This window comes from Elephas maximus, chromosome 6 (assembly GCF_024166365.1).
Source record: "Elephas maximus indicus isolate mEleMax1 chromosome 6, mEleMax1 primary haplotype, whole genome shotgun sequence".
In the NCBI taxonomy this organism is placed as follows: Eukaryota; Metazoa; Chordata; class Mammalia; order Proboscidea; family Elephantidae; genus Elephas; species Elephas maximus.
In genome coordinates this window covers 105,149,262-105,221,350 of record NC_064824.1, presented here as the reverse complement: position 1 = coordinate 105,221,350, position 72,089 = coordinate 105,149,262, and the positions used below count along the sequence as shown (strand labels likewise).

Here is a 72,089-nt window from a genome sequence, read left to right as displayed (position 1 = left end):
TTGTGGAAACAGAATCCATATTGATAATGCCATCCTTTTAGATTCCAGTATAATGATAATTCATTTTGGAATGTGAAAATGCATTTTCCCAGTATGAGATACCAGAATTGATTTCTGCCTTTTCACTTGCTCTTATAAGTGACTTTTATCCTTGGACCTTCTAGAGTTCTATAGAAGTTGAACAGCTTCATTTGTCAAGCTGAAAGATTACCTTTTATCTAATCGATCTCTTTCATACCAATATAAAATATTTATATGATTTTATTGATGAGTTCATTGTTATAGCTTATAATATAAACCATATCAACCAAGTGATATAAATAAATAAGTAAACAAACCAGATGATAAATATATCATTGGTAGAGTAAATAGGTCAAAACCTCTTTATCCAATGCCTAACTTTGGGAGTATTTCAATGCAAAATTGTGACGTTTGAAGCCCCCCTACTTCCTTTATCAGGGTTCCTTGGCTGAGATGATGAGAGCTTAAGGCACCTAGGAGTATTGCATTTGAGTATAAAATTTTTAAAAGATGCTCTAAAGCGGCAGTTCCCAAGGCATTGCCTGTGGACCCCTGGGGATTTAGGAGATCCTTTCAATGGTCCATGAGATATAAAATTAATTTCATAATATTACCAAGACATAATTTGAGGCTTTTCCCACCATCTTAACATTTCTATGAATAGCACAAAAGCAATGGTAAATAAAACTGAAGGTAGCTAAGCAAATAACAAGACAGTGGCAGAAAACTGTGTTAGTGATCATCAGAGTCTTTACTAATGTAATTCCAGGAAAAAGAAAAAAGCCAGTTACACTTAAGAATGCCCTTGATGAAGCAATCCAAATTATTAATTTTGTTAAATCTGACCCAGTGAGTTTGTGATTTTTAAATATTCTGTATGATGAAATGAGAAGCATACATAAAGCACTTCTACGGCCACGTTAAAGAGCTGTCTCTAGGAAGAACATTTGTGTGGTTATTTTATGAGCTCAACTATGGCTTTTTCATGTAACTCCATTTTATTTGAAAGAATAACTGACAGGCTTATTCAGATTTGGATATTTGGCAAACATTTTATTGAAAAGGAGTGTTAAAGAGCAATAGGAGAAATGTGGAGGGCCTTTGGCTTATGTTTTGCCAATCTGATAATCTCAGAGACTATCCTAGACTACAGAAGACTGAATATTTATTTGTATTTGCAGTTATAAATAATTAGAATTTTTATCTTTTATTCACCTAGTAAAGTCCCATAAGCCATTAATAAAGGAATTATGACAACATGATTCCAGAGCATCTTTTTAAGAGAAATGAAATCATGAGAGATATTTGGGAAATGAGGGGCTACATGAGAGTGAATGATGACAATTTAGTTTCAAGAAGAGAAGAAGAAACCAGAAAACAGAAAGAAAGAAACTAAAGGGGGTTAAAAATTGACTAGGTAGATGAAAACTGCTATGTTATCTTTGGAGAAATTCCTCGATAAGCTACTAGTAGGAAGAATGATATGGAATAAAAGCGAGGACTCAGAGGTACTAAAAAGATATGCAAAGAAAAAAGGAGATTAAAAGAAGTATAACGAGAAAATGGGTAGGGAAAATAAGGCATTCTGAAATTCCTCTTAGGCTTAAGCAATATAACCACTGAAGTGTATTTTGGGTACATTTATATTCAGAAAGATCCTCCAACAATTTAATTTAAACACAAATTTTCCAGCCATATTAAATTAGTGGTTTAATAAAATAGAACTATAAACCCATCTGTGGAAAAAAAAGAAAATGAAGGAAGTGAGCCTTTAATTTCACAGAAAACAACTGACAATATTTTTGCCAAAGATGAGATGCAAGCTTTCAGGTGATAAGTAGGAGTTTGGAAGTCTTGTATCCAACATTGTGAGTGTAATGGTTTACCAATAGTTAAAGACTTTTCTGATGAAATCGGCAGTAGTATAACAAATGTGATTTTTTTGGTACTGTGCAATGAAATATGTCAACATTTGGAAGACATGCATTACTCAGTGAAACAGTGTTTTCCAAATGACCAATGCATGATTTTACAAAATCATGCATTATAAAAGAGCCGTTCAAAGTGCAAGACAGACCAATGGATTTTAATGTAACAAAGTACAAAAAGATAATGCTCATATTCCACATTACAACTAATCTTTAAGAAACTACCACTTATCAAGTTTTGGTGTAATTTGCTAATGAAGAATATCCACAATTATCTGACAAGACTATTAAAATACTTCTTCTTTTTTCCAGTTTATATCTCTATGAGGGCAATTTTTTCTCATAATTCAATCAAAGTCACATATCGCAACATAGTGGATGCAAAAGCAGATATGAGATTCTGTCTTCTACTAAATCAAGCACTAAAGAGATTTTTTTTAAAGTAAAAAAAAATGCCACTCTGTACTAATTTTTTATTTTGAAAAGTATAGTTATTTCTATTTAAAATGTGTTATTTATGTTAACATGTAATGGATTATTGTTATTTTTAATTTTTCTCAGTTTTAATTTTTAATAAAAATACTGATAAATATAACCCATACAAAGCAAAACTTCTTTGGGATTCTCAAAAATTTATTAGTGTAAAGAGGACCTGAGCCCCCAAAATTTGAGCACCACTGTTCTAATGAAAAGCCGCCACCCAGTCTCAAAAGAATGAAGCTACAGTGATGGATTGACAGTTGGTAGACTTGATACTTTGTGCAAAGATGCTTTTCCTTTTCCCATTGCCTATGCAAAAAATACAACCACAGGTGGTTCTATTTGGAGAAAGTCTATGGTGATGATTAGGAGTACTATGTTATCCGTGTTTCCATTGCTCTTACCTCCATCTCTAGACTAAAAAGTTCCCTACCCAATGTTTTCTGGGAGACACAGAAATGTCACATGAGGACTTGTGATTAAGATCAGTTTGGCATCAAGTGGTGTCTGCCATATTCTTTTTCTCCTGGTTTGGTATACCACCGCAATTTTCAATCCTCTGTCCATGAAGTTGAGCAAAGGTTTCTTAGCCCTATCTTTGGGGTCTCGCACTGGGCTTCGTGACATAGCTTGGCATGTCCACAACACCAGTCCCCTCCACAACTGCTGCCCACGCCCTAGTCCCCTTGAGATGCCAAAGTCTTATATTGCTTAAGCCATTTTGAGTTTGATTTTATCCACTTGCAACTAAAGTCAGAACTGATGCAGGTGAAAAAGGAGTTTCAAATTTGTGTTCATACTAATACAAAAATAAAGAAACATCCTTACTCTTAAGAGCAAAGAACAAAAATTCAGTGAATGCAAGTCAATCACACTAAGTTTATTTAAATAATTGATATAGTCTGATAGCTATAGATGTGTGCCGGTTGGATCTTCCTTCAAGAAAGAACTTGCGGAGGATGGAGCCCACATGGCACTATAGACAGAAGCACTACGGCATCCCTCTGCAGCAAAGACCTGAAAAACTAAGTAAAACAGAGAAAAAAAACACCAATCCTGGAACCCTAAGTGTCAAATGAAGGGATAAAGAACTCAATCAAGCACCTAATGGAATAAGAAACTGGCAGAGAACAGACAGTGAGGAGAGCTAGAGTGGAGTTCCCCTATCAGCTAACATGGCACAGATTAGCCATCTTGGATCCCTCAGCCACAAAGAATGGTGGACAGGGAGCATGGGAAGGCAGCTTCACAGAGCTCTCAGCAGGAGACAGAGCATCCAGTAACCAGCGATACACACTTTCCCATCCCCCATCCTTTTTCCTCCTGCTAGGCCTCTGCTGCTTTCCGGTGGGCTGCAGCCACTTGGCCAGGGAAATGCCAGGTCCTTGCCACTGGGATTTGCCCCAACCACACCAACTGGCTCCTTCAGTGCCAGTTTTTTTGTTGTTGCTGTTGTTACCTTTCTTGGCTTCTTTTAGTTTCTTCTCTCTCTCACCTTCCTCCTTTCCTTTCTTTCAAATTCCTGGCTCTGTGTGCCATCTCTGCTCCTTCTGGACAGGCTGTACAGCACCACTTGGCAGGGGAGCTACTTCCTTGGTCCCCACCACCATGCAGGTGGGCTCCCTGGGGACATTTTTTTTTTTCTTTTTGTTTCTTGGTTTCTTGTCTCCCTGTACCTTCCTTCTTTTCCTTTCTACCAAATACTTGGCACCATGTGCCATTTCTGCTCCTTCTGGACAGGCTGTGCAGTGCCACTCAACTGAGGGGCCACTTCACCGGTCCACACCACCAAGCCAGTGGTCTCCCCAGGGCTTTTTTTTTTTTTTTTTCTCTTTTCTTGGTTTCTTATCTCCCTCTACCATCCTTCCTTTTTTTTTTTTTTTTCCAAACACCTGGTGCTGTGTGTCACTTTGCTCCTTTTAGACAGGTTGTGTAGCAACAATTGGCTGGAGTGCCCCTTCCCTGGTCCTTGCTGCCAGGTCAGAGAGTTCCCTTGGGGCATTTTTTTCTTTTCTTTTCTCGATTTCTGGTCTCTTTCTACCTCCTTTCCTTTCTCCTGGACACCTGGTGCTGTGTGTCACCTCTGCTCCTTCTTGACAGGCTGTGCAGCACCACTCAGCTAGGGAGCTCCTTCTCTGGTCTGCACAACCATGCCAGTGGGCTCCATCAAGGCTTTTTTTTTTTTTTCTCTTCCTTTCTTTTCTTGGTTTCTTGTCTCTTTACGTTCCTTCCTTACCCTTCTCCTGAACCCCTGACACTTATGCCATCTCCACTCCTTCTTGACAGGCTGTGCAGCACCACTTAGCTGGGGAGCTGCTTCCACTGGGCTCCCTTGAGGCATTTTTTAAATATTTTTTTTGCCTTATTTCTTGTCTCTCTTTATCTTCCTTCCTTTTCTTCCTCCCAACTACCTGGCATTTTCCCCCACCTTGGTTTCTTGTCTTTCTCTACCTTCCTTCCTTTCCTTTCCCCTGACCATCTGGCTGCATGTGTCTTTCTCTCTCTCCCTTCTTTCATTTCTCCTACCCACCTAACTGCATGTGCTGTATCTGTCCCTTCTTGATAGGCTGTGCTACACCACCCAGCTAGAAAGCCACCAGCACATGGCTTCCTCGGGTCTGCGCCATTCCAACAGTAGGCTCCCTCCGCACTTTTTTTTTCTTTTTTGGCTTCTGTTTCTCTTTCCTCTTTCTCTTCTTTCCCATACTTATTTAGCTCCACACATCACATCCTTCCTCCTCCCTCCTGCCTATCTGCACTGTGTGCTGATCATCACACCCCCAAGTGGCACAGGCATGATCTACCAGAACCAGCCCTGCACTGCGCCCTGGCCCCACCCTGTTGGCCCCAGTATATGCTGCAAAAGATCAGTTCCAGCCCCTTCTCCTCCACTGGACCTGCCCTGCTGCACCATAACTGAGCAACTGGCCCTGCCCATTGGACAAAGTGGTGAGAAGTATAGTGCTCACAGACAAGCAAACAAACAACAAAGAATGCCCAGCCCGCCTGCTCGTACATAACCAAATAAAACAAAAAAGCACCATGAAGCAAACAAAACTACAATCAATAAATGAAGAAAATAATTACTGAATGTCCTGAAGAAAGTAGACAATAACAAAATATATTTCAAAAAAAACAGGACAGGATGGTTCCAGTAGGTATCCAAAATAAAACGCCACATGACCTTCCAATAGAAGAAAAGACACTGGAACTACCTGACAGGGAATCAAATCTCTAATATCCAGGGTTATCCGGAATCAAATCTCTAATATCCAGGGTTATCCAAGAGATGAGGGAAAAAGCAGACAAAAATGAGGAAAAAATAGACAAAATCATGGAAAACAGAAAAAACAATGGAAGAATTCAGGAAAATAATACAGGAACAAAATGTCAAAATAAACTCACAATTAAAAATCATACAAAAACAGCAATTAGAAATCCAAAAGATAACAAGATTTCAGAAATGGACAGTGTCATACAAGGTTTGAGGAGCAGGTTTGAAAAAAATGGAAGACAGGATCAGTGAAATTGAAGACAAATCCTTGGATACCACTGTTTGAGGAAAAATCAGAGAAAAGAACAAAGAAAAATTAAGAATCCCTGAGACTGACATGGGATACAATCAAGAGCATAAATTTGTGAGTGATCAGAGTTCCAGAATGGGGGGAGAAATCGGAAAACACAGAGGATCATTGAAGAATTGCTGACAGAAAACATCCCTAATATCATGAAAGATAAAAAGCTGATCATCCAATAAGCTCAACAAATCCCATTTAGAATAGACCCCAAAAGAAAATCACCAAGGCATGTCATAATCACACTCACTAAAACCAAAGACAAAGAAAGAATCCTGAGAGCAGCTTGAAAAAAACAAAAAGTCACATACAGACAGCAAAAAGTAAAACAAATCTCTGATTACTCGGCAGAAACCATGCAGACAAGAAGGCAATGGGATGACATATATAAAACCCTAAAAGAAAAAAATTACCAAGAATAATATATTCTGCAAAACTCTTGCTCAAATATGGTGAAATTAGGATGTTTCCCGATAAACAGAAATTAAGGGAGTATATTAAAACCAAACCAAACTTACAAGAATTATTAAAAAGAGTCCTTTGTTTAGAGAACCAACAATATCAGACAACAGCCTGAACTGAGGACATGAGACCACATCAGCCAGCTATCAACACCCAAGGATAAAACAAAACTAAAAGATTTACAAGAGGGAACCAGAAAGATTAATCTGTAAATGACAACAACCTTGGAACATAAAAGACAGAATAAATGGTGTGGGTATAGAACTTTCAAACGGAGAGGAAGGCAAGGCACTACCAAGTAATAAAAGACTGGTTCAAACTTAGGGAGACAAGGATAAATTTCAAGGTACCCACAAAGAAAAGTAATAAGCCTACTCATCAAAATAAAGAAAAAAAAAAAACATAAAGTCTCAGTAAACATAAAATCTACAAAAAAAAAAAAAGGTATGAAAAAAAATCCACAAACAAAAGGAATTCAGCACAGGAGAGTAAACGGAACAAAGAAAACGTCAGCACCACACACACACACAAAAAAAAACTACAAAATGACAGCAATAAACTCACACCTACAATAATTGCACTGAACATAAATGTTCTAAATGCACCCATAAAGAAACAGACTGACAGAATGGATTAAAAAAAAAAAAAAAGGACATATCAATATGCTGTCTACAAGAGACACACCTTAGAAACAAAGAAATAAATTTATTAAAAATCAAAGGATGAAAAAAATATATATCAAGCAAACAGCTACCAAAAAGAACAGGAGTGACGATACAAATCTCAGATAAAACAGATTTTAAAACAAAATCAACCATAAAAAACAAAGAACGGCATTATATAATGATTAAAGGGATGATCCATCATAAAGATATAATCGTAGTAAATATCTACATATCCAATGACAGGGCTCCAAAATGCATAAAACAAACTCTAACAGCACTGAAAAGAGAAACTGACAGTTCCACAATAATAACAGGAGACTTCAACACACCACTCTCAGTAAAGAACAGAACATCTAGAAAGAAACTCAGCAAAGATACAGAAGGTCTAAAAGCCGCAATCAGCCAACCTGTTCTCATACTCATATATAGAACACTTCACCCAGCAGCAGCAAAGTACACATTCTTTTGTGATGCACATAGAATGTTCTCCAGAATAGACCACATCTTAGGCCACAAAGCAACTCTCAACAAAACCCAAAACATTGAGATAATACAAAGTATATTCTGTGACCACAATGCCATCAAAGTAGAAATTAACAACACGAAGAGCAAGGAAAAAAAATCAAATACGTGGAAACTGAATAACACCCTGCTTAAAAACCACTGGGTAATAAAAGAGACCAAAGATTGAATTAAAAATTCCTAGAATCAAATGAGAATGAAAATGCATCATACCAAAACCTTTGGGACACAGCAAAGGCATTGCTCAGAGGTCAATTTATAGCAATAGACATACATATCAAAAAAGAAGAAAAGGATAAAGTCAAAATATTAGCTACTTAACTCGAACAAATAGAGAACAGCAAAAGGAGCCAAAAGCCACCAGGAGAAAGGAAATAATAGAGATCAGAGCAGAAATAAATGAAATAGAGAACACAAAAACAATAGAAAGAATCAACAAAACCAAAAGTTGGTTCTTTGAAAGGATCGACAAACCATTGGCCAAACTGAAAAAAGAAAAACAGGAGAGGACCAAACAAGAAATGAAATGGAGGACATTACAACAGACCCAACCAAAATAAAAAAGATCCTAACAGGGTATTATAAAAAATTACACTCCGACAAATTTGAAAACCTAGATGAAATGGACAAATTTCTAGAAACACAACTAGCACAAACTGAAGTTGCAAATCTGAACAGATCCGTAACAAGAGATTGAAAACATAATTTAAAAAACTCCCAACAAAAAAGGTCCTGGGCCAGATGGCTTCACTGGAGAATTCTACCTACCCAAACTATTTCAGAACATAGAAAAGGAAGGAATACTTCCAAACTCATTCTATGAAGCCAGAATAACCATGACACCAAAACCAGGCAAAGACACCACAACAAAAGAAAATTACAGACCAATATCTCTCATGAATATAGATGCAAAAAATTCTCAACAAAATCCTACCAATAGAATTCACCATCACATCAAAAAAAAAGATACACCATAAACAAGTGGGATTCATACCAGGTATGCAACGATGGTTCAGCTTTAGAAAATCAATCAACGTAATCCACCACACAAATAAAAAAATTTTTTTTTTAAAAAAATCATAAAATCATCTCAATTGACGCAGAAAAGGCATTCAAGAAAGTTCAACACCCATTCTTGATAAAAACTCTCTATGAAATAGTTATAGAAGGGACATTCCTCAACATAATAAAGGGCATCTATACAAAACCAATGGCCAACATCGTTCTTATTGGAGAGAGGCTGAAAACATTCCTCTTGAGAACAGGAACAAGACAAGAATGCTTTTATCACCACTCTTATTTAACATTGTGCTGGAAGACCTAGCTAAAGCAATGAGGCAAGAAAAAAATAAAGGGCATCCAAATTGGTAATGAAGAAATAAAATTGTCCCTATCTGTGGATGATATGACACTACACATAGAAAACCCAATAGACTCCACAAGAAAACTACTGAAACTAATAGAAAGATGCAGCAGAGTAGCAGGATATAAGGTAAACATAGGAAAATGAGTTGAATTCCTATACAACAATAAAGAGAATGATGAAAGGAAATCAGGAAAACAATACCATTTATAACAGCTCCTAAAAAAATAAAATACTTAGGAATAAATCCAACCAGGGATGTAAAAGACCTGTACAAAGAAAACTACAAAACACTACTGCAACAAACCAAAAGAAAACCACATAAATGGAAAAACATACCATGCTCATGGGTGGGTAGACTCAACATTATGACAATGTCAGTTCTACCCAAAGCAATCTACAAATACAATGCAATCCCTATCCAAATACCAACAACATTCTCTAAAGTGATAGGAAAACTAATCATTAATTTTATTTGGAAAGTGAAGAGGCCCCAGAATAAGTAAAGCACTATTGAAGAAGAAGATTAAAGTAGGAGGACTCGCACTACCTGATCTCAGAAACTACTATACAGCTATGGTAGTCAAAACAGCTTGGTACTGGTACAATGACAGATACATTGACCAATGGAACAGAATTGAGAACGCAGATGTAAACTCATCCACCTACAGTCACCTGATCTTTGACAAAGGCCCAAAGTCCATCAAATGGGGAAAAGACAGCCTTTTTAACAAACGGTGCTGCCAAAACTGGACGTCCACGTGCACAAAATAAAACAGGACCAACATCTCACACCACACACAAAAACTAATGCAAAATGGATCAAAGACCTAAATATAAAACCAAAAACTATAAGGATCAGAGAAGAAAAGTAGGATCAATGCTACAGGCCCTAACATGGCATTAACATGATACAAACCATAATAACACACAAATAACCAAATAACACACAAATGCCAGAAGATAAGCTAGATACCTGGTGTCTTCTTAAAATTAAACACTTATGCTCATCAAAAGACTTCACCAAAAGAGTAAAAACAGAACCTATAAACTGGGGGAAAAGAATTGCCTATGACAAATAGGACAAAGCCCTAATCTCTAAAATCTACAGGAAAATTCAACACTTCTACAACAAAAAGACAAATAATGCAATTAAAAAGTGAGCAAATGATATGAACAGACACTTCACCAAAGAAGACATTCAAGTGGCTAACACACACATGAGGAAATGCTCACAATTACTAGCCATTAGAGAAATGTAAATCAAAGCCACAATGAGATACCATCTAACCTGACATTACTGGCATGAATCAAAAAAAAAAAAAAAAGGCAAATGTTGGAGAGGCTGTGGGGAGACTGGAATTCTTATGCACTGCTGGCAGAAATGCAAAATGGTACAACCATTCTGGAAAATGATACAGAGCTTCCTTAAAATGCTAGAAATAGAAATACCATATGGTCTAGCAATCCCACTCCTGGAAATATATCCTAGAGAAATAAGAGCTGTCACACAAATAGACATATGCACACCGACATTCACTGCAGCATTGTTAGCAATAGCAAGAAGATGGAAACAACGTAGATGCCGATCAACAGATGAATGGATAGACAAACTATGGTACATACACACAATGCAATACTATGCAACAATAAAGAACAATGATGAATCTGCAAAGCATCTCACAACATGAATGAATCTGGAGGGCATTATGCTGAATGAAATAAGTCAATCACAAAAGGACAAATATTGTATGAGACCACTACCATAAAAACTCATGAAATGGTTTACGCACAGAAAGAAATAATCTTTGATGGTTTCTTGATCATCTAGTGCTGCTATAACAGAAATACCACAAGTGGATGGCTTTAACAAGAGAAGTTTATTCTCTCACAGTCTGGTAGGCCAGAAGTCCAAATTCAGGGTGCCAGCTCCAGGGGAAGACTTTCTCTCTCTGTCAGCTCTGGAGGAAGGTCCTTGTCATCAGTCTTTCCTTGGCCTGGGAGCATCCAGTGCAGGAACTTCAGGCCCAAAGGATGCACTCTGCTCCCAGCGCTGCATTTTTGGTGGTATAAAATTCCCGTGTCTCTCTGCTCGCTCCTCTCTTTTATATCTCAAAAGAGATTGACTTAAGACACCACCTAATCTTGTAGACCTCATCAGTATACTTGCCACTAATCTGTTTTTTTACATCATAGTGATAGGATTTACAACACATAGGGAAATCACATCAGAAGTCAAAATGGTAGACAATCATACAAGCGAATCATGACCCAGCCAAGTTGGCAGATATTTTGGGGGGACATGATTCAATCCATGACAGATGGTTATGAGAGAGGGGAGGGGTGAGGATGGAAAAACACTAAATAGACAATAAATAAGTAGTATTTTTGGTGAAGGGTAAGACAGTGCACAATACTAGGGAAGCCAGCACAATTTGTCCAAGGCAAGGTCATGGAAGCTCCACAGACATAACCATACTCCCTGAGGGACCAAATTACCGGGCTGAGGGCTGTGGGGACTATAGTCTTAGGGAACATCTAGCTCAACCGGCATAACATAGCTTATAAAGAAAATGTTTGTCATGGATTGAATTGTGTCCCCAAAAAATATCTGTTAACTTGGCTAGGTCATGATTCCCAGTATTGTAGTAGGATTGCCTACCATTTTGTCATCCGATTTCCCTGTGTGTTGTAATCCTATCACTATGATGTAATGAGATGGATTCTTGTTGTCGTTGTTAGGTGCCGTCAAGTCAGTTCCGACTCATAGCGACCCCATGCACAACAGAACGAAATACTGCCCGGTCCTGTGCCATCCTTACAATCGTTGTTATGCTTGAGCTCATTGTTGCAGCCACTATGTCACCCCACCTCGTTGAGGGTCTTCCTCTTTTCTGCTGACCCTGTACTCTGCCAAGCATGATGTCCTTCTCCAGGGACTGATCCCTCCTGCCAACATGTCCAAAGCATGTAAGACGAAGTTTCGCCATCCTTGCCTCTAAGGAGCATTATGGCCACACTTCTTCCAAGACAAGATTTGTTCGTTCTTTTGGCAGTCCATGGTATATTCTATATTCTTCACCAACACCACAATTCAAAGGAGTCAACTCTTCTTCGGTCTTCCTTATTCATTGTCCAGGTTTCACATGCATATGATGTGATTGAAAATACCATGGCTTGGGTCAGGCACACCTTAGTCTTCAGGGTGACATCTTTGCTCTTCAACACTTTGAAGAAGTCCTTTGCAGCAGATTTGCCAAACGCAATGCATCTTTTGATTTCTTGACTGCTGCTTCCGTAGCTGTTGATTGTGGATCCAAGTAAAATGATATCCTCGACAACTTCAATCTTTTCTCCGTTTATTATGATGTTGCTCATTGGTCCAGTTGTGAGGATTTTTGTTTTCTTTATGTTGAGGTGTAATCCATACTGAAGGCTGTGACAGTCTTTAATCTTCATTAGTAAGTACTTCAAGTCCTCTTCACTTTCAGCAAGCAAGGTTGTGTCATCTGCATAATGCAGGTTGTTAATGAGTCTTCCTCCAATCCTCATGCCTTGTTCTTCTTCATATAGTCTAGCTTCTCAGACCATTTGTTCAGCATACAGGTTGAATAGGTATGGAGAAAGAATACAACCCTGACGCACACCTTTCCTGACTTTAAACCAATCAGTATCCCCTGTTCTGTCCAAACAACTGCCTCTTGATCTATGTAAAGCTTCCTTATAAGATGGATTAGTGGCAGCTTTATTGTTGAGGTCTACAAGATTAGATAGTGTCTTAAGCCAGTCTCTTTTGAGATATAAAAAAGAAAGCAGCAAGCAGACAGACATGGCGACCTCATACCACCAAGAAAGCAGTGCCAGGAGCACAGTGCATCCTTTGGACCTGAGGTTCCTGTACTGAGATGCTCCCAGACCAAGGAAAAACTGATGACAAGGATCTTCCTCCAGAGCTAACAGAGAGAGAAAGCCTTCCCCTGGAGCCGGTGCCCTGAATGCAGACTTCTAGCCTTCCGGACTGTGAGAGAATAAACTTCTCTTTGTTAAAGCCATCCACTTGTGGTATTTCTGTTATAGCAGCACTAGATAACTAAGACAGTGTTCTACATTCTACTTTGGTGAGTAGCATCCGGGGTTTTAAAAGCTTGTGAACGGCCATCTAAGATACCGCCCCACCTAGAGCAAGGGAGAATGAAGAAAATGAAAGACAGAGGGGAAAGATTAGTCCAAATGACTGATGGACTACAAGTACTACAGCCTCTACCAGACTGAGTTCAGCACAACTAGATGGTACCCAGCTACCACCACCAAATGCTCTGACAGGGATCACAATAGACGGTCCCCAACAGAGCTGGAAGAAAATGTAGAACAAAATTCTAACTCATACACACAAAAAAAAGACCAGACTTACTGCTCTGACAGAGACTGGAGAAACCCCGAGAGTATGGCCCCCGGACACCCTTTAACCTCAGTAATGAGTCAATCCTGAGGTTCACTCTTCAGCCAAAGATTAGACAGACCTATAAAACAAAACGGAGACTAAAGGGGTACACCAGCCTAGTGGCAAGGATGAGAAGGCAGGGGAGGACAGCAAAGCTGAAAATAGAAAACCCAAGGTCGAGAAGGGGATAGTGTTGACATGTCTTGGGGTTGGCAACCAATGTCACAAAACAATATGTGTACCAATTGTTTAACGAGAAGCTAGTTTGTTCTGTAAACCTTCATCTAAAGTACAATAAAAAAAAAAAAGAAGAAAGTTGCCTGTCAGTTGTAAGGAGTGCGGTTAGCTGACAGCCTCCAGCTACAGTATCTTCAGGATATGCCACGCCATTTGAAGTTAAATCACACACTTCCTAAGGCAGTCTCAAGCCAATGACTGAGTACAAAAGGTATACTAGGGGTAATCATCTGCCAAACACGGGACTCCTCTACTGGTAGTCTTTATGCCAGAGGTCCCCACTGGGCTCAGATTTAGCTCTTCCTACCTAATCCATCTTCCTTCTCCCTCTCATTTACAAGTGTAATATGTGCACTGAAGTCTGAAGACTTACCTGCTTACTCCTGTTTCTTCTCCCCATTATATTTCGCAGAGTTCCTCCCATAAACCTCCTGAACTGCTAACTTGGGCTTGGCATCTTCTTTTCAAATAAATCAAAAAGAGTAAGTTAGTACTGAAAGTAGTTCAAGACAGCAGATAGCAAGACGGTCTTTTGAGATTAAATTACTTACTGTCTGGTTGGAAATGATGATCCTACACCCCAGGGGAAAGGATAGTCCCTGGAACCACGTGGCAGCCCACTTACTAAACTTTTACCAGTGGTGACTCAAAAGAGTGTTCCAGTAGAGGGAACTTCTCTGGCTGGTGCAATGATTCAGGCTTTTGATAGTGAACAATTTATACAAGGACAATAAGATTGGTTGGTTGTTAAGTTGTATCGATGTCCTACAAAGGGATAATAAGGAACTGAAGGCAGTTAACATAACACACATTTAAAAACTAACCATGAGAGCAAGGAAGAAGAAAACTAAAGACATAAGGGAAAGATTAGTTCAAAGGACTAATGGACTAAATCTACCATGGCAGCCACCAGACTGAGTCCAGTACAACTAAATGGTACCTGGCTACCACCACTGAATGCTCTGACAGAGATCACAATAAAGGGTTCCGGACAGACCTGGAGAAAAATGTAGAACAAAACTCTAACTCAGAAAGAAAGACCAGACTTGCTAGCCTGAGAGAGACTGGAGAAAAACCCAGAGAATGGCCTCCAACCACCCTTTCAGCTCAGTAATGAAGTCACTTCTGAGGTTCACCTTTCCGCCAAAGATTGGGCCAGCCCATAAAACAAAATGAGACTGAAGGGGCACACAAGCCCTGGGGCAAGGACTAGAAAAGGCAGGAGGGGACAGGAAAGCTGGTAACAGGAAACCCAAGGTTGAGAGTGTTGACATGTTATGGGGTAGTTAGCCAATGTCATAAAACAATATGTGTACTTTTTTTTATTTTTTGGACTTTAAGTGAAAGTTTACAAATCAAGTCAGTCTCATACAAAAATTTATATACACCTTGCTATATACTCCTAATTGATCTCATCCTAATGAGGCAGCACAGTCCTTCCCTCCTCTCTCTTTTCGTGTCCATTCAGCCAGCTTCTCACCCCTCTGCCCTCTCATCTCCCCTCCAGACAGGAGATGCCAACGTAGTCTCATGTATCTACTTGATCCAAGAAGCTCATTCTTCACCAGTATCATTTTTTTATCCCATTGTCCAGTCCAATCCCTCTCTGAAGAGTTGGCTTTGGGAATGGTTCCTGTCTTGGGGTAACAGAAGGTCTGGGGACCATGACCCCTGGGGTCCTTCTAGTCTCAGTCAGACCATTAAGTTTGGTCTTTTTACAAGAATTTGGGGTCTTCATCCCACTGCTCTCCGGCTCCCTCAGGGGTTCTCTCTGTTGTGTTCCCTGTCAGGGCAGTCATTGGTTGTAGCCAGGCACCATATAGTTCTTCTGGTCTCAGGATGATGTAGTCTCTGGTTTATGTGGCCCATTCTGTCTCTTGGGCTTGTAATTACCTTGTGTCTTTGCTGCTCTTCATTCTCCTTTGCTCCAGGTGGGTTGAGACTCATTGATGCATCTTAGATGGCCACTTGCTAGTGTTTAAGACCCCAGACGCCACTCTCCAAAGTGGGATGCAGAATGTTTTCTTAATAGATTTTATTATGCCAATTGACTTAGACGTCCCCCAAAACCATGGTCACCAAACCCCTGCCCCTGCTACACTGGCCTTCAAAGTGTTCAGTTTATTCAGGAAACTTCCTTGCTTTTGGTTTAGTCCAGTTGTGCTGACCGCTCCTGTATTGTGTGTTGTCTATCCCTTCACCTAAAATAGTTCTTATCCACTATTAGTGAATACCCCTCTCCCTCCCGCCCCACTCTCATAACCATCAAAGAATATTTTCTTCTCTGTTTAAACTATTTCTCGAGTTCTTATAATAGTGGTCTTATACAATATTTGTCCTTTTGCAACTAATTTCACTCAGCATAATGCCTTCCAGATTCCTCCATGTTATGAAATGTTTCACAGATTCATCACTGTTCTTTATTGAGGCATAGTATTCCATTGTGTGAATATAACATAATTTATTTATCCATTCATCTGTTGATGGGCACCTTGGTTGCTTCCATCTTTTTACTATTGTAAACAGTGCTGCAATGAACTATATCTGTTCATGTAAAGGTTCTTATTTCTCTAGGATATATTCCAAGGAGTGGGATTGCTGGATCGTACAGTAGTTCTATTTCTAGCTTTTTAAAAAAAAGCTTTTTAAGGAAGCACCAAATAGATTTCTGTACTGCTTAATGAGAAACTACTTTGTTCTGTAAACCTTCAACTAAAATATAATTAAAAAAAAAAAAAACTAACCATGAGAGCCAAAGGGCCTTACTGGTAGCTTACAAAGAGGCCTTTATCTCCTTCGGTGAGAAGACAGACACAGTTGTGAAGCAAATTCAGGGTAGCCAATCTTCCAAGGAAGCCCTGGTGGTGCAGTAGTTCGGAGCTACACCGTTAACCAAAAGGTCTGCAGTCTGAAATAAACCAGGCACTCCTCGGAAACCCTATGGGGCAGTTCTACTCTGTCCTATAGGGTCATTAGGAGTTGAAATTGACTCAATGGCAATGGACTGTTGTTGTTTTTAAGCTTCAAAGACCATTAAACATTCTGTCAAGGCAAGTTTGTTATGCTAAAATCAGGTCTCTCTGTATATGGGCCCTTGCGAATAAATGGTAGCTACATTAGAGTCACATTCAGGGATGACCTTGAAAGTCAGCGGTGAGAGAAAATCTTTACAATAATGCACCTGGTCATTTGCTTTGTGTGGAAAGAGAAATGGGCCAAGTTAAGAATATATATGGATCCATGGGCACTGATGAATGGCCCAGCAGACTGCTTGGGGCCTAGAAGGAAAATTCTGGGAGAATGGAGCAAAGAGGTTTGCAGTATAGGCAAGTGGATGGATATATGGAAATGAGCACAAAGTGTAAAAAAAATTTGTGTCACACATTAATGTCACAGAAAAGGCACTAAACAACCACGTAGATAAAATGGCCCAGCCCATTGCCATTGGCCAGATTTCATCATCAGTCACCTGAGAACTGGAAAATGGACTTATAAATGGAGTGACTACAATGGCAGAGATGGAGGCAACACATGGGTCCAAGAGCACAAACTTTTACTTTCCAAGGACAATCTAGGTACTGTTGCCTCTGATTATCCAACTTACCAACAATAGACACTAATGTTGAGGCTATGATGTGGCCCTATTCCTCTAGTGTACTGTGATGATTAATTTTATTTGACAGTTTAGGTAGGTTATGGTGCCCAGTTGTTTGATCAAACAATAATCTAGATGTTGCTATGAAAATACTTACATGTGATTAACATTTAAATCAGTTGACTTGAGTAAAGCAGATTACCTTCCATAACGTGGATAAGCTTCATGTAGTCAGTTGAAGGTCTTATGAGCAAAAACTGAGCTTTCCCAAGGAAGAAGAATTCTGCCTCAAGAGTATAAATAGATATCCTACCAGAATTTCCAGCCTGCCGTCTGACCTACAGAGTTCAGATACAAATCCTGGAGTTTCCAATCTGTCACCTGGCCTATGAATTATGGACTTGCTAGCACCACAATCACATAAATCAAATCTTTAAAAAAAACAAAAATATATATATACACATAAGTGAGACATGTGATATAATTAATTAATTAAATTACACTTTTCCCTCAGGCAAAATCTCTACTGACTGCTTTTTTTCCTGAATATGGGTCAGACTTTCCTGTTTCTTTGAATGTTTTGAAAATTTGTACTGAAAACTGGATACTTTAGATAATGTGACAACTCTGGAAATTAGATTCCCCTCTACCCCCAAGTTTGTTGTTTATTGCTGTTTTATTGTTGTTGTTGCTGCTGCTGTTTGTTTCTTTCATGACATTCCTGGACTATGTCTGTAAAGTCTTTTTTTTTCTACAGCGTGAAGCCAAGGAAGACTCTACTTGGTTACCTTAGTGGTTAGCTAATGATTCATCAGAGATTTCCTTAAGTGTCTTCAACTGGTAAGTTTTCCATTCTTTGCTTCCCAACCTGTGAGTGTGTTGGGGCATGCCCTCGATGCTCAGGCAGTTTAAACTGCCTTAGTTTCACTTCCTGGTTGTACAGGGCCTCAAGACCAGCCAGAGGTAAGAGATCGGGGACCTCTTGGGTCTTTCCTGGGCATGCACACAACCTAGCACATGTATGCAGCCTTTTAGATTCCCAGGAATATATCAGACCTTTTCAAGGCCCCTATGAACACCCCATTTCCAAGATCTTCCTTTTAAATTTTTGGCTAAGCTCTTGTTTGCCCCAACTGGTATCACAGCTTTAGGCAGTTGTGATGTTAAACAACTGCCCCTGATTGTTTTTGACAAATTCCCTGAGGATACGGTTTTTCCATAGATTAAACTCCAAGTCAGGACAATTAATGATAATGCCTTTCAAAAGGGGCTTTTCCAGGGGAAATTGTAAGTAAATATTTAATACAATTTCATATTAGGATATGGTGGCCAAAAAAGAGGAAGGAAAAAAGATGATGCTGAGCTTATTGTGTTATTCTCCCAAATGCAATTTCATTATGATCATTTGGAGACTGGGGTGATTCACAGACAGAGTGACTCTGCTTAAGGTACAGGCCCTCTTCCTTTATTCAAGATGAACTCTCAATACCTCTACCTATCATCATGTGCTTGCATCTGAAGCAAATATTTCTTGAATTGACTTCCACTCAATTTTTCTGTGGTTCAGAGAGAAAAGAAAATTAACTTTGGCATGGAATGTTAAGGCCTAATTACGATATAATGCAAACCCTGCTGTATGTCCAAGAGAAAAATAGGTACCTATTGGAGACTAAATCAGAATATTTTTCCGTTGCACAGGGGTTGAAAAAGGAAATTGGGCCCCGTGATCAGTCCACAGAGTAACTTAAATGCACAAAATCCGTACTAAAAATATTTTAAGTGCTTATGCTGTTATACGTAAGAGCTATCATTACAACACACCTGCACATAACTAAAAGGAAGTTTTGCCCATAGCTGCACCTATGGCAACTGAAATTAGCTGTTTTATGTCTGATAAGGATGTATAAGAAGGAATATACCATTCCAGAGAGTTTAAATGTACATAACTTTACCCACATCATTTGGAAACAGTGTTATCAACGGGATCTGAGAATAAGCCAGTCATCCTTAAATAAGCACTTAAAATGTAGTGCTTATTTTTCTTCAAAATAACTCCCATAAATATCTTTAATTCAGTAGGAACTTCATACATTTTCTGTCTGAAAGAATTTATCTCCAAATACGGGAATGTTTGTCTGAGTTAGTGTCCTGCAGGGACCTATATGCTTGGCTGTCCTCTGCATGGGTTTTGTACTTTTGTTCAAAGCCTTAAGAGACGGCTGTTTAAAAATAATCACATGGTGCATTCTTGCCATTGTTCCTATAAAATACTCTCCCTCAAAATAATTTTTAAGTGCTAAGTAACTTAACCAAGTAATCCAAACATACTAAAAATGGCTCAAGAATCAATGGCTTAAATATAAGAGCTAAAACCATAAAACTTTTAGAAAAAAACATGGGGGTAAAGCTCCAATATCCTCTTTTAGGCAATAGATTTTTACGTATGACACCAAAAGCATGGGGGAAAAAAAAAGAGAGAGAGAAACTGTACTTCATCAAAATTTAAAACATTAAAAACTTGTTTATCAACACATTATCAAGAAAGTGAAGAGACAACCTACAGAATGGGAGGAAATATTTGGTAACCAAATATCTGATAAGGGCTTAATATCCAGATTAAAAAAAAAAAATTCTTAAAACTCAACAACCAAAAGAATAACAACCCAATTTAAATATGAGTAAAAGATGTGAATAGGCATTTCCCCAAAAAAGATACACAATGGCCAACAAGTACATAAAAGGATGCTCAACATCAACAGTCATCAGGGAAATGCAGACCAAAACCACAATGAGACACCACTTTACCCTAGAATGGCTAGTACCTAAAAAAAAAAAAGAGAGAAACAGAAAACAATGCGTTGGTGAGGATGTGGAGACATCACAACACTCATATGTTACTGGTGGGAATGTAAAGTGGCACAGCCACTAGGAAAAAAGTTTGGCAATTTCTAAAAAAAGTTAAACATAGAAATATGTACCATATGACCCAACAATTCTACTCCTAGGTATATACTCAAAAGAACTGAGAGCAGCAACTCAAAAAGGCCCATGTACCCAGACACATGAATAAACAAATTGTGGTATATACACACAACAGAGTATTATTCAGTGATAAAGAAAAACAAAACTCTGATACATGCCACCATATAGACGAACCTTGAAAACATTATGCTAAGTGAAACAAGGCAGACACAAAAGAATATTATATGATCCCACTTACACGAAGTATCTGGAAAAGGTAAATCCATCGAGACAATAAAGATTGGCAGTTGCCAGGAGATCGGGGAAGAGGGTAATGGGGGAAAAATCATCATTGTGTCCACTTAAAATTGGTGAATTGTATATTATGGAAATTATTTCTCAGTAAAAATAAATTTAAAAGGAGTTGGTACTCAGTTACCCTTTGTCATGGATTGAATTATGTCCCCCCAAAAATGTGTGTATTAACTTGGTTAGGCCATGATTCCCAGTATTCCGTGGTTGTCTTCCACTTTGTGATTGTAATTTTATGTTAAAGAGGATTCAGGTGGGATTGTAACACCACCCTTACCCAGGTTACATCCCTAATCCAAAGTAAAGGGAGTTTCCCTGGGGTGTGGCCTGCACCATCTTTTCTCTCCCAAGAGATAAAAGGAAAGGGAGGCAAGCAGAGAGTTGGGGACCTCACACCACCAAGAAAGCACCAGGAGCAGTGCACGTCCTTTAGACATGCTGTCCCTGCACATGAGAAGCTCCTCGACCAGGGGAAGATTGAGGACAAGGACCTTCCTCCAGAGCCAACAGAGAGAGAAAGCCTTCCCCTGGAACCAATGCCCTGGATTTGGACTTGTAACCTACTAGACTGTGAGAAAATAAATTTCTTTGTTAAAGCCATCCCCTTGTGGTAATTCTGTTATAGCAGTACTAGATGACTAAGACACCCTTTAACAGACAAGCTGATAGTGTTAAATGCCTTTCCATATGAGTTGGCATCCCCTCTTCAGCTGGATGGCAAGCATCTTGGGGATGCCACAGCTCACACATCTCAACATTTTCTGCAGTACCTAATGTGACACTGATCAAGATGTATTTAACTGAGAATCCACTGGTCTGCTACAGCCTCCTGAACACAGACAGGTCTCTAAGAGCCTTACTTGTGCATCTGATAGGGGGTAAGGGGGGCAAAAGAGCTATTTATATGTTTACAGGCATCTGTGGTGGTTGTGGAAACCCTGGTGGTGTAGTGGTTATGTGCTATGGCTGCTAACCAAAGGGTCAGCAGTTCAAATCTGCCAGGCGCTCCTTGGAAACTCTATGGGGCAGTTCTACTCTGCCCTATAGGGTCGCTATGAGTCAGAATCGACTCGACGCGACGGAAGCGTGTTTGGTTTTTTGGTTTGTGGTGGTTGTGATCATGGTACACTCTGGCCAAAGTGTACCATGGTCATTCCCCCAGCCCCTACCACTCTCTGTCTAAGCACCCTGACAAGATTAAACCACAGGGGTGTCTGTCCCTAGGGGCATCTGTCACCTTCCAGCAAGCACACACGTGTGGAATCAGGCTTTGTCCCACATGCACATTCTCTCACACCAGGGTGGAAAGACTCACCAAGAAAGAAAGAAAGAAAAGAAAAGAAATGAGGCCATTTGTTTGTAGATGTATTAGTTTCCTAATGCTACCATAACAAATCACTGCAAACTAGATGGCTTAAAAAAACAGAAATTTATTCTCTTGGTCCTGGAGGGTAGAAATCTGAAAATCAAGGAGTCGGGAGGGCCATGCTCTCTTTAAATCTCTAAGAAATTTTTTTCATGCCTTTGTAGCTTCTGGTGTTGGCAGGAATCCTTGGTGTTCCTCAGCTTTTAGACACATTACTTCAACCTGTGGTTCTACTGTCACATGGCTTCTCCCTCCTGTGTGTGTCTGTTTCTCTTCTCCTCTTGTAAGGACACCAGTTAGATTAGATTAAGGCCTACCCTCACGATCTCATCTTAACTTGATTACATTTGCAAAGATCTGATTCCCAAGTAAGATCACATTCACAGGTACCAGAGGTATCTTAGTACTCGGTGCTGCTATAACACAAATACCATAAGTGGGTGGCTTTAAAGAATAGAAATGTATTTTCCCACAGTTAAAGAGGCTAGAAGTCCAGCTGTAGCGGAAGGCTCTTTCTGTGCACTCTGGGAGAAGATCCTTACCTCAGCTTCTATAGTCCCTTCATTCCTTGATTTCTTTGCAACACTCATGTGCCATCTACTTCTCCATCCCACCCACCCTGTCTCCCCATTTATGTTCCCTCCTGTGTCTACTCTGCTCTTTTTTGTAACCCAGAAATGATTAGGTTTAGGACGCACCTTACACTGTTATGTCCTAATTAATATAACAAAGCCCTATTCCCCCCCATTCCCAAATGAGATTACATCCACAGATACAAGGTTAGGATTCCAAATTATATTTTGGAAAGACACAATTCAATCCCTGACAAGAGGTTAGGACTTCAACATATATTTTGGGAGGACACAATTCAACCTTTACAGTAGGTACCAATAAAAATTGTTTTTATTCAGCCACTTACAACCATCCTCAGTTTCTGCCAGATCTCACACAACCATCCAGAAGAGTTGGAGAAATGTCCTGATATCAAATGCTACCTGGCAGTTGCTACTGATTACACTGGGGAATTCACTGTCACTATGGTTTGTTCCACAGAAGACTGTCACACACTGACATGTGAAATGCTGTCAGACTTGAGATTTTTCTTTGCAGGAATAAAAAAAAGAGGAAGTTTGTAGCTCAGCTAGGTTATGGATATGTTAAGTAGTAAGCACAGTATGAAAACATAAAATTTACCAGTTATCAGGTCAAGTGGCTTCTCTGGCTCTATAAATAGTGGCATCTGTGCTACCTCAAATACTCACCTAAATATATCCTACATGTAAAAAGGCCACTGTGTAAAACTCCAATAATAATTAGGCACCATTTGGTACAGTGAAATAATCATATTACAACTCAGATTTGCAGGTAGTCATTGATCTAGTAAAATAGTTTCACCTTAATGGATGATATCACTTACCTTACTTATTTCATTGTCTGTGACCAGTTATAACAACCCTCAAAAAAAAAAAAAAAAAAGGCCCTCTATTTTTCCAGTTTAAAAGAGCTTACAATATTTCAACTCAAAAACCAGACATCTGTTAAATATACCAGCTTGTCCCCAGAAAGTCATTAATGTAATAAGATGTCTGGGTAAGTCTATAAAATACTGTAACCTGGTCCATCAAATCAACATAGGAGAGACCATTCATAATAACACAATCACATTAAAATAAGCTTCCTTTCCAGATAATGTACAGAAATGTCTTATAGTGCAGAAAGATGAAGGATTTTTCCAATACCAAATAGCATTATCCTGTGGGTATTATCTATATAGGTTTATTAATAATCTTTTTAAAGAGTAAGAATTTCATGTCCACTGACTCATTCATATCAGCTAATGACTATGAGCTCTTAGAGGCCTGTTTGGCTGATTCTTGGATCTTTGACACCATAATAAGTGTATAAGTAATATTTATTCATTGAATTAATAAGCTCTTGTCTTATCTATGGAAAGCCTGGTGGTGTAGTGGTTAAGAGCTACAGCTGCTAACCAAAAGGTCAGCAGTTTGAATCTACCAGGTGCTGCTTAGAAACCCTATGGGGCAGTTCTACTCTGTCCTTTAGGGTTGCTATGAGTCAGAATCAACTCAATGGCAGTGGGTTTAGTTTTTAGGTTGTCTTATCTATACTGAGTTATATGACAAACATAACAGATAAAATGCTGCCTCAAAATTCAGTGTTTTCCTCTAAGATAGGGACCAGGACTGGTTACCTGCTTTCATCACTGCTATTCAAACTGACATCACATGGCTTCTGTTATGACACACTGAGAAGACCACAGAATCACTGCCCCCCCAAATCACCAATTACACAGAAACATCAGTCAAACTCAAACTGAGGGACATTCCACTAAGAAACTGGTCTGTACTCTTCAAAAATGTGATGTTATTAGATACAACCCTGGGGAATTGCCCCCACTGAAGGAAACTTAAACAGCCATGACAGTGTGTGACCCTGAATTGAATTTTGGGCCTAGAGAGAATGATCCTGGACAATCTGCAAAATCTGAATAAGGTCTGTGGAGTAGATCGTTATATTGGTTCTACGTTGATTTCCTGATTTTGTTAGTGTATACTGTGATCATGGAACCCTGGTAGTGCAATGGTTAAGAGTTTGACTGCTAACCAAAAGGTCGGCAGTTCAAATTCACCTGCCGCTCCTTGGAAACCTTATGGGGGCAGTTCTACCCTATGCTATAGGGTCACTATGAGTCAGAATCTACTCAACGGGAATGGGTTGGTTGGTTGGTTGTACTATGATCATGTGGGAGAGAGCCCTTTTTCTCGGGAAATACCCACTCAAGTAATACATAGTGATGGAACATCATGTCTATACCTTATTCTCAAACAGCTAAAAAATATTAACAACTGGGGGATCTGGTTGAAGGCTATACAGGAGCTCTGTGTATGATTACTGTGAACTTTACATGTTTGAAACTGTTTCAAAATAAAAGGCTTAAATAACCAATTGTATTCCTACATACTAGCAACAAATAGAAAACGAAATTTTAAAAGTGATGCCATACGTATCATCAAATTCTTAGCAATAAATCTAAAAAGTTACGTAAGGTCTCCTCGTTAAACGCTATAAAGCATTATTAAGAGAAATTAAAAACTTATATAAATGGAGGAATATACCAGGCTAATGAATTAGAAGACTCAATATTGTAACTATGTCAATTCTTCCCCAAATTGATCATAGAGTTATTGCAATGCCAGTGGAAATCCCAGTGTGTTTTTGTGTGAAATATTCAAGCTGAGTCTAAAAGGTATATGAAAACAGAAAGGGCAAAGAGTAGCTAAGACAATCTGAAAGAGAAAGAACAAAGCTAGAAATTTTTATTACCAAATATCAATAATAGCTTATTTAAAAAGCTATAGTAATTAAGACAGAGTAGAACTAGTGAAAGGAAAGGTAAATAGAACAATGAGACAGAATGGAAAGTCAAAAAATAGACCCACGCATTTTCAATCATTTCATTTATGACAAAGGTTATACTGCAGTGCAGTGAGATTGGAGCTGTCTGTTCACTAAATGGTTCTGAGTTAACTGGATATCCACTTGGAAAAAAAATGAAGTTTGACCTCTATCTCACACCGCAAAGCAAAAATCAATTCCAGATGGATTAAAGATATCAGTATGAAAGTTAAAACAATAAAACTGCTAGAAGGCATAGTAGAATACCTTCATGACTTTCAAGTAGGCAGAGATTTCTTTAAAGTGAACATAAAAATCACTAATCATGAAGAAAATAGTGATCGATTGAACTGCATTAAAATTATTTTTAATGACAAAAGAAACTTTTGTCAACTGAAGACTACATTTAAAAATTTTTTTTATATTAAAGAAAAGCTACATAATAGAAGAAAATATTAGCCATACATGTATCTAACCAAGAATGCAAATCTAAAATACAGAAATAAGAAAAAGGCATCCTAATTGAGAAATGAGCAAAAGATATAACTGAGCACTTCATCAAAGCCAATATCCAAATGGCCAATAAACATATAAAAACTCATCAGCCTCATTATAACCAGCAAAATACAAACTGAAATTACAATGAGATACCTTTACATACTCACTTGAATAAATTTAAAAAGACTGACGATCCCAGGTGCTGGTGAGGATGTTGAGCGACTGCAATTCTCATACCTAATTGCTGGGTACGTAAACTGGTACAATCACCTTGGAAAACTGGTAATATCTATTAAATCTTAACATAAAAATACCAGATGACTCAACAATTCTACTCCTAGAGATAAACTCAACAAAAATGAACGCATCAAATACACCAAACACATGCACAAGTATATCCATAGCCGCACTTTTTGTAATATCCCCAAACTAGGAAATAATCTAAATTTCCATTAATAGTAAACTAGATCAATAAAATGTAATCAGACAGCAGAATGCCATAAGGCAATGAGAAAGAATTACCACTATATGCCACAAACATAATGTTGAGTAAGAGAGGTCATTACACAAAAGAATATCATTAGCCTTTTATTCCATTTAGATACAGTTCAAAACAGGTAAAGGTAATCAATGATAATAGAAAATGGAATTGTGGTTATCTTTGGTGGGGATAGAGAATTGGGAGAAGGGACAAGGGGTGCTTTTGAGATGCCAGTAATGTTCTATTTCTTAATCTGCATGGTCATATGAATGTGTCCAGTTGTAAAGATTCACCAAGCTGTATACTTAATATTTGTGTGCTTTTCTGTACACGAACATACATATATTGTGTTATACTTCAATTAAAATTTTAATTAAATGAATGTTGACCACGACCAGTACCATCATCAACAGGTCTTATCTCTGTGGCACATGTTGATTAGGATAACGGACAGTTTAGATACGATCTCGGAGTCCAGTTACCTGCAAGCAATCCATTGTGAAAAGATTGAGAATATAGGGTGATATGTTGACACTGAAAAAATAAGGTATTACACAGCACAGTGAAGAATGCCAAAACAGGCAATAAAGGGACAAAGAGTCCTTTGCATAGAGGAAACGTAAAGGATTCAGGTGTGGGATAAGTGCACTCCAAAAGGCAGAGATCCTCACTGGTCTTGAATTTGGGGTAGTAATCAAGGATTAACAGGTCTAAGAGACATATAAAGGAATAGCTAGCCTCAGGCCTAATAGCTTTTATTATATTAGTTATCAGAAGACCAGGATACTGTTATCAGCTTTACTAAAAGCTAGCTACAAATACTATCAGTAATACAAAGGAACAAAATACTGATATATGCTACAACATGGATTAACTCCAAAACATAATGCTAAATTAAAGGTGCCAGACACAAAAGACAATGTATTATATGATTCCATTTATATGAAATGTTCAGAAAAAGCCGATCTATAAAGACAAAAAGATTAGTGGTAGTCTGGGGCTCAAGGTGGGAAAAGGTATGAACTGCAAATAGACATGAGGAATCTTAGTGAATGATGAAATATTCAAACACTGGATCGTAGTGATGGTTGCACAACTCCGTACGTTTACTAAAAATCATTGAACTGTGCTGTGCACTTAAAACAAGTGAATTTTGTGGTATATAATTATTCAACAAAAATAAAACTATAATATTGGACAAGTCAATTAATTTCTCTGAGTCTGTTACATTAATAAGAAAATGAAAAGACTGGACCAGATGATTTATAAGGTCCCTTTCAAGTTGCCACCACCTGTCTGCCAGTTTCTTGTACTGTGGTAGCTACTGTGTTGCTGTGATGCTGGAAGTTATGCCTAGTATTTCAAATACCAGTAGGGTCACCCACTGGTTTCAGTGGAGCTGCCAGACTAAGGCAGACTAGGAAGAAAGGCCTGGCACTTTACTTCTGAAAAATCAGCCAATGAAAACCTTATGGATCATAACAGAACACTGGCCAACTTACTTTATTTGGACATGTCATCAAGAGAGATCTATCACTGAAGGAGGACACCATGTTTGGTGAAGCAGAGGGCCAATGAGGGCGCGAAAGACCTCTGGTGAGATGGATTGGCACAATAACAACAATGGACTCGAACATGCCCGCAATCATGAGGATGACACAGGACCTGGCAACGTTTTGTTTATGTAAGGTAGCCATGAGTCAGAGTTGACTGTACAGCAGCTAAAAACAGCAACAACTTTTAAGTTGTATTCTAGGTCTATAATTTTAGAACTCTAGACCACAGGCAGGATAGTTCAATGGTTAGGAGGACATACTATGCAATCACAGCATTGTATGGGTTTCAAATCCTGGCTCTACCACTTACTTGGCTCTGTGGCTTTGGGAAAATTACTTAACTGCTCTGTGCCTCAATTTTCTTACTGATACATACTGATAATTATAGTAACTTAGACTCTAATATAACAACAATCAAGTAGATGGCACAGAACCACGCAACGTTTCCTTATGTGGCAACTAACAACAACTCATAGGGGCTCTTGAAAGAATACAGGTTAAAAACTTAGAACGCCCAGCACTCAGTAAGGGCTCAGCTTATACACACACGTGTGTCCAGCTTAAAAACGTGGAAATTAAAATGCATGTAAAAACACAACATATATGCAATATATTATAAACGTAGGAAAAAATAAGTTCATAGTTATTTAAAGATTCTGTTAAAAAAAAAAAAAAACTATAGTTCATCCTAGGCCTATTCCTTAGTCAAGATAATTTAAAATACTTTAGGATAACTTTTAAAACATGCATGTGAAGTATAAAAAGAACAAAAGAAAATTTACTATATATCTTGTTATTTCCCTAATATTTGAAGGTCAAATACAGTATAAGGAAATTCTGAGGCTCTCTTCGAGCCTCCTTCTCTTCCTTTCTATTTTCTTAAGTTGATATTTTGGTGTGTAATTCCTTACATGGTTTTTCAGTATTTTCCATATATGAAAGTCCTTTATTGAAAGTGAATTTCCTCTTACATTTTGTTTGTAAAGAGCAGGATGTTGTTCAACCTGAGACTATAATTCTGAACCCAAAAACCCAGAAGTCAATACCACTGAGGCCAAAGTTATCTACCTCACTGATGTATACACATTCTTCCATGTTTTCTTGTCTTTTTTTTAACATACTCTATGGCATGGCATTGGAGGCACTCGCTATATCTGTTGCCAGTAAGTGTCAAACAATGACATAAACACTGTCTTCAGAGCTGAATCCTGTTCACTGATCCTTTCCATACAGATAAAGTGAAAAATTGCTAATCCAACTAAGAAAGTTATTTAATATTAATAACTCTGAAATAACTACTCCATTGAATATAACCTGTGTATCTTTGGTTAACCTATTTTCTCACCAGAGTCAATACTTATATTTTTTTTATTGTTTTTATAAAACATACTTCTGTTTTCATTATTCTCTGATTCTTTATGTACTCTCAGAAAATGGTTCCAACGTGAAGAGAAAGTAAAGACAAATTTCAATACACAATAAATTTCATCTTCAAAAACAAGTTTACCCTTGGGTGGGGCTAAGATGGTGGAATAGTCAGCGGCTTCCTGTCGTCCCTCTTACAACAAAGACATGAAAAAACAAGTGAATCAATTATACAGGACGATCTAGGAGCTCATCAAAGACAAAGCTGAAGAGTCAGACTGAGCAGCAGCAGGAAGAATTGAAAAGCAGCAGAGAAACGCCAGTCGCAAGGTCGCCAGCGCCTGCTGCCTGGGTCAGCCAGCATGCCTAGGCTGAGGTGAGCAATGCTGTTCAGGCCGCATGTTACGTAGGGTGAGGCTGGGCAGCGGGGAGTCTGCACATGCCTCCAGAGCCAGGTGGAAGCAGTGCTGGACCTTCGAAAGCTAAGTGCAAGCATTGAACCTACCTGTGTGGGCAAAATAACCCCTTCCTCCCACAGTGGAGGGTGCTTCCTTTCCTTTACCCACTCACCACTTCACTCTACTCTGACACCAGTTTGGCAGTATTCAACAACTGCCACATTCGTTAAGCCAGGAACTCTGGGCTATGTGAGCCCACATCAGTCTTGCGGCTTTAAAAAACGCCATGCCCCCTAAGCCAGGAACTCTGGGTGGGTCAGGAGGCCCTGCCCCTTCACCCAGCCACTGGCATAAGGAGTTCACAGACTTGCACTGCCCTTCACCCCTGCCTAGACCTGTGTGGACCCATTCGACATCACATGCCCTCATTAAAACAGTGGGCATACACCTGAAGCCCATTCCCAACTACAGCAGCCAAGGGGGAGCTGCAGATTCATGATATTTGACACCGCCCTGCCCCTTAAACAGGGGCCTCACCCACCCACACCAGGGGCCTGAGGGCTGGTGGTACCACCCATTCCATCTAGCCACCCACGAAAGGGGTCTGAGAATAAGTGGTGCCTCCCACTCTCTCCAGCCACCACCACTGGCTATTCAAGGACAGGCTGCAATACCCCACCACTATGCGCTCTAAGGGACAGGGACATGTCCTCCACCCAGGCACCCGGGGCAGCCATCAGCCCTGTCTTGTTCCACACAAAGCCCCCTACTGCAGCCAGATACCTGTGCCTGCTCTAAACACCCCTATGCAGCCTTGCCCATCTAGGACTATAGGTGAGAGTCTGTACTACACACTTGGTGACTGATGACCTGGACACCTGTGCTACATCCACTCAAGAAAAGTGAACAGACTCCTGAACTTGCACACCTAGTAGCTGCTTTGACCACCTGGAGACAGGATGTGAGAGCTTCAAAGATGCCAACAGCCGAAGTAACTCACATGCCCAGCCTACTTTGGCATATCAAAACAAAACAATAAGTTAGGACACAGTAAACAAACATACAACAAATAAATGTAGTAATTTATTGTTGCCTTTTGAATATTTATTGTCAATATCAAATCACATAAAGAAGCAGGTCAAGACGGCTCCAGCAAGCGATCAAAATAAAGAACCAGGAAACCTTCCAGAGGAAGATACGGTAATAGAACTGCTTGAGGCGGAATTCAAAAGACTAATACACAGAGCTCTCCAAGAGATCAGGAAGGAGATAGACAAAACTCAGACCAAGCCAAGGAACACAAAGACAAGTCAATAGGGGAATTCAGAAAAACAATGCAAGAACAAAGCGACAGAATTAACAGGCTGATAGAATCCATACAGGGACAGCAACTAGCAATCCAAAAGATTAACAATAAAATTTCAGAAATAGACAACTCAATAGAAGGTCACAGGAGCAGAACTGAGGCAATGGAAGTCAGAATTAGTGAGACTGAAGATAAATCCCTTGACACCAATTTATTTGAAGAAAAATCAGAAAAACAAGTTTACTTTTTAAATTGCATGTAAAAAATACATCATTAGTCTTCACATTAATTTACATGAAAATATATAACTATTTGAATATTTAAATATAGTTTCTCTTGACAAAGAAAAGTGACACTCAGAGCCCTAGATACATAAATAAATTAAACACACAAATACAAAACACTCTTTATACAATATAGTCCACATACCATATAACTTAAGAAATTATAATATCTATGCAAGATACTGAACAAGGACAAGATCAATATTCATTTTTTTTTTTTTTTTTTTTACTATTAGGAGAATTTAATGTATTCTTGAATACATAAAAACAGCCAGTTGTTTAATCTGCAGGTTAAGCCAAAATGTATTTAGACAAAGGGGCACATCTTTTATCCTCCCAAATTCTGAAAGTAATGAATTTCCAATTTAATTTAAATTATAATTTTTATAATTTCAAGTTTTCGTCTAAAATAATATTGACTATAAAAATTTAGCAAACATTTCCAAACTGTTAAAACAACATCATCAGTATTGTGTCATACTTTTATACTTTCAATAATATAAAGCTTAAATATAAACCTTTTTTTTAAAAAACGGCACTTAGAAGTTCTCAATCTAAAAAGTATGGCAGAATTTTTTAATTTAAATTTTTGATCACTTGAATTACAACAATTATCTTCTCTGCATGATATAATAACAATAGATCTTATACATCATATGTACATCGATTATATGTTCTCTTGTTTTTAAAAACCCAGAGGCACCTTGGGAGAAAGGCCTGGTGATCTAATTCCAAAAAACCACCCATTGGAAATCCTACGGAGTACATTTCTACTCTGACACACATGGGGTCACCATGAGTCGGAATGGGCTTGATGGCAAATGATGTGGTTTTTGCTTTCAAACTTATACTAAAAGCATGTAGAATGTCAATTAATAATACTTAAGGGAATTATGTGTCTATTTCATAAGGAAAAAAGACACCAATACCCACAAATTCAATACATTTTATATATTAGTTATTTGTTTACTTCCTAACCAGTCGAGAAGGCAAAAAAAAAAAAAAAAAAAACCAGTCGAGAAGTTTTCTTCCAAAATTAAAATTGGAAGATTATTTTGAACTAGTGGTCCACAGTGATATTTTAAAAAGGAAATTAAAATCTTTGTAATGAGGAGAAAGGTTGAAGAAGACATCACATATGTTGCTTTGCCAGTAAAAATACAAACATTGGCCCATTTTTTTTTTAACATAATTACTGTTTAAATTTAGAAATAAGTAAATTATAACATAACACTATCATAACAAACCCACATGTTAAATAAATGGCTCCTGAAATAAAGCATGTAGAAACCAACTGTTATACCATATTTTGTCAATTTTAAGATAACATATTTTTACATCTCTGAAACCATGATACATCTTACCATTGATCCTAGTTTCAATAAAATACGGTAGTTGTACGATACAGTTTAAACTCATGCCTCCTCCTAACACTAATGGTTGAAAGGGGTCCAGGATCTTAACAGGCAATTAGATGCATGGATAACAGCTCAATCAGTGTCCCTGAATAAAGGATCTAAATATATTCTGAGTACTCCAGACTTGAACTGCCTATTTTAATACCTTTTATTTGAACTATTAAAATCAGCTAGCAAGTTAAAGGAAAACCAAACTAATGTAAAAATACATTCTTTTTCACTTGTAAAATGGGCCTCACTTACATTACCCATTCTGTTCACTCTTTTGAAATATTAAGACATAAATAATTTATTAATAACAATTAATGGCCTGCCCAAAAATATTACCAAAACCACTAATTTCAGTCCAAGCTATTAAGAAATGTTATGGTAATGCCTAAAATATTTTTAAGACATAAGGCCACAAAATAACCTGGGTTTTTATATCAAACCACCGATTCTTCATGCAGAGAAGAATAAAGGTAGCAGAAAATAATGACCACACTGGCAAGCTCATTTTGCTCTTAAAATGTAACAACGCAAAAGAAAAACCTGCAGAGATCGTATGTGCGCGTGTGTCCAAACGCTTAAAGGTCAAGGAATCTCATTCTATAGAATTTAAAGGAAAAATAAGTTATCTTTTGTTTATGATCACTTAAGTCTACCTTGGAGCCCTGGTGGCACAGTAGTTAAGAACTCAGCTACTAACCAAAAGGTCAGGAGTTCAAATCCACCATCTGCTCCTTAGAAACCCTATGGGGCAGTCCTACTCTGTCCTATAGGGTCAGCATGAGTTGGAATTGACTCGGCAGCGATAGGTTTTTGGTAAGTCAACCCCAGTCAAAGTTGAGGTAATTTATTATAGTTATTTCCTTTTGATTATCCAGTAAGATTACTATATCGACAATGCCACTTTGAAACACATAGGACGTAGGTATATACTCATTTGTTCCAATTTTTAAAAAGTAAAGATAGCATTTAATAAGTTTGCTAAGCACATTCTCTAAATGTTATAACCTGCCGGCAGGAGAGGTGCACTCATAAAAAATAAATAAGAAGGGCATGAGTTAAGAGACAAAATTTTATATACTGTACTGGGTGGGTACTAAATTATATCATGATATAAATTAAGATGAAGCTCTTCTACTGAAAATGGACAAAGGGTGCTTCTGAGACTTAGAAAAGAAATAGGACCCTAAGCACTGATTTCAAATGAATATAAAAGTTCTGAAAAATAATATCTATAGCAAAATAGCTCAAGGTTAGTTTTCCCACCAAAGTCAGGAAAGCTATGTGCACTAGGTACCAAATATATCTCCGCTGAAGTACTGACTCCTCAACTAGTTGTAACACAAAAACTTCTAGTTTACCTTATTACCGCTCAATCTGTTTGACAGCCGAGTCTTGACTCTATCAGATTGTGGTATCTGAGAAGATAAACTTCGCAAATCATACACTTTCACGGGTTCAGAAGGCTGTTTTTGTGTCCTAAGGCGATTTTTATTACGATTCATCTTCCTTCCTGCAACACGGGAAGGATCCTGCACAGGCTGCTTTGGAGCAGACCTCGCCATAGCTCCGAACTGCTCTTCAGCGCCAGCTGATGGCACTGAGTTCGAAAGTATTTGGTCTGGTCTCTTCACCTTCTTTTGCCTTCTGACTTCAGATTTTTTCTTCTGCAGATTCATTCCAATAGAAATGTTCTTGGATTGATATCGATGACGTAAAAAAGCCGAGTATTTTGGAATATACTTTCTAATTATATCACCTGGTTTAGTCCTACTCCAAATCGGTTGTTTTTCTGAAGTTATTCTGTCTTTTTGCTGAAGAACAATTGGCTTATCATTAGCTGTCACCTTCCTTCTCCACATTTTTTTACTTTTACTTTCTAAAAACTCATTTCTGCCTGATTTTGCAGAGACTTGGGCAGCATCAGGATTTAAAAGAGTTAAGTGGAAATTACTTTCCTTTGGTACATCACTAGAATTCAAAATCTCTGATCCCTCTAGAAACACAGAAGACCCACTGGCCTCCTGATGCGACTTTAACTCATATCCATATCTTACGGGAACAGCCGTAAAAGATGCTGAAGCGGAGCTTTGTATGTAAGCATCATTTTCCTGTGCGCGGCAGTCTGGGTCGCTCCTGTTGAAATGAATTTTCACCCAGTTATCACTGTCAGATTCTGGTACTACTGTGTTAGGAGGATCAATTACAGTTTGCTTAGTCAACGGGTCATAATACCTAATAGAACTCTGCTTATACTTGTACTGTATATTATCCCAACTATTTTGCCCCATTTCAGAGAAACTGAGGGATTCATCTTCCTTCGGTTTAGTATTTGGAGAAGAAAGAACATAGACTAAGGCATTGGGTTGCAAAGGTTTCAAGACTTCAGTACGTGATTCAGGAAATTCAATTGTTCCCATTTCTTTTGTTGTTATTTTGTCGTTCTGTAAACGTAAACGCTTCCTTTTTGGTGCGTCTTCTTCTTGTCTAATTATTTCTCTTTTCATCACTGGGTAACTATTAAAATTGGTTTGAGTTCCATGGCTGACTTTCACAGTCTGGCATCGAGGAGCCATGTGCCATTTTTGTTTATAAGGCCTCTTTGCTTTAGAATGAAGGCATGGTTTATCTAAGGCCATCGAAAAGTCATCAATATCCAAAACATCACCTTCAATATCGTCACAATCTGATAGCACTTGAACTGATGTAGTTTTCTGGTTAAGGTCAGCCCAGGTAACTTTTTTTCCTTCATTTGAAGTATTTTTTTTAATTGTCCTGGTCTCACAGTCATCATCAAAGTAACAGTGGAAACGACCTTCCTTGAATTCCTTCACAAGAGCATTTATTTTTACATCATCTTCTCTCATTATTTGAGACCATGTTTTCCCTACAAATGAGGGAGGGACGTGAGGCAAGTCTTCAAGAACTGGTTCATCAAAATTATCTTCTGCGATCCTCTTTGTTTTCTCCAGGTTGCTTAGAGGATTAACCATGGAAACAGAGCTTGAATAGGTGTCATGGTTATCTTTCAGGTCAAAGGATATCGTCTCAAATAGGTCTATTTTATTAACAGCTTCGTTAGGCTGGTCACTGTCGCACTGAAGAGAAGGATCACATTGTAAATTCATCTCAGGATCATAAGGTTCACAGCTTATACTTTCTAGATCTGTATGTTTTAACTTCAAAGAGTTTTCTTTATCAGCCATTTCATAGATCACTGACTCAGGGGAAGAATCATAATCCGTTGCAGAAGTACTAGATTCACAGCTCTGATTTTTCAGGCCAGCATCTCCCAGGTTCTTTTGAAGATTGACTTTTTTGGTAGCTTTTTGTACTTGATCAGTCACTGACTGAGAAGAGTTTTCCCAGTTGAATTTTCTTTTAGGACCCCTGGATCCACAACTCTTATCTTCTGAGCCAATATATTTCTTCATTTTTTTATAAGGCCTTTGAGAGTGGTAACTCATGGACTGATGTGAAACATTAGCATTAAACTCTATCTCAGAACCACAAGGATCACAGCTCAAATCTTCCAGAATAATATAGTCTCCTTTCTGGTTTACTAATTTGAAAATCTCTTTGGATTGGTTTGTCACTGATTGAGGAGAACCTTCACAAACGTATCTCATTTCAGAATCACAAGAAGAGTCACAACTCTCATCTTCTACACCAATACAATCTTCATTTATACAGTTTGTTTCTTTGACAGTCATTTGAGGCTGGTCAGTCACTGACTGAAAAGGGGTATCAGAATCAGAAATTATTTCACAATCACTATCACTGGTCACCAGGTTCAAATATACCACCTCATGAAGATTTGTTTCTTTGACTGACCCTTGAGATGGGTTAACTACTATTTGAAGAGGGACATCAGAAACACAAATCATTTCAGAATCACTAGGTTCACTGGTCTTTTCTTCCATGCCAAGATGCTTTTCTTTCTGAAAATCAGTTTCTTTGCAAGCCACCTGAGGTTGGTCAACATCTATCTGAAAATGAACACCAGAATCAAATTTTATTTCAGAAGCAATGGATTTATAGTTCTTATTTTCTAGGTCATTATGATCCTTCTTTTGAAAGCTGATTTCTTTGACAGCTACAGGAGACTGATCACCCACGAACTGAATGGAAACATCAGAATTGTAAGTCACTTCAAAATCACCTAGTTTATAGCTCTTATCTTCCAGATAAATACGGTCTTCCTTCCAAAGACTTGTTTCTTTAACAGCTTTCTGAAGCTGGTCATCCACTGGCTGAATAGGATTATCAGAATCAAAACTTATTTCAGGACCACAAGCATCATTGCTTTTATCTTCCAAATTGGCGTGTTCCTGTTCCAAAATGTGTAGCTGTTCAACAACTGGCTGAATAGGGACATTTGAAGAACGAATTACTCCAGAACCATTGAGTTCATAGCCTTTATTATCCAGATAAACATTTTCCTCCCTCAGATTTCTTTCTTTAACAGCCTCTTGAATTTCATCAGCCACAGAATGAAGAGGTTTGTCAGAACCACAAGTTATTTTAGAACCACTAGGCTTGACAATCTTATCTTCCAAGTCAACATGCTTCTTCCAAAGGTTGACCTCCTTAAGTACTTCTTCAGTTTGACCAGCCGCTGACGGAAGAACATCAGAATCATACGCGATTTCATAACTCCCAGATTCACGCCTCTTATCTTCCGTATTAACTTCTTCATCCTCCCAAAGACTTATTTCTTTAACAGCTTTCTGAAGCTGGTCAGCCACTGACTGAAGAGGGTCATCAGAATCAAAACTTATTTCAGAACCACAAGACTGATCGTGCTTATCTTCTAGTTCAATATGCTCCTGCTCCAAAATAGTTATTTGAGGTTGATCAATTATTGACTGAAGCAAGAAATCAGAATCTAAACTCATTTCAGAACCACTACTTTGGCTGTCCTTATCTTCCAGGTAAACATGATCTTCCTTCTCAAGGTTTGTTTGTTTAACAACTACTTCAGGTTGATCAGCGGCAGCCTGAGGAGAAACATCAGAATTGTGTATTAATTTAGAACCATTAGGTTCATCAATCTTATTTCCCAGGCCAATATGCTCTTCCTTCCATAAGTTTATTTTTTTAATAGCCTCCTGGATTTGTTCAGCCAATGCCTGAAGAGGGTAATGAGAATCAAAACTTATTTTTGAACCACTAGATTCACTGTTCTTATTCTCCAGATCAACACACTTTTCCTTCAAAAGAGTTAGGTGAGGTCGGTCAGTCATGAAATGAAAAGGGGCATCAACACCCAAACTTATTCCAAAACCTCTAGATTCAGTACTTTCATCTTCTGGGTCAACACGATCCTCTACAAGTTTTTGAGTCCGTGACCGAAGAGAGACATCAGAATCCAAAGCTATTTCAGAACGACTACAATCATCACTCTTATTTTCTAGAGCAACACGCTCTTCTTTCTGAATGTTCGTTTTTTTAATACATGTTTGAGGTTCAGTCACTAAATAATGGGGGATATCAGAATCCAAAATCAGTTCAGAACCACTACATTCAGCACTTTTACCTTCCAAGTCAGCATGCTTTTCGTTTTGAAGGTGTGTTTTTTCAACCACTACTTCAGGTTGGCAAATCACTGATTTAACGGGCATACCAGAATCCAACTTTGTGTCAGCAAGAGTAAAATCATTACTTTTGTTTCCCAAACGTACATGTTCTTCTTTCTGATGGTTTATATCTTTAACAGCTATGTCAGTATGATCAGTTATTAAATGAAGAGGAATATCAGATTTCCAACTGATTTCAGAAACACGAAATTCACGGCCCTTAGTTTCTAAGTGTACATGCTCTTCTTTCTGAAGGTTTACTTCTTTATCAGCTATGACAGAATGATCAATCGCTAAGTGAAGAGGGATATCAGATTCCAAACTCATTTCAGAAACAGTAGGTCTGTTACCCTTAGTTTCTAAGTATGCTTGTGCATTTTTTTCAAGGTTTCGTTCATCAACAGAAACTTCAGAACAGTCAGTCACTGAATAAAAAGTGTCATCATAATCCGAGCTTAATTCCAAACCTCTGGGTTCATTTCCTTTATTTTCTAAGTTTAGCTGCTCTTCTTTTTGAAGATTAAGCTTTTTAATAGCTACATTAGTAGGATTAGTCACTGAATGAAGAGGGATACCAGAATCCAAACTTATTTCAGAACCAGTGGATTCATCACTCTTCCTTTCTAAATGGACATGCTCTTCTTCCTGAATGGTTCTTTCTTTAACAGCTACTTCAGATTGTTCAGTATCTGAATGAACGGGTATATCAGAATCAAAAGTTATGTCAGAAACACACGATGCATTACTTTTATTTTCCAGATCAACATATTCCTCCTCATAAACAGTTACCTGAGGCTGGTCAACTACTGACTGAAGAGAAATATCTGATTCAAAAGTTATATCAGAACTATTTGACTCAAAGTTCTTATCTTGCAGCTTAATGTGATCTTTTATTTCTTCAAAATCTAGCCGAGACTGCTCAGTAACAGCGAGAAGGGGATCAGAATCAAAAGTCAACTCAGAGCTGGAGCAGTCATAGCTTTTAATTTCCATGTCAACATTTAGCTCTTTCAAATTTATTTCATCCAGAGCCCCTTGACGTTGATCGTTAGATGACCAACAAAGAGAAGCCTCAGAATCAAAACTTAGATCAGAAATGCTAGGTTCATCACTCTTTTTCTCCAGGTCAGTATCTAACTCCTGAGGCTTTACCTCTTTAACTGTTACTTCAGATTGGTCAGCCATTATTTGAGTGTCACCATGGAAACTCATTTTAGGACCATGATATTCACAGTTCTTATCCACAAGATCAGCATTCTTCTCTCTCAGAATGTTTATCTCCTCAACAGCCCTCTTAGATTCATCAGTTACTATCTGAAGAGAGCCATCACAATCAAGACATGCTTTAACACCACTGGGCTTACAGTTCTTATCTTCCAGATCAACATGCCTCTCCTTTAGGTTTCCTCCCTCCACAGCCAGTTGACAATGATCTACTACTGACTGAGGAGAAAACTCACAATCAAAACTTGTTTCAGAACAACTTGATTCATAGTTCTTATCGACCAAGCCAATGTGAACCTTCTTCTGAAGTTTTATTTCTTTGACAGCCGATGGGAGCCGGTCGACCACTGCTTCAAGTGGGAAAGCAGAATCAGCACTTGTTTCAGAACTACTAGATCCATAGTTCTTATCAACCAAGCCAGTGTGCATTTCCATGGGAAGGTTTCTATCTTTTACAGACTGCTGGGGGTGGACAATAATTGGCTGAAGTGAGGTATCACAGTGAAAATCAATTTCAGAACTACCAGATTCATAGCTTTGGTCAACCAGACTAATATTCACAGACTTCTGAAGGCTTGTTTCTTTAACGGTCACTTGAGGTTGGCTGGTAATGAACTGAAGGGAACCATCACTATCAGAACTTACTTCAGAAGCACAAGATTTATTATTCTTATACTGCAGATCAGCATGTTCTTCCACTGGAAGGTTTATTTCTTTGGCAGTCACTTCAGACTGGTCAGTCAGCGAAAGAAAAGAGGAACTGCAATTAAAACTCATTTCAAAACCTCTGGATTCACAGTTCTTGTCTCCTGGGTCAACTTGTTCCTCCTTCCAAGGATTTAAATCTTGTACAGCCTCTTGGGGTTGATCAGACACGGAGTGAAGAGACCTACAATCAAACTTCATTTCGGAGCACACCGAGCTCTTCTGTTCCAAAACGCTTGACTTGTTAAAAAACATATGCTTTTCTTCTTGGGTATGATCCATATTAGAAAATAATTCTTCATGGTTCTTTGGAATGGCATCTTCAGAGATTCCTTTGTTAGAAGATATGTTAATTTTATCCAGGTTTGCTGCTGAGTTTACTGCTAATTTAGAGAGAGATTCTGATCTTAAGGGGCCCTCGGTATCCATAAATTCATGAAATTTAAAGCCTGCTGACAAAGTTTTACCCTGAGGATTTACACCTTCCTGTAAAATCAATTTACCTGAATTTATGGATAAAGATTTTGTAGTTGATTCTTTAGGTTCCGGATACGAAACTGAAGAAGTTTCTACATGGGATGATAGTACAGGATTGCTAAAGCTGTTGCCTGGTTTTTCAAGGTATCTGTCAACTTTGTTTGGGTCATATTTGTTACCCGAATCCAAATGGGCTACTACTGGTAACCTCGTAGCATTAGATATAACTGGTCTATGATAAGAACTTTCAGATAAACGACTAGCAGGAGGAGCACTGGAAATCACTGGGGGACGTATTACGTTTTGTCCATTATTTGTAGCTTGATCAACATCTACCGGATTAAATTCTTGCATATTGCTCCCAATCTTATGAACAAACTTCAAGGTATACTGTTGTCCCTTCTCCAGTTTTTGAATAACCGATGGTCGAATTGAAATATCCTTTATATATTCCTGAGATTTGCTAGGTCTAGAAAATAACTCTTCGAAACTCTTGGTGGGTACATCTCCCCTGACTCCAGCAGTGTTCTTAACCATTTCTTCAGGAACGAAATCATCAAAAAGGGCCACTTCAGGTGACACAGTATTCTTAAGATGTCTCTCATGGTGCATTGACCTAAAAATCAAGGGGAAAAAAATTCATAAAGATATTCTAATATACATTTAAAATGTTAAAATAAAGGCACAGTAATTTTTTTTCTTTCCATTCCACGTCATCCCTAGAGGATAAAGAATCAGGGCAATCATACCAGACTGTATACTTACATACTTCAGAGAGGCAATCAGTGCAGAAGATGGAGGTAGCTGCACCAATTTTAAAACTTAATAATGGAAATGGCTCCTAAACATGAGAAAAATGCAAATAAAACCAAATGTTTTTCAGTTATCAGAATAGTAAGTATCAAAATATTTGACACAAGTCACTTAACCACTCTATGACTCAGTCTCCTTCTCTGAAAAGCACCGAAAAAACAAACCAAACCTACTGCCGCCAGGTCGATTCCAACTTATGGCAACCCTACAGGATAGTGTAAAACTGCCCCATAGGGTTTACAAAGAATGCGTGGTGGATTAGATCTGCTGACCTTTTGGTTAGCACCCAAACCCTTAACCACTAGGCCAACAGTATTTTCCCTCCTGAGACCGTTTTGAGGAACAAATTAATTGCAATATGTAAACTTTTTAAAAAGCCTGGCTCGTAATATGAATTCACAAATGTTAACTATTATTATTATAACACACTGTATTGGCAAGGCTGTAAGGACACTGGCATCTTACTACATCGCTTGTAGAAGTGCAGATTAATCTCTATAAAAAGCCATTTCTCAGTATCTTAAAGTGAAAAATGTACATACCTTCTGACCTAATAATTCTATTCTTGGTTTCTTTGTGTGCTTAATGAGGTATATACAAGAATATTCACTGCTACGCTTTTTTTTTTTTTTAACTCACAAATGACTGGAATCAACCTTAATGCTCATCAATTAGGTAAAGGTTAAATAATTTACGGTACTTAATGGAATACAGTATGAGCCCTGGTGGCACAACGATTAAGTGCTAGGCTGAGAACCAAAAGGTTGGTGGTTCAAACCCACCTAGCAGCTCCTTGGGAGAAAGATCTGGCGATCTGCTCCCATGAAGAGTACAGCCAAGAAAACTCTATGGGGCAGTTCTGCCCTGTCACATGTGGTCGCTGTTGAGTCAAAGTCGACTCGATGGCAGCGAACAACAACAAAAACAATGGAATACAATGTAGGTTTTCATAATAATAAAGCAACTCTACATGTACTTTTAATAAAGATCAGTTACTATAAAATACTGTTAGTGAAAAAAAGCATAGGTCCCTAGGTGGCACAGTTTGTGCCTGACTACTAACTTAGTGGTTGGTGGTTCAAATCTACCCAGTGCTTCTGCTGAAGAAAGGACTGGCAATCTACTTTTGTACTGTAAAGATTACCACCAAGAAGACCCTATGGACAGTTCTACACATGGGGCTGCCATGAATTGAAACTGACTTGATGTCAACGGATTTGGTTTTTTGTGATTTTTATAGTGAAAAAAACAAGTGTCTATAGAATGCTCCCATATATATGTACACTAGAGGAGCAAAGACCATATACTTGGAATATCTGCAGGACACACGAGAAACTGGTCACACTGGCTGCCTCCAGGTGACTAGGGTGGCTGGGGCAGGAATATGAGAAAGACTTACTTTTGAATGTGCCTTCTGAACTATGTCTATACATATATATTTCCCATTCAAATTTTTAAATTAAATTATTTTTAAAAGATCTAAAATATTCATGTCTAAAATCAGCCTATGAATCTCTCCTACCAGCATGAAGACAATGTACGGGCTCCAAAGCACTTCAGGATTTGCTCTTTCATATAAATATAACCAGTTGACTTGATGATACTGACATGTCATGAATGCTTAATTAAAAAGAAGCAAAAATTCAGTCATGTAACAATCACCTACTAAGGACATACTACCATGTGAAAGATCCCATGATAGGCACTGAGGCAAATTCAAAGAAAGATGTTAACATCTTACATTAGTATGACACACTTGTTACAATTACTGAACCAATATCAATACATCATTATTAACTGAAGTCCATAGTTTATTCAGATTTCCTTAAGTTTCACCTAACATCTTTTTCTGTTCCTGGGTCCCAGCTACCAACAAAAGCCAACCTGTTGCCATTTTTGATTCTGACTCACAGCAACCCTGAAGGAGAGAGTAGAACTGCCCCGTAGGGTTTCCAAGAAACACCTGGAGGGTTTGAACTGCCAACTTTTTGGTTAGCAGCCGTGCTCTTAATCACTATGCCACCACGGTTTCCAGGGTCCCAGTCAGGATACCATATTAAAAAAAAAACAAAAACCATATTAAGTCTTACAAAAAGGGGAAACTGGGTGAGAGTATATATCGGAACTCTCTGTATTATCGTCTCGATTTTCTGTAAATCTAAAACTGTTCTTAGAAAATAAAATCTATTAAAAACAATAAATAAATTAAAAACAAAAAAAGAAAGTAACTCCTAAAAATACTTTTATTAAGTATTTTTCAACTTGTGAGATGCCACAGTTGTCTAAGATAACAGGCACATACGAACTGGCCACATGCAATTGCTTTACTTTTAACAGGTCATAAATATTGCTGCTACTTTCCTTTCCATCTAAGTTTATTATCTTAATTTAGAATTTGAAAAGAGAAAAGTTAACCCTGACATGAAAATATACTACCATGTGGGGCAAAAAAATTCCATAAGTCTTCATACTTCTGAACTCTAGTCAGTGAAATTGCAGTGCAGTAATTACCCTAGTTTTCAGAGCCTAGGTTATCTTCATTTGCCTTAAAAAATATCACAACATTCTCAAAACAAAACTAATTTTGTAATATTTGACTAAGAAAGGAAAGAAAGAAAGGAAAGCAATCGCAAGACCAAACAATTTGGCAAAACCCCAAAAAAGGTTAGGAATCACCATCTCGATGCTTTGATTTATATCTATATTTGTATATGCACATGTTTAAGATTAACAACTAAGTAACAATCCACATTCCTAGACATTTGTAATTAACTTTATAAGAAAAAAAAAAAACCTTCAAAAATCTAACCATTACAGGTTAAAAACCACTGTTTTATTTAACTCTTGGGTTAAACAGGAATTTAATAAAAATGATACATGAGTAAATAAAACAATTATATATTAAAACCTATGAGATGTGGTGTCAAAGGACACTTAGCACACTTAAATACTTGCATTTAAAAAAAAGAATGCATAGATACAAATTAACTAAGTGAACCCCCAACTCAAGATAGAAAAATAACAACCAAATCCTCCCTCCCAAAAAAGTAAACAAACTGATAAAGAGAAAAAAGAAAAAAAAAAAATGAAGAGGGAAAAAAACCAAAGCAAGAGCTGATCTTTGCAAAAACCAAAATAATAGAAAACCCTACAATGTCTAGACAAGTGGAAAGAGTGAAGAAACAAAAATAAAACAAACTCTGTAATTTAGAAAGCATATAAATACAATTAAATCATGTGGCATTGGCATGGGATTAAAAATTTTCAAGGTAAAAGAATGGTATTCGAAACAGGTATATATGTCCAAACCAAACCAAATCCAGTGCCGTCGAGTTGATTCCAACTCATAGCGACCCTATAGGACAGAGCAGAACTGTCCCATAGAGTTTCCAAGGAGTGCCTGGTGGATCTGAACTGCTGACCCTTTGGTTAGCAGCTGTAGCACTTAACCACAATGCCACCAGGGTTTCTGGTATATATGTACATATACAAAAATACAGGAATCTACTTTGCTACAGATAGCATTTTATACCAATGAGGGCAATTATATAGCCTTTTATAAAAAATAATAATAATAAGTAAAAGTCCTGCCTAACACACTTACAAAAACAAATTCAGTGAAATAAAAAATATTTAAAAGAAGAAACAAGGACATGAAGAAAAGGACATGAAAGAAGCCATAAAGGAAAAGTTTCCTTAGATCCAATGATGTCAGAATGCTTTATTTCTGCATGGCAAAAGGCGCCATAAACAGTTGAAAGACATATGGCCACTTGTGAAAAAATATTTGAAATTTATTTAAAATACAAAGGACTATTATCCATATGGAGCCCCAGTGGTGCAGTGGTTAAGAGCTATGGCTGCAAGCCAAAAGGTAAGCAGTTCAAATCCACCAGCTGCTCTATGGAAACCCTAGCGGGCAGTCCTGCTCTGTGCTATGGGGTTGCTAAGAGTCAGACTTGCTGGCAATGGGTTTATTATCCATATATAAATATCACTTATGAATCCAAAATACACAAATAATTCAGTAGAAAAATGGGAAGAGTATATGAACAAACAATTCATAGGATAGATGGACGGACAATAAATAAAGAGAAGCTTAATTTACTTATAAGTAAAGGCTACTTTTTACTTAAAAGATACCCTTTTTTGGCCTATTATATTGGAAGGAAAAAAGAAATTGGTAATTCCAGTGTTGGCAACAATGACATGAAATGTGCATTCTCATATACTATTGCCGTGAGTATTAACTAGTATGTATAGCCTTCTAGGAAGTGTCTATGAAGAATTAAAAATGTCCAAATACAATCTGAGTAACAAAATAATCATAATAATGATTAAAATTAAATAAATAAATATCCATGAGTCTATAACGATAGAAATAAATAAATGAGAGAACAAAGAAAACTCTTTTTTCTGGTACAATTCTGATTAAAACATTTAATAACTTACAGAGAAGAATCATTAATGTATGCTGAAACAAGGGGATGAAAATATGATGAAAAGCAGAATATTTACATAGTCTCAAAGTACTTCCCCACAAGATACTTATAAATTATAAATGGAAAAATAGTAACTTTACAGTGGAGCAATGTAACAGATAGCACCACCTTAATCAAGTGACTCAGGTTAACATGGCAATAAAACATAATAACATCATGTGCTATATCATGTAATACACTCAGGGCACAATATCAGTTTTGAGGTATTCTTGCTCAAAATTCATAGCTTAACTTTAATGATGAGAAACCATCAAGCATACCTAAATTTAGGGATATCCTACAAAATAACTGGCCTATACTCTTTAAAAGTATTAAGGTCTTGAAAACAAAGGAAGACTAAGGAATTGTTCAAGATTAAAGACAAAGGAGATGCGACAACTAAATACAATGTGTGATTCTGGATTGAGTCCTGGTCAAAAAAGCATTGTTTGTATGACTGATAAACTGCAAATTTATTTTGATCAAGATAGACTAATTCTACCTTTCCACCACCTAAAAAACCACAAATTTTTTCTCTAATTTTTCCCACTAAAACTCTTCACCATTTGCTAAATTCTGGGTTGGTGACTTGCAAAGGAGAGTTCATCCCTTTTTCTGATCTAGGAGCCCTGGTGGCACAGTGGTGAAGCAGCTCGGCTGCTAACCAGAAGAGCAGTGGTTTGAACCCACCAGTGGCTCCATGGGAGAAAGGTCTGGCAGTCTACTTCCATGAAGATTTACAGCCTTGCAAACCTTTTGGGGCGGCTCTGCTCTGTCCTATAGGGTCATTACGAGTCGGAAGCGACTGGACAGCAGTGGGTTTGGTTTTAGGTTGGTGGTGCTGATCTCAGCTAATTGTGCACAGACATGCTAATCATCTGTTTCGCCTTACTTGTACGGGTGTGGCTGCAAACTCACAAGAATATTTAATATGATTTTCCATCAATGTTTTCCCTTAACGTAGGGCCTTAAATGTTGTCAAATATTTCTTTTTATTAAAACAACCAAAACAAACTGATACAAGAGAAAGCTATTGAGATATTGACAGATTATAAGAAGACCAATTCTATTTGATGACTCTTCTATTCAGAGCTAACAAGAACATGGAATTGACTTAGTTTTTACTTTGATCACACTCTGCTATTATACTAGCTTTTCTGTTACTAATCTTTTAAAAGCTATTTTTACTCCTCCCTTTGTCCCCTGCTTAATCCCATGACATACTCATAACATCAAAAAACCAAACCAAATCCATTGCCATCAAGTCGATTCCAACTCATAGCAACCCTATAAAGACAGAGCAGAACTGGTCCATAGCGGTTCCAAGGAGCACCTGGAGGATTCAAACTGCCAACCTTTTAGTTAACAGCTGAACTCTTAACCACTGCGCCACCAGGGTTTCTTACAAAGGATCTAAATGATATGTAACCATTTACTGGCCTAAGATTTTTGTTTAGGAAAATGCATAGTGTAGGACACATGCTTCGTAGTGAAATTCCTTATTTAAGCTAAAAACATAATTGCAATAGAAAGTTAACACATGACATTTCACGTCAACTACATTTCTTGATGCAAAGATTCGCTTTAAAAAGTCCTGGAACACAACCAACCAGTGTAACATATAACTATGAAATAATATTCCTCCTCTCGGCTACTTTACCTGCTTTCTTGATACTGATATGGGTGGTGCCGCAGTACATCCTGCAAAAAACGCTCCATCAGACTACTGCTACCCATCCTTTTCTCTGTGGCCATGTTTCTGTGATGGGCACTGAACATATGCTATAAAGAAAAACAAAGTGAATGTTATTAAGTTGGTAATCTTAGTAGTGAGAGTGTCACAGGCCGGATTCATTTATGTACTGCTGGAAGAAGTATAAATTGGTACGCCCTTTTATACAGTAATGCTGAAATATGCATCTGAAAACAAACAAAACAACAAACTCATTGCCGTAGAGTCAATTCCAACTCATAGCAACCCTATAGGGCAGAGCAGAACTGCCTCATAGGGTTTCCAAGAAGCAAGTGATGGATTCGAACTGCCAACCTTGTGGTTACTATAGCTGTTAACCACTGTGCCACCAGGGCTCCAAAAACCATGAAAATATCTCTAAATCTACCCTAAGGAAATCATCTTAAATGTGGATAATTTATACAAAAATGATGCTTATTACAACATGAAAACAAAAAACTAAATCTCACCTGTGTTGAACAGTAAAATTCTTAAATTATACTATGCCATGGGATGTAATACTATTACCACAATAAAACTCTTTAAAAGATGTAATACTATGCAGCCATTTAAAATGAGACGATTGTGAGGATGGCGCAGGACCTCACAGTGTTTCCTTCTATTGTACATAGGGTCGCTATGAGTTGAAACTGACTCGACAGAACCTAACAACAAAACGAGACAAATAATTTTTAAATAACCTGGAAAAATGTGATATATTAAGAGAAAAATGGGGTGCAAAAAATCACATGTACAGTTTTATCTCAAACTACAGTTTAAAAATGTACAAATAAATGGTAAAAAATATAAAAACATCTTAAAAGCACTTACATTTGAATGGTATAATTATGGGTGATTTTTTCTTCATAAGAGAATTTTTCTTATATATTGTCTTAGTTATCTAGTGCTGCTATATTGCAAGTGGGTGGCTTTAACAAACAGAAGTTTATTTTCTCATAGTACAGGAGGCTACAAATCAAATTCAGGGAGCCGTGGTGGCACAGTGATTAAGAGCGCGAATCCACCAGTTGCTCCCTGGAAACCCTGTTCTATCTGTCCTATAGGGTTGCTATGAGTCAGGATCGACTGGACAGCAATGAATTTGGTTTGGTTTTTGGTTTTGCTCTAGGGGAGGGCTTTCTCTCTCTGCTGGTTCTAGAGCAAAGTCCCTGTCTCCTCTGAGCTTCTGCTCCTGGGCAATTTCCATGTGCTTGACATCTCTCTTGTCCCATCTTCCTTTGCTAGATTGCATTTAATCTCTTTAAATCTCAAAAGAGATTGACTCAAAATACACCCTTCACCCACCACGTGTCTGTCACTTTGTCGTACTGTGGTGGCTTGTGTGTTACTGTGATACAGGAAGCTTTGCCATCGGTATTTCAAGTACCAAAATGGTCACCCTTGGTGGACAGGTTTTAGCAGAGCTTCCAGACTAAGATAGACTAGGAAGAAGGGTCTGGCAGTCTACTTCTGAGAAAACTGACCAGTGAAAACCTTATGAATAGCAACAGAATATTGTCTGACACAGTGCTGGAAGATGAGCCCCTCAGGTTAGAAGGCACTCAAAATACAGCTGGGGAAGAGCTACCTCCTCAAAGTAGAGTCGACCTGAATGTCACGGATAGAGTTAAACTTTCAGGGTCTTCATCTGCTGATGTGGCAAGGCTCAAAATGAGAAGAAACAGCTGCAAACACCTACTAATAATCAGAATGTGGAATGTATGAGGTATGAATCTAGGAAAACTGGAAGTCATCAAAAATGAACTGGAACATATAAACATTGATATCCTAGGCATTGGTGAGCTGAAATGCACTGGTATTGGCCATTCTGAATCAGACAATCATATGATGTACTATGCGGGGAATGACAAACTGAAGAGGAATGGCTTCACACTCATTGTCAAAAAGAACATTTCAAGATCTATCCTGAAGTACAACACTGTCAGGGATAGGATAATATCTATACACTTACAATGAAAACCAGTTAATAGAACTATTATTCAAATTTACATACCAATCGCTAGGCCAAAGATGAAGAAATTGAAGATTTTTACTACCTTCTGCAGTTTGAAATTGATCCAACATGCAATCAAGATGCATTGATAATTACTGGTGATTGGAATGCTAAAATTAAAGAAGGATCTGTAGTTTGAAAATATGGCCTTGGTGACAGAAATGACGTCAGAGATCGCATGACAGAATTTTGCAAGACCAATGACTTCTTCAATGCAAATACCCTTTTTCAACAACATAAACAGTGACTATACATGTGGACCTCACCAGATGTAATATACAGGAATCAAATTGACTACATCTGTGGAAAAAGATGATGGAAAAGCTCGATATCATCAGTCCAAACGAGGCCAGGGGCCAACTGTGGAAGAGACCATCAATTGCTCATATGCAAGTTCAAGCTGAAGAAAATTAGAGCAAGTTCACAACAGCCAAAGTACAACCTTGAGTATATCCTATCTGGATTTAGAGATCATCTCAAGAACAGATTGGTCACACTGAACATTAATGACTGAAGACAAGACGAGTTGTGGAATGACATCAAGGACATCATACATGAAGAAAGCAAGATGTCATTAAAAATACAGGAAAGAAAGAAAAGACCAAAGTGGACATCAGAAGAGACTCTGAAATTTGCTCTTCAATGTAAATTACCTAAAGTGAAAGGAAGAAATGATGAAGAACTAAATAGAAGATTTCAAAGGGTGGCTCCAGAAGACAAAGTATTATAATGATATGTACAAAGTATTATAATGATACGTTCTTCCCAAAAGGGAAGAACACACTCAGCATTTCTCAAGCTGAAAGAACTGAAGAAAAAATTCAAGCCTCGAGTTGCAATACTGAAGGATTCTACAGGGAAAATATTAAACAACGCAGGAACCATCAAAAGAAGACAGAAGGAATACACAGAGTCCCTATATAAAAAAAGAGCCGATCAACATTCAACCATTTCAGGAGGTAGCGTATGATCAAGAACAGATGACAGTGAGGAAGAAGCTCAAGCTGCATTGAAGGCACTAGTGAAAAAAACGCTCCAGGAACTGACGGAAAACCAACTGAGATGTTTCAACAGATGGATGCAGCGCTAGAGGTGCTCATTGGTCTATGTCAAGAAATTTGGAAGACAGCTACCTGGGCCAACCAACTGGAAGAGATCCATATGTGTACCTGTACCAAAGAAAGTGGATCCAACAGAATGAGGCAATTATCAAACAATATCATTAATATCCAAAAACCAAAAAACCAAACCCGTGTGCCACTGAGTCAATTTCGACTCATCATTAATATCACACACAGGTAAAGTTTTGCTGAAGATCATTCAAAAGAGGCTGCAGCAGTACATTGACAGCGAGCTGCCAGAAAATCAAGCTGGATTCAGAAGGGGATATGAAACCAGGGATATCATTGCTGATGCCAGATGGATATTAGCTGAAAGCAGAGGATACCAGAAAGATGTCTACCTGTGTTTTATGGACTATGCAAAGGCATTTGACTGTGTGGATCATAACAAGTGATGGATAACATTGTGAAGAATGGGAATTCCAAACAATTGTGCTCATGAGGAACCTGTACACAAAGAAGCAGTCATTCGAACAGAACAAGGGGATATTGGCTGGTTTAAAGTCAAGAAAGTTGTGCATCAGGGACTTGTGTCTTTTTACCATACTTATTCTGTATGCTGAGCTGAGCAAATAACCTAAGAAGCTGGACGATATGAAGAACGCGGCATCAAGATTGGAGGAAGACTCATGAACAACTTATGATATGCAGATGACATAACTTTGCTTGTTGAAAGTGAAGAAGACTTGAAGCACTTACTGATGAAGATCGAAGACCACAGCCTTCAGTTTGGATTGCACCTCAACATAAAGAAAACAAAAATCCTCACAACTGGACCAATAAGCAACATCATGATAAGCGGAGAAAATACCAAGGTTGCCAAGGATTTGATTTTACTTGTATCCACAATCAACACCCAGGGAAGCAGCAGTAAAAAAGTCAAAAGATACACTGCATTGGGCGAATCTGTTCCAAAAGACCTCACTAAGGTGTTAAAAAGCAAAGATGTCACTTTAAGGACTACGGTGGGCCTGACCCAAGCCATGGTGTTTTCAATTGACTTATATGCATGTGAAAGCTGGACAACGAATAAGAAGGACCTAAGAATTGGCGCCTTTGAATTATGGTGTTGGTGAAGAATATTGAATATACCATGGATTGCCAAAAGAACAAACAAATCTGTCTTGGGAAGAAGTATAGCCAGAATGCTCATTAGAAGCAGGGACAGCAAGACTTCATCTCACATACTTTGTACATGTTATCAGGAGGGATCAGTCCCTGGAAAAGAACATCAGGCTAGGTAAAGTAGAGGGTCACCGAAAAAGAGGAAGACCCTCAATGAGATAGACTGACACAGTGGCTGCAACAACAGACTCAAGCATAACAACGATTGTGAGGACGGCGCAGGCCCGGGGAGTTTTTTCTTCTGTTGTACATAGAGTCTCTATGAGTTGGAAATGACCTGACAGCTCTTAACACAACACACCCTACACTAATCCTGTCTCATTAACATAACAAAGACAATCCATTCCCAAATGGGATGATAACCACAGACATAGAGGTAAGGATTTACAACACATTTTTAGGGAACACAATTCAACCCATAACATATATGTATATACATTCTTGTATTTTTCAATGAACACATATTTTTATAACAACGCTATTAAAAGAGCAACATTTGATGCCTGTATTAAAAGAGGTCAAAGATTAATTCACAAAAGCCATCATTTTCCTCCAAAGATTAAAAATCCTGATTTAAACAGAATATAGGAATACACTACATCTTTCTGTTTTAAAATTCTGTCCATACTTAGGATTCTGCCTTTTTTTTTTTTTTTTTGATTTTGGTAAAGGTGTAACAAAATATTTGCCATTTCAATATTCTCCACATGTACAATTTAGTGAAATTAATTATGTTCAACATCTTGTTCAACCATCACCAGTACTGTTTCTAAGCTTTTTCATTACCCTTACAGAAACTGTGTCCCCTATCCAATGACTGCCCCCATCCCTTCCTCCCACCCCACCGCCCCCCGCCACCAATATACTTTGGTCTCCAAACAATTGCATATTGGCTTTACTACTATCATTTTACATACAGATTAGCAAAAAAGATGGGAAAGAAGTCTAGTATCTATTAAGCACCCATCATGCCAAACACAGTGGTATTCCATTCATGCACACATTGTTGCTAGCTGCCACAGAGTTGATTCCGGCTCATGACAACCCCATGTGTAATACAGCAGAACTGCTCCAAAGGGTTTTTTTGGCTGTAATCTTTACAGAAGCAGATGGCAAAGCCTTTCTTTCACAGCACTGCTGGGTAGGTTTAAACTGACAACCTTGCGTTTAGTAGCCAAGTGCTTAGCCCTTTGCACCACCCAGGGGGTGTCACCCTTTATTTAGTTTTTCTTTTAAATTTCTCTCAATGCTTATAGTTTTCTGTATAAAGATCTTATACATCTTTTTATACTTATTCCTTAGGATTTGATGTTCTTTAATACTGTTGTAAATTACATATTTTTTAAATATATTTTTTAAATCTCATTTTCTGTATAGTATTTGTATATAAAATTATAATTAATTTTTATATTGACCAAAAAGCCTTTTTTTAAAAATAATTTTTATTGTGCTTTAAGTGAAAGTTTACAAATCAAGTCAGTCACATATAAGCTTATATACACCTTACTACATACTCCCACTTTTTCTCCCCCTAACGAGTCAGCCCGCTCTCTCCTTCCATGATGGTTTTGCCAGTTTCTAACACTATCTACCCTCCCATCTCCCCTCCAGACAGGAGATGCCAACACAGTCTCAAGTGTCCACCTGATACAAGTAGCTCACTCTTCATCAGCATCTCTCTCCAACCCATTGTCCAGTCCCTTCTATGTCTGATGAGTTGTCTTCCGGAATGGTTCCTGTCCTGGACCAACAGAAGGTTTGGGGACCATGACCGCAGGGATTCTTCTAGTCTCAGTCAGACCATTAAGTCTGGTCTTTTTATGAGAATTTGGGGTATGCATCCCACTGTTCTCCTGCTCCCTCAGGGGTTCTCTGTTGTGCTCCCTGTCAGGGCAGTCGTCGGTTGTGGCTGGGCACCATCTAGTTCCTCTGGTCTCAGGATGATGTAAGTCTTTAGTTCATGTGGCCCTTTCTATCTCTTGGGCTCATAGTTGTCCTGTGACCTTGGTGTTCTTCATTCTCCTTTGATCCAGGTGGGTTGAGACCAATTGATGCATCTTAGATGGCTGCTTGTTAGCATTTAAGACCCCAGACGCCACACTTCAAAGTAGGATGCAGAATGTTTTCATAGAATTTATTTTGCCAATTGACTTAGAAGTCCCCTTAAGCCATAGTCCCCAAACCCCCGCCCTTGCTCCGCTGACCTTCGAAGCATTCAGTTTATCCTGGAAACTTCTTTGCTCTTGGTCCAATCCAGTTGAGCTGACCTTCCCTGTATTAAGTACTGCCCTTCCCTTCACCTAAAGTAGTTCTTATCTACTAACTAATCGGTAAATAACCCTTTTGCACCCTCCCTCCCTCCCCCTTCTCGTAACCGCAAAAGAATGTGTTCTTCTCAGTTTATACTATTTCTTAAGATCTTATAATAGTGGTCTTATACAATATTTGTCCTTTTGCCTCTGACTAATTTCACTCAGCATAATGCCTTCCAGGTTCCTCCATGTTATGAAATGTTTCACAGATTCGTCACTGTTCTTTATCGATGCATAGTATTCCACTGTGTTAATATACCATAATTTACTTAACCATTCATCTATTGATGGATACCTTGGTTGCTTCCAGCTTTTTGCTATTGTAAACAGAGCTGCAATAAACATGGATGTGCACATATCTGTTCATGTAAAGGCTCTTATTTCTCTAGGGTATATTCTGAGGAGTGGAATTTCTGGGTTGTATGGTAGTTCTACTTCTAACTTTTCAAGAAAACCCCAGATAGATTTCCAAAGTGGTTGTACCATTTGACATTCCCACCAGCAGTGTGTAAGAGTTCCAATCTCTCCGCAGCCTCTCCAACATTTATTATTTTGGGTTTTTTGGATTAATGCCAGCCTTGTGTTGGAGTGAGATGGAATCTCATCGTAGTTTTAATTTGCATTTCTCTACTGGCTAATGAGCGAGAGCATTTTCTCATGTATCTGTTAGCTGCCTGAATATCTTCTTTAGTGAAGTGTGTGTTCATATCCTTTGCCCACTTCTTGATTGGGTTGTTTGTCTTTTTGTGGTTGAGTTTTCACAGAATCATATAGATTTTAGAGATCAGGCGCTGGTCGGAGATGTATAGCTGAAAATTTTTTCCCAATCTGTAGGGGGTCTTTTTACTCTTTTGGTGAAGTCCTTAGATGAGCATAGGTGTTTGATTTTTAGGAGCTCCCAGTTATCTGGTTTCTCTTCGTCATTTTTGGTAATGTTTTGTATTCTGTTTATGCCTTGTATTAGGGCTCCTAAGGTTGTCCCTATTTTTTCTTCCATGATCTTTATCGTTTTAGTCTTTATGTTTAGGTCTTTGATCCATTTGGAGTTAGTTTTTGTGCATGGTGTGAGGTATGGGACCTGTTTCATTTTTTTGCAAATGGATGTCCAGTTATGCCAGCACCATTTGTGAAAAAGACTATCTTTTCCCCAATTAACTGACACTGGGCCTTTGTCAAATATCAGCTGCTCATATGTGGATGGATTTATATCTGAGTTCTCAATTCTGTTCCATTGGTCTATGTGCCTGTTGTTGTACCAGTACCAGGCTGTTTTGACTACTGTGGCTGTATAATATGTTCTAAAATCAGGCAGAGTGAGGCCTCCCACTTCTCTTCTTCAAAAAGCCTTTTTTAAACTCATTTATTAATTTTGACAATTTATCTCGGTATCTTTTAGAACTTCCTATGTCTACAACCATATATAAATTATGACAGTTTTATTTCTCTTCATCTAATCTTTATCATTTTTATATCTTTTTCCTTCCTTATTTCAGTGGCTAGAGCCTCTGATAAAATGCTAAATATAGCTGTAATTAAGACATCAAGTCTATTTCACTTACTATATTACTGATACATTTGGATTTATATCTGTAATTATTACTAAATCTTTATTACTAAATCTTTGTTTTTATTATTCTTGCCTATACAATATTCTTTTTTCTCTTCTGTCTTGTCTTCTGTGGATTGTTTCTTATTTTTCCATTTTTCTCCTCTTCATAAACTTGACTGAAACTAGTTTGGTTTTTGTTTCTTTGTTTATAAACTTGGTAATCAGCTACAGATTCTCTTCTGAGTCTATTAAGTGGTAAGAGATTACAACAAAGCAATCCTGACCTATTAACGTCTAATGATACTCGTAATTTTTACTGTCTTCTTGAATAATGCCAACTCCTTAGGAACTAACTCCATTTAATCCCCTCCCAATTTGTATGCCAGTGTTGTTAATCTCACAAAATATCATTCATTTACAATGCCTACGTATTTACCCTTTCCATTGCTCTTCATTCCTTCCTGTATCTATAGCTTCCATCTGAGATCATTTTCCTTCTGCCTTGTGGTGTGATAAATTACTTAGTATAGCCTTTCTCATCATGGTCTTTTAACTCCCATCCAGGACTATAATTGTCTTGTTTGCACAGCCCCGCCCAATCACCTGGGTGGGAGTTTTGCCTTAAAAGAGAGCCAATTCCAGAGCAGAGAAGAGGGACTGGCTGGAGAGACCCACAAGAGACAGTGCAGTGGGCTTTCAGGCCTACTAAGCGAGAAAGCTGAGTGCCTTTGGGCAGGGACTGCGGGCCAAGGAGAATCCTACACCTGACCCACGAATTTGGGACCCGCCAGCCTCCACAACTGCGTGAGCCATTTCCTTTATATGGGTCATGGGTTCGTTAGTTCTGTGAGACACTGCAGTGAGTTGGGGAGCCCAAAGACAGGAGGGAGAGTACTGAGGGGAGAGGAAGTAGCTGATGTTAGAGATGATGGCATGGTACGGCAGCCTGGAAAAGTTGAACACTTGGGACATCTTTAACCTCCACCTCATAGGAACCAGCTTTGTGCTGATCCTTATAAAAGAAATTATTCATTTAGTTGATGTCTGAATGATGGGTTTCACTGCAATGGCCCAGACTCACTGAAATATGTGGTTTTGGGAAAAAGGGGATAAACAGGAGGATGAGAAACCTTTGGTTTCTGGACGGGATTAAAAACACCTGTGGATTGAAGCAGTTGTTATGCTGCAACCAGTTACCCAAAGCAAAGACTATTCATGGGATTTAGGAAAGGTGGCTCTAACTCCTGAGGAATTGGTTAATTGGATACATATGGAAATAAAGTGATAAAAGGCCAGACATACAATTCCTTGGTTTCTGTTATCCATAATAGCTGCAATGGCAGGAAAAAAGAATGTAGGGGCTGATTTTAGCACTGAACCAAGCCAGTTAGGGCACAACCCCCTACTCTCAGGGCTGACCCAGAAAAGAAAAATTAAGACAGCAGTTCCCCTATGTTGGCCACCAAAAAGGTAGTCTGGGGAGGAAACGGGCAAAACTAAGAAACTGTAGAAACCAGGGGGTACAGGGTAAGGAGTTGCTTCACTTTGTAGATCGGTATCGTCAGCTTCCTGAGGAATGGTTGCTAAACTGGATTTTGAGAGTGACTAATTTAGGGGCAACGTCCTTAGTTTTGAATGCTGTAGCATGGAAGAGGATATTTGTGTTGAGGCAAGACCCACAACTCACTATGCAATGGTCACGAATGATGATACAAGATCCATTTACACAGCAGGTTAACCCAGAGGGGACAGCCAGTCTGACAGACTGGATAAAATCTGTGGTGAGATCTGTTTACCCTGAGAAGGGAAACTGCCTCTCCCCTCCCCCTAAATACCCAAAGGAACACTTCAGAGGCCACAGCTGATGCGCTGCTTATGCAAGCCATGCTGTCATGGCTTTATGTTGATCATGATATTCATCCAATGAGTATGCCCATTACATAGGTCACGGTAGATATGGTAATCAAGGGAGCCCCTTCTAAGTGGGTAACTCACGTAATGTTGCCACTAGTGTTGTACCTATGGAAGTGGGCTGAGGGGGAAACACTTACCAGACTGGTCTTGCTACGAGCAAGCTGAACTAGCACAGCAGTTTGGGTAAAAATAAATGACAAATGGAGGGAAGGAGGAATAATAGCTGAAGGTAAAGGAATGAATAAATAGGTTATGCAGCAAGAGAAGCCTAACATTATGCTGATACTTCGAGACTCAGAGCAAGGGAATAATCTCTCAGTGGAATTTTGTCAGAAGCCAGAAAGGAGGAAGACGAGATGACTTTTGAAAACCTGACCAGATCTGATGGAAACCCACAGCAGGCCTGAATGGCTGGTACCTGAGTAAACTTACCCTTTGAACTCTTTGGCCTGTTGAAGGGCTAATTGTTAAGGACTGTTTTGGACTAGTAAAATGATTGAGAGGGGGATGTTATCCTCCAAATATGAAAGGACCATGACTAGAAAAGCCAGGAGGTGGCCTGCAGTGTGACGAATTACTTAGTACGGACTTCCTTGCCATAGTATTGTAACCCCCACTCAGGGGATTAGGCGGGGATGTGCAAACAATTGTGGCCCACCAAGGGAACTGGTCAGTTTTGTCTTAAAAGAGAGCTAATTCCAGAGCACAGAGGAGAGCCCGCCGCCACCACGGAAGGAGACACTGGACAGAGAGACCACGCAGTAGGTTTTGTGGCCCACAAAGCGAGAAAGCTGAGGGCCAGGGAGAAGCTTATGCCTGACCCATGAATTTGGGACTTGCCAGCCTCCACAACCACGTGAGCCATTTCCTTCATACAGTTTATGAGTTCTCTGAGACTCTGCAGTGAATTAGGGAACCCAAAGACAGGAGAGAGAGTATGGAGAGAGGGAGTAGTTGATGTTAGAGATGATAGAGTGGTACAGCAGCTTGGGAATTTTAGATATTTGGGACATCTTTAACCTCCGCCTCATAGGAACCAGCTTTGTGATGATCCTTATAAAAGAAATTATTCATTTATGCCTAAAGAACTCTTTTAAGTATTTCCTTTAGAGAGGATCATTATTGTCTGAAAATGTTGTGTTTATTTTACCTTGATTTTTAAAACAGATATTGAGTATAGAATTCTAGGTTGGAAGTTATTTTTCTTTCTGTTGGCTTCCATTGTTTCTTTTGACTACTCAGCCAGATCTGGGCTCCATACTTAATTGCCTCAGTAGCTCTCCGAGTTCTTTGAACATATATATACACGTTCCAGCCTACGCAGTTGGTACAAATTACCTTGTCTGTCAGTATAAGTCTAGTCTTTTTAAATGTCAGTTTAGTGCTGGTGCATCCAAATGTATAAAAGTTATTATTTTAAACCTTAGGGGGGAAAATATTACACTAAATGCTTGTTGGACAGAGCTCATAGTTAATGAATTAACACAGTTTATCATTATCAAAGGTTCAACAAATAATCTTCCAGTCAACTGATGATATCATTTACAATCATGGAGAAATATTAAAGTCTTGAGATTTATTATCTGCCTCCTCATATTTATGATTAACATTAAAAATTATTTCTTTTAAAGAGGAAAGAGGGATGGAAATCACAATATTTTCCTTAGTATTTATTTTTAAGTTATTACTAGTAGGTAATTACAGAAAACAAATGACACAACACAGAATTTTTACATATTATGAGCTTGTCTGAGATAGCATCTCAGATGTAGAAGTTTAGCAGTAACAGAACCAGAACTTCATTACATTAATACTTCACCTATGATACAATTCCATAGTTTAAACCCAGGAGAAAAACTCAAGATCCTTGTAAATTAACAGTCCTGGTCATAAAACTGCAGCTACTATGAACATGAATACTTCTTTCAAAATCTCTATACATAATCCTTCACACAAAAAATTAAAGAAAACACTATTCAACTCATTCTATGAGGCCAACATCCAAACAATGATATCACAAGAATATAAAGCCATACACCAATATCCTTTATGAATACAGATGTAAAAATTCTTAACAAAATACTAGCAAACTGAATCCAACATATAAGAAGGATTATACACCATGACCAAGGGGATTTATCCCAGGAATGCAAGACTGGCTTATCATTTGGGAAAAGCAACTAATGTAATATACTAGTAACGAGAATAAAGGGAAAAATACACAATTGTCTACTAGATGTAGAAAAGCACTTGAGTAAATCCAACACCCTTTCATGATTCAACAAAGTAGGAACAGAAGGGAACTTCTTCAACCTGATGAAGGGCATCTATGAAAAACTCACAGATGACATACTTAACGGAAAGACTGAAAGCTTCCCCTAGGATCAGGAATAAGACAAGAATGTCCGCACTTGCCACTGCTATTCAAGATTGTACCGGAGGTTCTAGCCAGAGTAATTAGGCAAGAAAAAGATGTAAAAGGCATCCATTAGTCCAAAGGACTAATGGACCACAATTACCACAGACTCCACCAGACAGAGTCCAGAGCAACTAGATGGTGCCCAGCTACCACCAACAACTGTTCTGACAAGAATCACAATAGAGGGTCCCAGACAGAGTGGGAGAAAAATGTAGAACAAAATTCAAATGCATGGAAGACCAGACCTATTGGTCTGAGACTGGAGAAACCCTCAGAGTATGGCCCCTGGACACCCTTTTAAACTCAGTATTGATGTTCACCCTTCAGCCAAAGATTAGACACGCCCTACAAAACAGTAACACACATAGTCCAACAATGTGTATGAGGCTAAATGGGCACACCAGCCCAAATGCAAAGATAAAAAGGCAGGCGGGAACAGGAACACTGGGCAAATGGAAATGGGGAACCCGAGGTTGAGAAGGGGAATATGTTCACACATCACAGGGCTGGCAACCAATGTCACACAAAAAAAATTGTGTATTAATTGTTTAATAAGAAACTAATTTGCTCTGTAAGCTTTTACCTAAAGCACAATAAAATAAATAAGATGAAAGGCATATAGATTGGAAAGAAAGAAGTAAAACTTTTTCTATTTGCAGATGACATGATCTAGCATATAGAAAATCCTATGGAGTACACACACACACAAACTACCAGAGCTAATAATCAGAGTTAAGTTAGAGCTAATAAACGAGCTCAGCAAGACTGCAGATCAGTACACAAAAATCAGTGGTAGTTCTATATGCTAGCAATGTTCAATACAAAAATAAAATTAAAATAATTCTATTTACAAAAGCATCAGAAAAAATATTTAAGAATAAATTTAACAAAAGAAGTGCAAGATTTGTACACTGAAAACGATACACATAGATGAAAAAATTAAAGATCTAAATAAATGAAATCACATTCTCTATTCATGGATTAGAAGACTTAACTATTGTTAAAACAGCAATACTCCCCAAATTGATCAACAGATTGAATGCAATCCCTACCGAAATTCCAGCTGCCTTTACAAAAATTAACAATTTGATCCTAAAATTTATATGGAAATGCAAGGGACCCAGAATAGCCAAAACAACATTGAAAAAGAACAAAGTTAGACGACTCAATATTCTTGATATCAAAACTTATTATAAAGCTACGGTAAACAAGGCAGTATGGTACTGGCATAGAATAGATATATATATGTTGGACAATGAAACAGAATTGAGAGTTCAAAAATAAACCTTTACATTTATGGTAAATTGTATTTCAACAAGGATGTCAAGACAACTCAATATGGAACAAATAGTCTTTTCAACAAATGCTCCTGGGACAATTGGATAGCCACAAGCAAAAGAATGAAGTTGGGCTCCTATCTGACGCCATATACAAAAATTAAAATGGATCAAAGAACTAAAAGTATAAAACTCTTAGAAGAAAACATAGGCATAAACGTTCGTGACCTTGGATTAGGCAGTGGTTTCTTAAATATGAAACCAGAAGCACAAACAACAACAGAAAAAAATATTTAAATTGGAATACATAAAATGAAAAACTTTTATGCTGCAAAGGAAACTACCATGGAATGGAAGAAAATATTAGCAAATCATATATCTCATAAGGGTATAGTATCAAGAATACATGAAGAACCCTTATGACTCGGCAATAAAAAGACAATCCAATTTAAAAATGCACAAAGAAGTTGAATAGGCATTTCTCCAAAGATGACATACAAATGGACAGTAAGCAGATGAAAAGATACTCAGTGTCATTAAAACAAATAATGTCATTAGGGATATGCAAATCAAAAACACAACGAGACTACTTCATACCTACCAGAACAGCTATAATCAAAAAGGCAGTTAACAAGTGTTTGCAAGGATGCGGAGAAATTGGAACCTCATACCCACATTGCTGGTGGGAATATAAAATGGTACAGCCACCTTGGAAAACAATCTGGCAATTTCTCAAAAAAAAGTTAAACATAGTTACCATATGACCCAGCAATTCCATTCCTAGTTCTATAACCAAGAGAACTGAAAACATATGCTCATACAAAAACTTGTACATGAATGTTCTTAGGAACATCACTCAGAATAGCCAAAAAGTAGAAACAAGCCTGATGTCTATGAGTTTTTGAATGGATAAACAAAATGTGGTACATCCACAAAACTACAGTAGTATTAAGCCATAAAAAGGAACGCTACGACATGAATGAAGCTTGAAAACACTAAGACAAATTAAAGCAGTCTGACAAAAAAGGTCAAGTAGTATATGATTCCATTTACATGAAAGTCCAGAACAGGCAAATCCATAAAGACAGAAAGTAGATTAGTAGTTGCCAGGGGCTGAGGGCAGAAAGAATGTGGAGTGACTGCTAATGGAACTGGGGTTTCTTCTTGGGATATTAAAATATTCTGGAATTAGTGGTGATGGCTGCACCATTTTGTGAATATACTAAAAATCGCGGAATTATACACTTTTAAAGGGTGAAGTTTATGATATGAACTATATATCAATAAAAAATTAATTAAAAAGTTTCTTCATACAACCTTTCGCCTGTCAGATGGTGCTTTTAAAATATAAGTTGGATAAATTTACTTCTCAAAAATCTCAAATGGCTTCCCATATCACTTGGAATAAAATTTAAAGTCCTTACCTTAATCCACAATGTTTTACATAGTCTACTTCTCTGAATTCTTCCCTTATTACTTAACACCCATGTCCCAACTCCACAGCCGCTACACTGGCCTCCTGACTTTCAGGTAGCATGCCAATGGCCCTTCTGCCTCAGGGTATCTGTGCTCTACCTAGAAACTTCCCCAGATATCTGCAATGATGGCCCTCATACTTTATTCAAATCTCAAATGCCACTTCCTTAAAGAGGCCTTACCTGGCCACCCTACCTAAAATAGGACTCCCTTACCTATTTTGGAGCCCTGGTGGTGCAATGGTTAAGAGGATGGCTGCTAACAAGAGGTTGTCTGTCGAATCCACCAGCTGTTCCTTGGAAACCCTATGGGGCAGTTCTATTCTGTCCTATAGGGTCGCTATGAGTCAGATAATCAACTCAACAGCAATGGGGCTTGTTTTGTTGTTGTTGTTCCCAATTTTATTTTCTTCACAGCACTTATTACAATCTGACATATTATATACTAAATGTATGTGATTATTTCTGTCTTACTCCACTGGAATGTTCACCCTCTGAAAAAAAGGGACTTGGTTTCATTACAGTTGTATCCCCTAGGGTCTTAAACAAGATCTGGCCACTAGTAGATTCTCAATATGATCTGTTCAATGAATGCATAAATGAATTTAATAGATTATAAAAGAGGAGAAAATCATAGCTAAGTCCTGAGAGGCACTACCATATTAATAGCAATCTCTCACCTGTTCCAGGTTATTATAGAGCACGCGGCAATAGCTGCAATATCCTTGTCCACTCTGCATATTAAATAACCAAAGTCAAGTGGTTATATCCTTGAATACTCAAACTGAAAAAAAGAAAAATGCCAAAATCACAATAATTCCTTACTACCATGAGGAAAATAACTATGATAATATAAGAGACAGAAATTCATTCATGAGCACTACCCAATCCTATTACTAATACTTCGGTATAAAATACAAGACAAGGCTGTCATGAGCTATCAAATCAGTGAGCCTGCAGTAGAGAGAGATAAGAGGTAAGCATCATTTGAAAGAGTACTTTGTTGCCAACATTTAAAGCCTAGATGATTAAATTTTTAATCAATTCTCTGAACTTATTAGAATTATTAGGAACTGATTCAGTATTGAAGAATACAGTACTCAATTTTTAAAGGCAAATTATAATTTCTAAGGTATTATTGTAATATATTTACTATAACGGGGCTCATTCATTTTTCCATCATATTTCTATACCAAACCACTGTCATCAAGTCAATGCCGACTCAAATTATTTCATTCAGCAATGTCACATATAACCTCTGACCGTGTCATGGCAGTTTCTGCTTAGTTTACAAAGAGGCAGATTTTGAAACAATGTATCCAACAAAGTTGCTAATGATTGCGATAATAGCTAATTTAAATTCTGAAACACAGACATTTCTCTTCTGACAATTATATAAACCAGGTAAGCAGAGAATTTCCCCCCACCACCAGTGGTGAATTCTTGTCTGCTGGAAAATATGTAACAAAGATTCTATAGTGTGGAGCATTCCTGCGTTTTCCTGTATAAGATTATTACTCTGCAACTGAAGAGCATAATTGTTAATTAAACCCACTGACCAAAAAAACGAAATCACAGCATTAAAACCAATAACATGAGAACAGAAAAGCTTCTTTAAGCCAAAATGCTAGCATAACATTCACTTACCTTTTACTTTTTGAGGAAACTTTGATTCTGATTTCTCACATTTACAAGGAAAATAAATCACTAAAACCAGCCTCTAAAATAAAGAACATATAATAAATTATTTACTTAAAATGTGTCTTCTTTTCCCATTAATTTATTTCATATATTAAAATGAAGCAACAAAATGAAACAGCTTTAAGTTATATTTGTACATATGACTATTTGCAGGCTACGAGAACCCTAGAGCTTAAACCTCAACTTTGAAAATCATAAAATGACATTTTAGTGCTTTATTGCAAATGTAATTAAAACATTCATTGAATCAAAGGCAAAATCAAGTACGCGTCTATCACCACAAAACACACACACTTAAATACCTTAAATTTTTTTTTAATCTTTAACTTTTATGGCCTTTAACTCCCATGGCATTTTCACCTGTCATTTCCATAACCTCTAGTGTCATATAAATCCATAATGACAGTAAGCGGCAATGAATCAGAAGCACCTGTTGGCATTTTTAAAAATTTACATGCTAGAATCCCACCTGAAACTTACTGAATCAAAATCCCTTGAGAGGAGGGCAGGCACGTAAATACTATCTTTATTTAAAATACTACAAGGTGATTCTGATATGGGTTGATGCAATAATATGCCATCATTTTTATCTATTTTAATAAAATTCTTATTAAAGGAATAATATTTTAAGTCTTTAAGATTATATTATTTTGCATGGCTAAATGGGTCTTCTTAAGCAAACTCCAAATTCGACTGGTAACTGATATTTTTTTTAAGTAATTTACCTTCTGCAGAAAAAGGTAGGTATTTCATCAGCGAGATTAGTCCTGGGAAACTTCTGTAAATTAAAATAAACAATTTAAAAAGAAGATAAGCCCCCCCCATAAACATCTACCATTCGCTGAATAAGTACCCCATGTCGTATTTGTTAGAAAAGTGATGTAATGTTTCCAATAATAGAAAAAGTATTAACTTTTGAACACAAACAACTTTACATGCTTTGACGCTGAATCCCACATGACCTCCTAAAATACTCTGGAGCAAATAGACGGATGGCCCATCTAACCCACCATCAAACACTTCAAATCTGTAGCTATAAAACAATATAAGCAGCAACTGTGCCTCTGGTAAGGTCAAGAAGCAAAAATGCTATCAACCACAAAATAAGCATCATGAAAAGCTTTTAAAAGACATACATATATGAAATTAAGTTTGGATCCTAGACTAACCACCCAACTCTTAGCTACCACGTTAGTTTTTGTGAAAAATATTGTCAATTGTTATCAATGGACATTTTTGTCCACTGAATAACTGAAATATCAATTTTTTACCCCTCCACATTATTGTGAGCAAAATGTTGACCCTTATCCAGGATCATTGGTTAACAAAAAATTCGAGCACTTGGATTCAAAACAGCCAGTGATACCACCGTAAAATCAAGGGATACCTATTACACACCTATCCTGTGCAGAGTTCCATGCTTGGAGCTTTAATGGATACAGAGAACTATAAGACAATTTTTTTAAGTTTAAAATGTGATTGGGAAATTAATGCAAGTTACAGTACCAGGTGGTGTTTGAGAAACGTCTAAGTACAAATATACGCTAATGGGTTCAATTGCAAAGTTTAGTTTTAGCTGGGATTGCCAGGGATGTCACAGTGGATATGGTTTTTTAACTGGAAGACGGGTAGGATTTGATTACAAAAAGACCAGGAAGAGGTATTACAAGTAACAAACAAGCAATGGTACAAAGATACAAAAAAAAAGAAAAGGCGAGGTAATTTGGAGATAGCAATCTGACAAGTTCAACTGTATCTAAGGTTTCATTTGAGAATTTAAGGAGAAAAAACACAGAGTAGGTTGAGTTTTGACATGGTAAGATTTAAAAGAAGGCTAAATAATTTAGACCATAATTTTAGGCAGTGTGGAATTTTTTTTGCAAAGAGATATTCTCAAAGAATGCTTGAAGAAAATTCTGAAATAAGGTTCTTTTCTTCTCAAAGAAGCTCTTCAAAGAGTAAAGATCATAGTTGTTGAACTACTCAGTACCATCTCCTAGGATACTACGATTTCTAGATTACAGAACACCAATACCTAGAATTTAGATAATACCCAAAACATACAAATTCAAAGAGTCAAGAAAAACTTAAAATTTCATTTATGTTTGTAAATTAGGAAAACACATACTCTTTTTCTTTTAAAAATGGCTTTTATTATGGAAGTAAAACATGCTTGTATAGTACAATTATAAAAATACAGATAAAGAAAAATAGTATGAAATCTGCTATAATCCTACTACCCACTGTAAATATGTTATATATTCTTCTTTGTTCTAAACATATTTTTACAAAAATGGAATGGTACTGTATTTTCTATTCTATAACCTGCTTTTTTCACTTAATCACATATGATGAGCACCAATATATGTCATTATATATAATTCCAAACAGCATGTTTAATGATTGCATCATATTGCATTTTATCAGTGAAAGATAGAAGCTCTCCTACCTGACAAGAACCAAAGGTTGGTAAGTTAACTTTTTAGAGTCAGGAAACAGGATAATTTAAAAAATACCCATACACGTAACAGAAACCCTGGTGGTGTAGTGGTTAAGAGCTACGGTTGCTAACCAAAAGGTCGGCAGTTTGAATCTACCAGGTGTTCCTTGGAAACTCTATGGGGCAGTTCTACTGTGTCCTATATCGTCACCATGAGTTGGAAATGACTCAATGGCAACGGTTTTTCTCTTTTTATACACATAAATTTAGTATTTTAACTTAAACATATAAATGTATGTGAATGTTTGACTTAAGGTCAAGTTGGGTTTGATGGTTTGGTTTTGTTGGGGCTTTTTATAGGTAGGTCTGCTAGAGTTCCAGATCAGTTTTGTTCATAAACCATATTCATAACGTATCCTCGGCAAGTTTCCATGTTGGTGTCTCTGAAGCAAAACAAGTACTTAAAAGCATTTTCAAAACTGAGAGCATTATTACTGATTTTTAAGATTTTTTTCCAAAACACTTATTTTTCATAAAAATAGCAATGCTATTTAAAAAAAAAAAAACCATATTCAAACTACAACTTCACTGGTTTATGTAACATTTACAATTGCATAAACCAACTTGGGGCAGTGAACAGAGATCTCTCAACTGTCTGACTTCCGCACAACCAATTCAATAGAAATTGTGTTTTTTCTGTTTTATGGAGTATTACTTGCACACCTGAGATGTGTACCTGCTGCAGAGGTAAACACCAGTGAAAACACTGACAAAATGAGTTCAGAGCTGTGTGTGTTTTTCAAGTTGACTGTGACATCAAAATAAGAGCCGACAAAATCCAACATCCCCATGCAAAACATTTTTCAATTACCTGACCAGAGGGGCCCAACTTAAACAGAAAATAAGACAAGACAACAGAAGGGCATGTGGTCAACTGATTGTTGTTGTGTCCTGCCTCCAGTCAATTCTGACTCATAGTGATTCTATATGACAGAGTGGAACCGCCCCATAAGGTTTTCTAGGCTATAGTCTTTGAGAGGAGCCCTTGTGGCACAGAGGTTAAAATGCTTGGTTGTTAACTAAAAGGTCAATGGTTTGAACCTGCGAGCTGCTGTAGGATGGCAGGGGGCTTTTTTTTTTTTTTTTTTAATCTTTATAGAGGGCGCTCTGGTGGAACAATGATTAACCACTAGGCTTTTAACCAAAAGGTGAGTGGTTTGAACTTGGCAGGGGGTGTTGGGGGTAAGACTTGGTGATCTCCTCCCATAAAGATGACAGCCTAGAAAACCTTAAGGGGCAGGTCTACTCTGTCCCACAGGCTTGCTATAAGTCAGAATGGACTCAACAGTGCAAAACAAAAACCACCTTTATGGGGAATGGAGCCCTGGTGGTGAAATGGTTAAGTACTGGGCTGTTAACCAAAAAGTTAGTGGTTTGAACCCACCAACTGCTATGGTCGGGTGTGGTGGGGAGACCTTGCCATCTGCTCCTGTAAAGATGACCACCTAGGAAACCATAGCAGTTCTACTTTGTCCTAGAGTGTCACTATGAGTTGGAATCAACTCAACAGCACAAAACCAAAGCAATCTTTATGGGAAAGGAGCCCTGGTGGCGAAGTGGCTAAGCTCTGGGCTGCTAATGGAAAGATCCCTTAAGCACTCAGCTGCTAACCAAAAGATTGGCAGTTGGTACCCACCAGCTGCTGCACAGGGGAAAAGACTTGGTGATCTGCTCTGGTAGAGATGAGAGCCTAGGAAACCCTACGCAGAATTTCTACTCTGTCCTATAGTGTTGCTGAGACAGAATTCACTAGATGGCACACACAACAAAACATCAATCTTTAGGGGTGCAGATCCCAGGTCTCCCACACAGCTGCTGGTGGGTTCAAATCTCGGACCTCTTGGTTAGCAGCAGAACGCTTAACCATTGCACCATCAGAGCTCCTTAGCTAACACTTCAAATCTGAGTCAGGTGCCATGTCAACAGCTTCACACGCGTTATTTCATCTAGAAATCTAACGGTCTTATGAGGTAGGTGCTATGTTGTTGTTGTTTGTTGCTGGCGCGTACATTCCAACTCATGGCTACCCCGTGTGTGCAGAGTACAACTGTGCCGCAAAGGATTTTCAAGACTGTGACCCTCTGGAAGCTGATCACCAGGCCTGTCTTCCCGGTGAGAACCTCAACGTCTCGGCTAGTAGTCAAGTGCTTAATCAGTTGTGCCACCCATCACAAATCAGGAAACTGAGATTTAGGAAGAAAAGGCACTGGCCCAGATCACACACAATAAGCAATAGCTGGAATTTCACCCTAAATAAATATCAGCAGCTTATGCTCCTAAACCTCTTAACTTGAACGAAATGCTGCTTTTCTATATTTTCAGGAATACTAATTGTTTTAATATTAGGCAAAAACAAATAATTAGATATCTAATTTGCTATAAGAAACAGCCACATATTCCAAAAAAGCAGTAAAACCAATGTTTATCTTAGTTGCATCACTGCTCCTATCCTGAGGTGTGTGCCAACAATACCTCGGATTAGTGAGTTTCAATTTAGCACAACACAGGGATACGTTTTATACTGCAATCCAGCACGCCCGCGCGCACACACACACAAAGGTAAAAAAAAAAAAAAAAAAAGGCTTCACAAAACAATACTGTCACGACACAGTGCATTTTGGTTTTTTCTATACTCTTATTTCATTGTTTTAAAATGCTAGTCACAACCCACTGATTTTACAATTCACTAATGCGTTGAAAAAAAATTATCAAATTGAGCAAACAATATTTTATAGAAGCTCGTTGTTACCCTGAATTTTCAGCTTATTTCTATTCAATATACTGGCCACCGTGTAACAAGTTTCTTAACCCAGGTACGTGGACATGAAAATTCTTGCCTTCCAGGCTCTGGGTCAGTGCAATCTGAGGCGGCACCAGCGTTTTGTCAGTGAGAAAGATCTTTATACAGTGATACAAAAAAAGCTCTGCATGTATTAAGCGAAAAAAGCAAGTTACATAAATACCCCATTCAAGAAACACACGTAAACGTCTATGCATTCTTTAAGGAACGGGAGATATACCCCGAACTGTTTATAGTGATTTCCTTTTGAGGATGTGATTGCTATAGGCTTTCTTGCGTTTTGTTTCGTTTTTTCCTCAGATAATACGATCGGAAAAAAAGGAAAGATACTTCCATTTTTTTTCGGGGGGCCGGGGGGGCATTCGTTTCTTGAGAACCAGTATGTTCCGCGCGATACCTAAAATCACCGCGTCGCATAATTTTAGGAGCTGGAAGGGCCTTCTAGCGGCAAGGAATAATGACGCGGTCATTTGACCAGTCGCGCATCCGTCGTAGGATGGTAGTAAAACGATCATTCAAACAAAAATCGAACAATTCCGAAATAAACTAATCTCCAGAGGCTGGTAAGGGCCTATGTCTAAGGGTAGCTGGAAAGAACGCAGGGTACCGAAGCAAGGGGTATGTGGACAGGTGGCTCCGGACCTCGGCCGCACAGGTGCCTGGACCACTCCCTGCGAATACACAGTCCTACCTAAACCCGACCTCCGTAGGCCACCCCTGCCCCGATCCAACATGCCGGAGACCTCCGCCCAAGGCCTCGCGGGCCCCTCCTACCCAGGGGCCTGGACATAGCGCAAGGCAGTCTGTGCCCCACCTCCTCCCACGCCCCAGCCACCTCGATCCCGGCCCGGAGACGCCGGCCTCGCTCACTCAGGAGGGGCAGAACGGGACTCGGGGTGAGGAGAAGCCGAGGACCTGCGAGGCCTCCGCAGGAGCCAGGTGAGCTGTTCTTGAGTCCCTCGGGAGGAAGGAGCCCCGGGCGCGAGGCAAGCACAGCCCGCCCCCAGCCCTGCGTCTCAGCCCCGCCCCAGCTCCGCGCCTGCGTATCAGCTCCGCGCTCACCTCCTCAGAGACCGCCCTGATTCCATCTGGGCCACCGTAGGGGACGAGGGGAGGAGTGAGGCCGCCTCCTTCCTATACCAGTTCAGAGGCGGCAGCGAGACCCCAGGCCCTTTTTGGGCGCTGCCGTCTTTAGAGCTGGCCACGTATGGCGAGAGGGGGAGAAGCAGCGTGTGACTGCTTCTCATGAATCTCCACCTGGTCATGCGGGCATCCAACAGGAACTTGGCCTTAGGGCACTCAGTGAGGTTTGACGTCAGGGAAGGTGCGAAAATGGGGGCCCCTTCTGACGCAGAAACAAGGGGGGGCTGCCCCACCACCACCGGGAATCTCTTAAGGGGATACCTCTTTCCTAGTCAGGGCCCCACTCAGAAGATGGTGATACCAAACCTGGTCCAACCATAGCACAACTAGGATGCGAGATAGAGACCAAGGTTTTAGCATTTAAGGGCCCAAATAGAAATTCTAATTCAAAACAACATGAAGTGTAGAAAAGAAAATGCGGCAGGCACAGGTAAGAGAGCTAGTAGTGTGCACTGTTCTCATGTGGTTTCCACTGTGTGCTGCATCTACCAAAAGCTACTGTTTAATGAGCACTTACTCTGTGATAAGCACTCTGCTTAACGTTTACTATAAATATTCTTGCATTAATCCTCAGGGTACCTCTGTAATATAAACGTTATTGCTATTCCCTTATGAGAAATCAGGGAAGCCTTGGTAGGATAGTGGTTAAGGGTTGGGGCTGCTAACCAAAAAGTTCGGCAGTTCAAATCCACCAGGAGCTCCTTGGAAACTCTGTGGGGCAGTTGTACTCTGTCCTATAGGCTAGCTATGAGTCAGAATCAACTCGATGGCAGTGGGTTTGGTTTTTTTTGGTTCTGAGAAATCAACCATTTCAGGAGGTAGCATATGATATGGAACCAATAGTACCGAAGGAAAAAGTATAAGCTGAACTGACGGTATTGGCAAAAAAACAAGGCTCCAAAAATTGACGGAATATCAATTGAGATGTTTTAACAAACGGATGCAGCACTGGAAGTGCTCACTTGCTTAGGCCAAGAAATTGGAAGACAGCTGTCTGGCCCTCTGACTGGAAGAGATCCATATTTGTGCCTAGTTCCAAAAAAGGTGATCTAACTGTGGAAATAATCAAACAATGTCGTTAATATCACA

The 72,089-nt window shown here is 38.4% G+C and overlaps 1 protein-coding gene across 3 annotated transcripts; it reads right to left on the bottom strand.

Moving 5' to 3' along the window:
* Window positions 1–32,241: 32,241 nt before the first annotated feature.
* Window positions 32,242–70,863, bottom strand: ZDBF2 (zinc finger DBF-type containing 2). Of its 3 annotated transcripts, none has more exons than XM_049887962.1 (6): window positions 70,672–70,863; window positions 65,283–65,335; window positions 64,504–64,576; window positions 63,537–63,640; window positions 47,579–47,700; window positions 32,242–41,240 (listed from the first exon to the last, which is right to left on the bottom strand). In XM_049887962.1, the coding sequence occupies exons 4-6, from the start codon at window positions 63,594–63,596 to the stop codon at window positions 33,992–33,994; spliced, it is 7,431 nt and encodes a 2,476-aa protein (XP_049743919.1). In that variant the 5' UTR covers window positions 63,597–63,640; window positions 64,504–64,576; window positions 65,283–65,335; window positions 70,672–70,863; the 3' UTR covers window positions 32,242–33,991. The 3 variants fall into 3 exon arrangements, with proteins under 3 accessions (XP_049743919.1, XP_049743921.1, XP_049743920.1); XM_049887964.1 differs by having other exon boundaries at window positions 70,693–70,863; XM_049887963.1 differs by having other exon boundaries at window positions 70,728–70,863.
* Window positions 70,864–72,089: the final 1,226 nt, after the last annotated feature.

Coding starts and splice junctions, on each gene's coding strand:
- ZDBF2 (XM_049887962.1), bottom strand. CDS start 63,596: ATGCAGAGTGGACAAGGATATTGCAGCTATTGCCGCGTGCTCTATAAT. Junction 47,701..63,536: donor TCTATAATAACCTGGAACAG/GTGAGAGATTGC, acceptor TTTTCTTTATAG/CATATGTTCAGTGCCCATCA. Junction 41,241..47,578: donor TATCAGTATCAAGAAAGCAG/GTAAAGTAGCCG, acceptor CTTGATTTTTAG/GTCAATGCACCATGAGAGAC.